General features: G+C 43.7%; 6 protein-coding genes across 8 annotated transcripts; 4 read left to right on the top strand and 2 right to left on the bottom strand.

Annotated features, from left to right (window-relative positions):
- The first annotated feature begins 3,432 nt into the window (after positions 1 to 3,432).
- Positions 3,433 to 7,296, top strand: LOC4346910 (probable serine/threonine-protein kinase PBL28). Of its 2 annotated transcripts, XM_015755346.3 has the most exons (7): positions 3,433 to 3,977; positions 4,061 to 4,341; positions 4,430 to 4,647; positions 5,535 to 5,733; positions 5,924 to 6,087; positions 6,169 to 6,273; positions 6,573 to 7,296. In XM_015755346.3, exons 2-7 carry the CDS (start codon positions 4,272 to 4,274, stop codon positions 6,897 to 6,899), a joined length of 1,083 nt encoding a protein of 360 aa, XP_015610832.1. In that variant the 5' UTR covers positions 3,433 to 3,977; positions 4,061 to 4,271; the 3' UTR covers positions 6,900 to 7,296. The 2 variants fall into 2 exon arrangements, with proteins under 2 accessions (XP_015610832.1, XP_025876309.1); XM_026020524.2 differs by lacking the exons at positions 3,433 to 3,977; positions 4,061 to 4,341; positions 4,430 to 4,647 and adding an exon at positions 4,948 to 5,095.
- Positions 7,297 to 10,988: 3,692 nt separating this feature from the next.
- Positions 10,989 to 14,662, top strand: LOC4346909 (uncharacterized). The gene is made up of 2 exons (XM_015755121.3): positions 10,989 to 11,760; positions 14,187 to 14,662. Exon 1 carries the CDS (start codon positions 11,047 to 11,049, stop codon positions 11,755 to 11,757), a length of 711 nt encoding a protein of 236 aa, XP_015610607.1. The 5' UTR covers positions 10,989 to 11,046; the 3' UTR covers positions 11,758 to 11,760; positions 14,187 to 14,662.
- Positions 14,663 to 15,723: 1,061 nt separating this feature from the next.
- LOC4346908 (xyloglucan O-acetyltransferase 2) lies at positions 15,724 to 17,328 on the bottom strand. Its single transcript, XM_015755860.3, has one exon. It carries the CDS (start codon positions 17,274 to 17,276, stop codon positions 15,939 to 15,941), a length of 1,338 nt encoding a protein of 445 aa, XP_015611346.1. The 5' UTR covers positions 17,277 to 17,328; the 3' UTR covers positions 15,724 to 15,938.
- Positions 17,329 to 22,409: 5,081 nt separating this feature from the next.
- On the top strand, positions 22,410 to 27,092 carry LOC9271232 (heat shock factor-binding protein). Of its 2 annotated transcripts, none has more exons than XM_026020268.2 (5): positions 22,410 to 22,558; positions 24,901 to 24,954; positions 25,381 to 25,404; positions 25,493 to 25,535; positions 26,688 to 27,092. In XM_026020268.2, the coding sequence occupies exons 2-5, from the start codon at positions 24,907 to 24,909 to the stop codon at positions 26,807 to 26,809; spliced, it is 237 nt and encodes a 78-aa protein (XP_025876053.1). In that variant the 5' UTR covers positions 22,410 to 22,558; positions 24,901 to 24,906; the 3' UTR covers positions 26,810 to 27,092. The 2 variants fall into 2 exon arrangements, with proteins under 2 accessions (XP_025876053.1, XP_015612054.1); XM_015756568.3 differs by lacking the exon at positions 22,410 to 22,558 and adding an exon at positions 22,575 to 23,809.
- Positions 27,093 to 27,858: 766 nt separating this feature from the next.
- On the top strand, positions 27,859 to 32,158 carry LOC4346906 (enolase 1, chloroplastic). The gene is made up of 7 exons (XM_015756569.3): positions 27,859 to 28,371; positions 29,767 to 30,074; positions 30,411 to 30,565; positions 30,661 to 30,978; positions 31,286 to 31,432; positions 31,527 to 31,577; positions 31,724 to 32,158. The coding sequence occupies exons 1-7, from the start codon at positions 27,977 to 27,979 to the stop codon at positions 31,787 to 31,789; spliced, it is 1,440 nt and encodes a 479-aa protein (XP_015612055.1). The 5' UTR covers positions 27,859 to 27,976; the 3' UTR covers positions 31,790 to 32,158.
- Positions 32,159 to 32,443: 285 nt separating this feature from the next.
- On the bottom strand, positions 32,444 to 36,261 carry LOC4346905 (protein STRICTOSIDINE SYNTHASE-LIKE 10). The gene is made up of 3 exons (XM_015755936.3): positions 35,847 to 36,261; positions 35,487 to 35,762; positions 32,444 to 33,432 (listed from the first exon to the last, which is right to left on the bottom strand). Exons 1-3 carry the CDS (start codon positions 36,203 to 36,205, stop codon positions 32,919 to 32,921), a joined length of 1,149 nt encoding a protein of 382 aa, XP_015611422.1. The 5' UTR covers positions 36,206 to 36,261; the 3' UTR covers positions 32,444 to 32,918.
- Between the last annotated feature and the right edge of the window lie 24,687 nt (positions 36,262 to 60,948).

Here is a 60,948-nt window from a genome sequence, read left to right as displayed (position 1 = left end):
GGAAGGGAGAATGGGCCGAGCCCAAAGACAAAGAGGGGATTTTAATTTCTTTTCTTTTTATTTAATTGATTAATTGACCTTTGTGTCATTATAATTACTATTATAATTACTTCTTGAGCTCCGAAAATTCATGGAAAAATCCGGAGAGTATATTAGGGCATAAAGAATATTACAAAATATTCCCGGCCAATGATTTTTAAGGGAAAATTTTAATTCTCCCATTATTTCACTTGATTAAATTGATTTAACTTTTATTTAATTTCTAGAAAATGCATTATTTAATGATTTTTAATCCCGAACGAAAATCGGGGCGTTACAGGTAAATAACTAATATAACTCTGTCAAATGAAAAGAACTACTTTGTATGGTCGCTCCATAAGAATGGTCAATTTACCGTCAAATCTATGTATGCCGCGATCATGAACTGTAATGTTCGGATAAAAAGAGAATTCTGTAGGGCTTGAAAATTGCACTAAATATCAAGGTCTTTATGTGGTTTCTTCACAAGAAAGTAATTCTAACGAAAGATAACTTGGCTAAAAGAAAATGGGGCAGGGGAAACATTGTTCTTTTTGCTGTGCACAAGAGATAATCCAACATCTTTTCTTTAAGTGTCATGTCGCTCAGTTTGTTTGGAGATGTGTGTTTTTTGCTTTTAATATCCCCCACCCCGTAACGCTAAAAACATTTTCGGTAATTGGCTTAGAGGGTTATCTAGGTCCATTAAGAAGATGATTCTAATTGGAGCTAGTGCTGTATGTTGGTCAATTTGGCATTGTCGTAATGATAAAGTTTTTAATGGTAAACAATTATCTAACCCTATGCAGGTTATCTTCATGTCTTTCTACTGGCTCCACTTTTGGTCTACGATGCTACCACAGGAGGAACATGATACTATGCGCAATGGTGCTACACTCTTGGAATCGGTAGTCAAAGGGTCTCTTATTTCACTATGGGTAGCGTAGTTCTATTAGAATTGCTAGCTAAAAATTTTTTATGTGGTTTAACGCTAGTCAATAATAAAGGGTAGTTGGGGATTTGTCCCATCACCTTATTTCTCATTTTGATTTACTTTTACCTTACCTTTTTATTACTATTAAACTTATAGTTGTGTGTCTTATGACAGAAGCCGGAGATATAATCTATTTTCATTATCTAAAAAAATCCGTTGAGTAATTTAGGCAAAACCCTTACCATCTGAAGCATCAGCAGATAAATTGAATTAAAAAAGAGAGAGAGAGAAGCCACCAAAACCAAAACAAGATAACTTGGATGGCCGGAAGGATGCCAACACCAAAACAAGACCCTCCAAGGCAACTGTATAAGGTACTATGTTAGGAGGCCATTGATGTTGACACTAAGTCTACTTCCTCCACTGTTTGCAGGACCATTCAATTATCATATATATCTTCTGTCTTGGTCATTTGCCTTATAAATCCCTATTTAATTCTGTGATAATCTTTTTTCATAATTATGCTATACAACGTTTTCCTTTCAACTCATGTTTGTACTACCTTATGCAAAATGAGTACTGCCTCTCAAATATCTTTTTTTTGCGAAGTGAGTATATGTAGCTCAACTGTCTAGGTTCTTGATGTTGAAACCTGCCCATATAGATTCAAGTCCTAGATAAAAGGGATGAATTTTTAAGATTTGAATCATGTAGTGTTTTTTTTCTTAATGGCAATTTGGAGCAAATGATTGTACACTATTGGGTCATATTATTGGGTCATATGAAATTCGTACGGAATGCCTTAATCTATATGAGTTTTTCAGGAAATTCAACTTTAGGTATAACCTCATGTGATTTTTTTTAAGTCCTTATCTCTTTAAATTCTTGCGCTTCTCTTGATTTTTCTTGTATTTTACGATCCTGTGTTTTGTACCTATTTATCTTTTTTTTATCTAAACCCTGCATTAAGAAGGAGGCTTGAGCTTGCATCAAACAAAATTATCTTGTTTGCTCTCCAGCCTCCAACTAATGCCACTAGATCCAAGATTTCCACGTTATACATACGTCAGGTTATAGATCCATCAGCCATTAGGTTGAACTTATGATAATCACTATCAAACCAGATTAACTACCATCACCTAGCCTACACCCAAACACACTAGTCTGGTTTGCTGTCCTAATACCACTTAATTGAGTCACTGATGAACCCAATGTATTTGACCAATGACCAATTCTGAGATATCCTTCTGACTAAAAACTAATTGTGAAATCCCTAGTTAAATCCTATAATTAACTTTGTGGCAAGTTTGGTCGGTCGGTTTATTTGCTCCTGCAACCTCTGCGGCCACCAACCTCACCTATAAACTTGCCACACCCCACAACGGCAACTACACGTTGCCATCAGCAAATTGAGCAGCAATAAAATGCTTAAGAATCAAGCACACGCTTGCATTCCCCACAACCGTCGTTTCAATTCACCCTCGCGTCAAGATCATCCCAGATTGCTTTAACCACCAACTCTCACTCACCTTGCCAAGAAACCCAATTCACGTCACGTCCGTTGCTAATAACCTCGTTGCGTTTTGACTAGATAGGTAGTTTGCAATGGTAGCATTACGCCATGACACAATTGCTTGGAGCTAGTTTAAAGTTTGTCTGAAAGTATATACAGTACAACACTGGTGATTAATCTACACTGTTACAATTTGGGTTCACCACCACAAATGATTCAGACTTTTTTATTATTATTATTTTTGCTCCCATTAGGTGGTGTTTGGAACTGATGAAGATAAAGATTAAGTTGGCGCACATAAAACAAGAAAGTCATTAGCACATGATTAATTAAGTTTTAATTATTAAAAAAATTGATAAATTGATATATTTGATATTTTAAAGCAACTTTAAAGTTTTCGCACGAAACGTACCGTTTAGTAGTTTGAAAAACATGCTAACGGAAACCGAGGTAAAGTCTGAATCCTAATCAGACAAGTTTACATTTTCTATACTCTTGAAATGAATATGGTAGCTCCTTTTAGCCTTATCTTAATAAAATAATGAGTATTTTTATTGTGATCTTTTACTGGTAGTCGTTGATTTATGAGTTTTATTATCGGTAGAAAAAGAAGTTATTTTGCTACATAGTAGTTGAGGTGGTAATATAAATTGATATAATCTATTGGATAGGAATATCACTACAAAAATTTATCATATAATATTATTGAATAGATTGCCATATCAACAATTGACCTATGTATTCATTGATTGGCTGATGTGGGATGATACTTGTGATGGAAAGCAATGGATGGGATTGAAAATTTCAAAACCAGGGAGAAATCTTACTCAATTGTTATATATGAATTATGAAATATATCCATGTGAAGATTTTAATTTATTTAGTAGTTGAGAGGGGGGCAGAGAGAAAGATGAGCACGAATCAAACTGCAGCCTGAAAGGTTCTTCATAACGGCTACGTTGCAACCACCACCACCTCCTCTCCTTCTTCCTCCTCACCTCTCCTCAAATGTCACTCTCACACACTCACCGCCCAATTCTTCAGCTCAAATGTTTCTTTAATTTTTTTTTGTTTTGTTTTCCTCATTGCAACCACCAACCACACGCTCCTCTTCTTCTTGGCCCAAACTCTTCCAACTCCATCTTCTTCTCCCCAAAGATCAATTGCGCAGCCGACGATCGTCGATCGATCGAATGCGCAATTGCGGGATCATCAGTTTTTGTGGCGGGTTTCTTGATCCATAAGTAGCTAAGCTGCTGCCCATTCCTTTACTTCTTTGCCAAACGCCTCCTCTAGGTGTAGGTGGCGCGTCTCCCTTGTACTTGGATCCAAAGAGACCGTGTCGTCTCGTCTAGAGTAGGTCTCTATCTAGGCTCTGATCTTGAGCCTCATTCGGAGACCATGTACTAGGCTCCATTGCCGATCTTGTCCTCTCACTCTCACCTGTCCTTGTTGCTCATGCTCACTCACAGCTCTTCTTGATCAGTTCATCAGCTCATCAGGGTCAACCTTGTCAGTGTTCTTGCTAATCTTGATCCATTGGGTTTCTTTGCCATGTTTCTGAATATATTTTTTTTCTGATATGTTGCTTGCAGCGGCAGCCATTGTTGTAGCAGGACATTTTGCCTTTTTCATGTAAAGTTGCAGTGTGACCTTGGGCTGGAGCAAGGAATATATCTCCCCAGTTCTTGATCGCCGGCAAGGTATATCGGGAATTAGATTCTTCCAGCACAAAAGATCTTCAGACAAGCAGCGGCGGCGGCGACGAAGGTAGCTTGTTCAGAGAGTGATCGGACACAATCCAGGATGTTCAACAACATCGTCTCGTCATGGAACAAGAGGAGGAGAAGCAAATCGCTCGATCAACTGAACCCTTGTGAGTGCAACCTGCAACCGCAAGAATTGTATGTGTTCTTTGTATCACATCTGAAACTCTGTTTTTCTGTTTCTTTTTTCTTTTGCAGGGGTGTACAAGCCGGCAGAGCTATGGCATTGGCAGATGAAGGAGCAGGGGACGGCGGCGGCGGCGCTGCCGCCGCCGCCGGCGAAGAAGAGGAGCAGCTGCTCCATGGTGTTCACGCTCAAGGAGATGGAGGAGGCGACCAACATGTTCAGTGAGAGGAACCTCATCGGCAAGGGCGGATTTGGGCGCGTTTACAGAGGAGTTCTGAAAGATGGACAGGTGAGTTCATTCATTTTTCAGCAAAATTCAGTTCAGAGTTTCAGGTTGAGAACTTCAGAATTGTTGATAAATGATAAGTATATTTTCGATTTGAGCGCATAAGACATTACTACTAGCTTTGTCATGTACTGGCATTTGCATCCGTAATTTTCAGACAATTATTGGCACCACCAGCCTCATCAACGGTTGGAATCGGAAGAGAATTTCCTGTCTCGGTTGCACGTATTTGGCCCCAATATTGAATCCTGTAGGTGACACATTAACTGAGCTAGAATTTGATTAGTCCTTCAGACAGCCAGGATCAGTACGGTGGTGACATTTCGCCTTGGCATCAAACTCAAGAAAAGGAAGTGCCAACCACCAGTCAAATATGATCAAACCACCGATCAATCCCCAAGAACAATCTTGAAACACAAGCTCTGAACTACAGGGCCCCTTTGAGATTTATGTAAGAATTTTATAGGATTTAAATCCTATAAGAAATTTTTCTGTTTGACTATTTTGATTCAAAGGATTGAAGCTTTCCAAATTCTATGAAATTCCTGTGGAGTGACACTTTGCATGTGGATTTTTCAATGAGCAAGGGCTCTAACCTTTTGGAAAATTTTCAATGAGTCTATCTCTCTCATCCGATTCCTATGTATTTCTTGCGGTCTAATCAAACGATCATTCCTATGTTTTTTCTGTGTTTTGCAATTCTCTGTTTTACACTTTCATTTTTATCAAAATCCTATGTTTTTTCTATTCCTCCGTTTTTTTAACCCTGCGATTTAGAGGGGCCCTCACTGAATTAGTACAAGTAATTCAGCGGTTTCAGAACTTTGAGTTACATTGCTTAAGAGATTGTTTACAGCCTAGTAAAAATGTTGTTTGTGATGATTCTGAAGATTGTTGCCATCAAGAAGATGGATCTACCTACATCGAAACAAGCCGACGGCGAGCGCGAATTCCGAGTAGAGATCGACATCCTGAGCAGGTTAGATCACCCCAATCTGGTCACTCTGATCGGCTATTGTGCTGACGGCAAGCACCGGTTTGTCGTCTACGAGTTCATGCCCAAAGGCAACCTGCAAGACATCCTCAATGGTAATTTCTCAGCTGCCAAAAATGTTTATCTCATTTTTCAATTATACAAAACCAAAAAAAAAACATAAGGTTTCTACAGGTATTTCGTATGAAACTGTTCAATTGTACAAAAGTCGAAAAGAAAATTATGTACTACCAGTAGAAAACACCGTAAATTTTGTGTCAGAGCTTATGGACATTTTTGTTGCAGGGATAGGAGAGGTGAGGATGGACTGGCCGGTGCGGCTGCGAATAGCGCTGGGCGCCGCGAGGGGGCTCGCCTACCTCCACTCCACCACCGCTGTCGGCGTCCCCGTCGTCCACCGCGACTTCAAGTCCAGCAACATCCTCCTCACCGAGCACTTTGAGGCTAAGGTAAAAAAAAAAATTACAGTAAAAATTTCGCTGCAAATATGCAGTATAAACTTCACCGTGATGTGTTCTTGGTGATGGCAGATCTCTGACTTCGGGTTGGCCAAGCTGATGCCGCAGGATATCGACCTGTACGCCACCACCAGGGTGCTTGGCACCTTCGGCTACTTCGATCCGGAGTACGCTCTGGTGAGCACAGATCGCCATGGGCATGGCTGATGAATCTATTTTTCCCCAATTACATAGCAGACACGTAAGCACGCAAACCACTACGCACGCATCACACTCACATTCCCGTAAATGCACCCTATAATTAACACTCTAAGAGACGGAAACCAACGACATGTTCCTGATCAGTCTCACCGGCATTTCGTTGAAAGCCTACCTACATGTGCGTAATATCCGCGGAAGCACTGGTGAAGATGTCGTTGAAGAGGATCCTCATGTGTGTTCATGGCTGCTTTCCTGTGTGTTTCTTGTCGTTGCAGACGGGGAAGCTGACGCTGCAGAGCGACGTGTACGCGTTCGGCGTCGTGCTCCTGGAGCTCCTCACGGGGCGGCGCGCCATCGACCTCAGCCAGGGCACCCCGGAGCAGAACCTCATCGTGAGGATGCAGCAGGTGTCCGGCGACCGGAAGCGGCTGCGCAAGGTGGTGGACAGGGACATGGCGAGGTCGTCCTACACGCCGGAGTCGGTGTCCATGTTCGCCGGCCTCGCCGCCCGCTGCGTCTGCTTCGAGAGCGCCGGCCGCCCCTCCATGGCCGACTGCGTCAAGGAGCTCCAGTTCATCATGTACGCCAACATGAAGATCTGATCGCTGCATCCATTGCCAATCTTCGTTTGGCTCGTTCATATCAATCATTTGATTACTCCGGCGAAGACGATGGCGGTGGAGAAGAAGAAGAAGAAGATGATGATGATGATCTTGGTGTTTGTACAGAAAATTTTTTGTGGTTTTATTGCGGAATTTTCTGCCCAAAGTCCAGAGAAAAAAAGAAAGAGCGGGGGCTTTGTGGTGGTATAAAAATTTCTCACATATTTGTTCCTGTTGGAAATGACTCAAGCTGAGGTAGCTAGAGCGAAATCATTTTTCTTTCAAAATTTGACTAATTAAACTTTGGAACTATACTTGTGTGGAAAGTGCACACGTTGAATCTGAAGGCCAGGAATCAATCCCCAATGCCCAATCTCACAAAATTCTGGGTAAAGTACACGAGTGATCTCTAAAATTATACAGATATGTTATGTAGATCACTTAACTCTAAAATTGTATTATTTTCATATGTCTTAACTTGTATTTGGTATCATATAAGTTCAAACGGGCTCCACTAACATGTAGACTCCCCCAGCATGCCACGTCAGCGCATGGAGCGGGTTGGAGTTCATTTGGATCTATATGACACCTAGGACAAATATAGTATCCGAAAACACATTTTGAGAGTTAAGAAATTTAGATGACACACTCGCACAAATTTAGAGACCGTCCGTGCGCTTCACTCAATTGTTATCGTAAATGTATCCACACTTTTGTAATATTTATGTCCAATAGGATTTAAACATAGCATTTTGCTTCCCCAACTATACAACCTATCTATCTATTTATGGGCCTATCTATTTATGGGCCTGTTCACTTTTATGCAATTTTCAACCTTACCAAATTTTAGTAAAGTTGTTAAAAAATAGCTACATTTAGTTTGCTGCCAAATTTTGATAACTATATAAGAAATCCTGTCAGTTACCAAAATTTTGGCAATGCTAAAACTTGGTAAGATTTTTTTTTGGCATCAAAGTGAACAAGCCCTATATATCCTATATAGTTGGAACTAAAAGAATGACATACATTGAGCCACATCATCTAGAAAATAGTAGTCATTGGATCGCTTTCATGTTTTGATCTCAAACCATCCATTTGTCACATGCATTTACAACCCACAAAGTGTAGTTATTTCTATAATAAATCATCCAGTTGTCAATGTCATATACATTTATAACCTATAAAGTGTAGTTATTATATAAAGTTTTATGTAGATTGAACAATGCACCTAGAAAACATGTGAATTCTTCACCCTTATCGGTTTACAACTGTGAATTCTTTTCGAATCATACATGGAATTTCACATAATTTGGTTCTACGGTAGGGATACAGGTAGAGAGAGAGAGAGAGGAAGAAATGGATAACTGATATGAGGAGCCATTATTTACCTTTATTTTTTTTCTTGCTGACATATGGGTCCTATGAGTGGCACGTAGGACGAAACCGCTATTCAAACAGCCTAGGACTCGATTTGCTCTAGTTTTTGAAGATTGAGGGGCCGTTATACCCGGATCGCGGGAGGTGATTCAATCAGAGGCATGAGTTTAAGGAGGACAAATAGACTTACTCCAACCCCAAACGGTCCCAGCCCGGGCCAGGTAGCAGGCCCAAACGGCCCAATTCAACCAGAGGCGGATTCGGTTTCTCGCCTCCGCCTCTCCTCGGCTACATATGCAGCAGCAACATCTCGCCGGCGGCGACCAACAACGGCGACCTCGCCATTGCATCGTCGCCGTCGCAACGACAAGAGTCGCCGAGGCATCCGATCGAGAGAGCAAGCAGAGAGAGAGAGAGAGAGAGAGAGAGAGAGAGAGGCAGGGAGGCGGGCGTTCTTGCCTTCTTGCTGGCATGGACAGGTTCGCCGCCCTTGTCTCCGGCCGCCGTGCCGCATCCGCCGCCGCAGCCGCGGCCGCCGAGGTGGAGGTGGAGGAGGAGAGGGACGAGGCGTACCTCCGCATCCGGCTCGAGGAGATCGTCATCGTCAAGAACGACGCCCACGACGACGCCCTTTCCGCCGCCGCCTCCGCCTCCGCGGCGCGTGTCGCCAACAACGGCGGCGGCGCCGTCGCCGCGTCGTCGATGGAGAAGAGGTGCGCGTGCGGCGACGCCGCCATTGACGCCGCCCCCGCGCTCGGCTGGGGGTCGGCGACAGCGGCGGCGGCGCGGGGCGCGTGGACGACCGTGACGAGGATCGTCGGCCTCGACTAGGCGCGCGCGCCTTCGCCTTCGCCGTCGTCGATCGTCTCCTCCTCCGGCGGAGAGGGATCAACAGCTGACCAACTCTTCTTCCTAGGTGTTCTTGATTTTTCTTGTGGGGTTTTTAGGGTTTCGCTCGATGCTTACCATGTTCTTGGACCTTGGAAAAATTGGGGTTCGATTCTTGGACGGTTTGGGGGTTCTTGCATATCCTAGCTAGTTCATTGAATCGTTGTGTTCTTCAAAACATGAAAGAATTCTCGGTAACTGCGCGGATCAATTCGAGATTTCTCGATTTCTTGATGTTGATCGTTATTAGTAACATTTGAAGAGGAAGATTATTCATGGTTGATCGGTCAATGATTACTCTTCAACCCGTTGCCGATTCAATTCGCCTCGAAAGCAAAGCTTTTCATGCATCGCTTGCGGCACGATTGACTCATCTATGAATGAATATATTCTTCTCGATAAGTTAAGAACAGGAATTAAACACGATTAAGCAGCGGGACAATGCTAGCTAGTCAAAGCGTTTGGACCACCACACCTGAATTCTTCCTAATAAGGAGACGATTGGGCAATCACATTCCGGTATAGGAATAATTAATCTCTCGTTTGCTTGACCAAGATAACATAGGAGGTCATCTTTACCAGACCATCGAAATAATAACCCCTAAATACAAAAGAAAAAACTCATTTAGGGTTTTGCATGCTCCAATATTTTTTTTAAAAAAATATCCTTATACTACCTCTATCCCAAAATGTTTGACGCCGTTGACTTTTTTAAAAATGTTTGACCGTTCGTCTTATTGAAAAAAATTTAAGTAAATTGTTAATTCTTTTTCTATCATTTGATTTATTATTAAATATATTTTTATGTATACATATAGTTCTACACATATCACAAAAGTTTTTGAATAAAACGAACGGTCCAACATGTTTAAAAAAGTCAACGGTGTCAAACATTTAGGGAAGGAGGGAGTACATTATTTTCCAAAAAAAAAAACAGCATCTGTTATACCACTCCACATTGGCTTAAGGACACATCGCAAAAGACATAATCGGGGACTCAGAAGTCAAAAGGTGGCAACTTCCTCAGCATCTGTTAAACCAGTGGCCCTATATACATAAATCATTCTTAGGATTCTCTTAAAGGTGGAGCATTATCGGCTGGCTGATTAACAATTTGAAGGGCTCAAATTAAGATGTTGAATAGATATATAACACACGACCCTACATGCATGTCAAAAACTCTATTTATTGCGTTAAACTTGTTGAAGATCACAAGAAGTAAAATCTTAATTACCAAGCTAGGCGAATCTAGAAACATAAGTTTAATTAGGCCACCGGTGTTAGGCTACACTAATCTCGCTCGATAGATAGCTTAATAATCAATGTATGACTAATTTATTCATAGATTTCGGTAGACGTCGTTAAGGTCGGCTCAGTTGACGATCAGTCCCTAGTCCCTACAAGCCACACCTTAATCAAACATCCCCTGTGCTATATTTTGATATGCGATGCATAATGGCACTCCAAAAATTTGTCTTAAAAACGTACTCCCGGTGACCCCTTTAAAGATGTAGGAGTAGTAATTAACTTTAAAGCCATTCATCATATTACACCTCACACGACCTACTTTCTCCGTTTTATATTATAAGATTTTCTAGCACTGTCCATATTTATATATATGTTAATAAATCTAAACATAATATATGTGTTTAGATTCATTAAGATCTAAACTAAAACGTCTCGTAAAACAGGAGTACTATCTTGCGGGCCCCACTGGCCAGTGTCTTTGTGGCCCCACCAGCTGACCAACCCCCTGTAGCTAGTCCAAGCGTGCACCTCACACCCACACTCAACGCGAGATCGATCGATCCCCCCTCCCTCTCCGATTTCTCCTTTCCGACGATAAAAAAAAAAAAGCCCAAGTCTCGCCGCCGCCCCCCACATGGCGCAAGGCACCGCGCCCTCCGCCGGCGGCGGCGCCGCCGTCCCCACCCCCTCCGCCGCCGCGGCGGTCTCCACCACCACCACGACCCCCCCGGGCACCCCCCGCGCCACCGCCGCCTCCCCCCAGGCCGGGTACTACGCCGTCGAGCTCTACTTCGACCCGGCGCTGGAGAACCAGGTGCTCAAGGCGTGGAACGCGCTGGCGCGGCGGCAGCTGAGCAGCCGCCTCATCGACGCCGCCTCCCGCCCGCACCTCCCGCTGCTCCACCTCCCCGCCGCCTCGCTCCCGGACCCGCTCCGCCTCGCCCCCTCCCTCCGCGCGCTCGCCTCCCGCCTCGACCCGCTCCCGCTCGCGCTCTCCTCGCTGGCTTCCCCGCCGTCCTCGCCCGACGCCGGTGTCCTCTTCCTCGCCCCCACCCCGTCCGCCGCGCTGCTCGGCATCCACGCCCAGCTCTGCGAGCTCCTCCGCAAGGACGCCGGGGTGGAGGTCCCCGACGTGTTCCGCCCCGACCACTGGGTCCCCCGGTGCGCCGTCGCCGTCGACGTGCCCCGCGGGCGCATGGCCGAGGCCTTCTGCGTGCTCCGCGAGCTCAAGCTGCTGCCCGTCTCCGGGTACGGGATGGATATCGCGTTGGTGGAGGTCGGCCCGGTGGTGAGGGAGCTCGTGTCCTACCCTCTCGGCGGCAGCGGCGGCGCTGGAGCCGACTGAGAGGTAAAGCATCTGTTCGTCCCGTATCTCTGGCTCGGTTTTGTGGTAGAAGAAAGTGGATCTGAATGCTGAGATTTGGATGATTAGTTCGATGATCTACCAAACACACTGTTCTGTTTTCCAAACCTCTCAGTCTTCTTGCTGAATCTGGATCAGTAGGGGGTTAACAGTAAGATACTGTTAACTCGGAGGTTGATATTATTGAGGATTGTTGAACTAGAAAATACTAATAATCAGAGACCAGACCTTTTGCTGATGGATTTACCACAACTGCTAGCTAGATAATGGATTTATTTTTGTGGAATAACTAAGTTAGTCACTGTTGAAAAAATTAACTTCAAAGATGCTGATATGCATATATGATTTTTTAAATTCAGTTAAGTTGGATAATCCTCACTGATCTTTGTAATTTGCAAAAGGTTGAGTAACAAAAGGTAAGCTAAGCAGTAAGCACCAAATTGCATTCTGCATTGCTAAATTGGAAGTGTTTCACATTCATGTTAAATCTGTCCATTGGCTCTAGTGAATACCATGTTCTGTGCATAACCACATAAGCTCTGTTATATTAAGGGTACACTCTTATACTGCTAGGGTGCTAGTTGCTTGTAAGAAAAGGTAAAATTTGCCATATTCTTATGGCCTAAATTTTATTTATATGTCTCAGGATCAACATTGAATGTGCATGGCAAAGATGTGGGTATCACTCTAGAGTAGGACATAATCCAGCTGCACACTTGCAGTGTCCAAGCAACCTGTTAGGAAATTGTTGACAGTAGCTTGTACACTGAGGTAGGCTGTAAGGTATTATGGTTTGTCAAAGTTGGTTGACCAAACTCGACATGCATTTATCATATTCAGAAACGTGAGCTGCTCGAGACCATTTAGGTGTCACCAGAATCTTTATTATCATGATAGTTGCTACATATCCAAATCAACAGAAATGCTTGCAAACAAAAATGTAGATAAAAAGCTGCAGGTGAATATTTCTGTGGAACTGTTTTTTTTTCTCAATATTTGTGTGCTATCAAACTAGATCTTACTATCATTGACCAAGCTGACCTCTTCCTGGAAAGGAATCTAAGTGTTGATTGAGACTATGAACCAAAATACCTAATCACTAAGTAACCAGTTGATTTCCTCAAAATGAGTCAAACTAAATATGTGTAACACCAAATCACGTGACTCCTTCAAAACACATTGCTGCAAGCTGTATGCCTGTATATACAAAATTGTAGCCCCCCCCTCCCCCCCCCCCCACGCTAAAAATTGCAAGTAGTGTGCCGTGGCCATTATGCTTGTATCGTGGGGATTTCAGACATTAACAAGGCACATGACTATAAGCACTGGTATTCTGAAAGTAAGTATTATCAATTATCATGCTTATATTTGGTTTATACCGTAAATAATAAAATTGTTTTTTGAGATGTCCTTGTTATTCAGTTGCTGCCTTGCTGGTAAATTGTTTTCTTGTAAAGTATCTTCTATTCTTCTGATTGCTAGAATACTGCAACAAGTGATATGTTTTGATATTATTTTTTTTCAAAATTGCCTTGTGGTCTTTTATGTAGTGTTGGTTTCATGACACCACAAAAGTTTGTGATTTAAGAACTGATTCTCTGGAAGTTGATTGTGGCTTTTGACCATCTCAAGCCTAGGATGAACTAGGGAATTATGATATCTCGTCTTGCGGCCTAGCACCATTAGTCCGTCTAATATTGACCACGCACCAGATCAGTTTCATGTTAGACAATTACTTTGGCATAATGACAGTACTTGGAGCTAGTGTGGAGGAAGGTGGTGCCGGGTGTACAACTGACTTGCAAAGTAACAAGTGCTAACAGGACCATTTAGGCCATTTCTGTTGTCGATAGTTTTGAGTAGTAATGAGATTACTAAGCTAATTACCTTAAATCCTCTGCTTTCATTTGTTTTATCATGTTATTCTGTATGAGTTTTGGGGGTGAAAACTAGAACATGCCATATGTGCTTGCATATATACTTTAGCTAGTGTTGCAGTCATTGATTTTGTTGCCAACAGCATTTGGACTTCGGAAATGTTGCAAGGAACAGCTGCACATTTATCACAAAGAGAAATAAAAGTGTTGCACAGCAGCATTTCAATTTGTGCAACATCTATGTCAAGAAAAAAGAAGTTCTGCAACATTTCATAAAACTACTTGTAAGAAATCCAAACAACTCTTGGGACAAAATTTACGGGACAAAATTTACACATTTTCAACACTTTGTCCGATTTCACTGATATGTCCCTAGAATACAAAGAACACCTTATTCAACATGTTCATGAGTGCCAAAAAAAAAAGGATCTTGATATCACCAATGTATTGGCCAGATAATGCCACATGGAAAGCATGTTCCATTGAGCAATTGCTGTGTTCTTGCGGGTGAATCTGACGAACGGTTATTTGCAGGTGTTGTTAATCTGTACAATTTGAAGAGCATCCTGGGTGGACAATCATATTTGACAAGGACATGATAATTATTTTCGTTGTCCTTTTTACCTGGTTCGGGGAACTAAACTGCAAAGAAGGCTAGATCATACTGTATCCTAACACATACAGTATTTTTCTAATTATTTATTTAATCTTTTGGTTGATAATGTTCCCCCACAATTGTAGAGACCTGACAAATCATTACCAATTCAGGTTTGTTGTAATGCATTATCGATTGTTGTGTGCCTTGAAAAAATACTACTCCTAGTCGTGCAATCCTCATTCTGGAGTCTCCAGATTTGTTTGCATTGTCGACGTGACTTAGCTGGGCAAGAAAGCCTTGGTATCATGGTATGCCAGTTTGGCGGTACACTGCATGCAATGCTGATACTGGAGCGAACCCAGTTGTGTACACATGCTAATTTATAGTGAAATGCAGCTGCTTTTTCTGGTAATTTGTTGCCATATTATTCTTATCTCCCTTGCTTCAATAGCTTATGTTCTTGATTAGTCAGCGGCAACCTATTTGTGCATGCTTGTTTGAGCCGAGGTAATTTTGAGTTTTAGAATTAATTAAGGATTTTTATTATCTTTTTCGTCACTTAGTTTCAGCTGTTACTAGATCACTGTATTCGAAAATTATTTTTTTTGGTAGATCTGTCGTATATATTTGATTTGTGTTTGTAAGTCATAGTGAACAAAAAAAAATATTTTCAAGCAGTACACGAAGTAGGGATGGTAATTTTGCCCATGGGTCCGGCGAGAACGACATATTTACTAATAATAAGTTATGATGTAATTCAAATTATTGTTAATAAATGATAATTTGGTAAATTATTGATTTTATTTCTCTTTATTAAATTATGTATCTTTCGAGTTACTCCCTCCATTACAAAATATAAGTCACAACCACCCTTAATCTAAAGACCAAGAAATAATTATTATCATCTTGTAGTTTGGATCATCCTAATAAATACTAATGCATGCATCCAATAGGATTAGATAACATGAGAGTGGAGGATTTAAAAAAGTAATAATTTAATGGAGAAGATGTCATAGTTAATTGCATGTTTGCATATATGCCTTATATTATGGAACATCTAAAAAAATGGTTGTGCCTTATATTATGGAATAGAGGGAGTATTATTCATGTGAGATCCATTAGGACCTGCCGGGCATATCCGTGCCTGTCGAGCATGGGTACGGGCACGGAGTTTTACCCGCTAACCCTATTAGGTAGGGTTCGGACAGGTGACGACGAGCATGGGATCGGGTATAGTTTTGCTCTACCCGTGCCCCACCCAACCCTTTGCCATCCCTGGACGTGAGTGCACCTCGGAGACGCTGCGATGCTGTGGTGACTGATGACTGTTGCTGCCACTCGCCACCAAACGGGAGTAAGAGCATTAATTGCTTGATTAATTCGTTAATTAATTAACTAGTAGGCTGCTGATGCTGATCATGGGGACAAAAGGTCAGCGTTTAGCTTACGGAGATCCACATTTGATGGCACCGGTTCCGGGAGAAATCCCATGCTCTGGGGTTAAAAATTTGGGAGCTGGCCTTTTACAGCCGTAAAACACTACTTAAAACACACTCTAATTAAAGTTACATCAATACTAATAATACTAATAATAAAACTGCACTAGAGAAAAAAACATAGGTGAAATTTGAGAATCATCTGCAAAATCACTATTTCTTTTTTAAAAAATTTTGTTTGGACGAATTTTGTCATTTCGAGGAGTCTCTCCATCGTTTGACGAGCTGGAGGAGGATCTCGTTCCACGTGTCGATGGGGCCCGGGAGGCACCAGTGCACGCAGTCGTTGGGCACCCGCGCCCTCTCGCCGCCGGCGAACGGGAACGCGTTCATGTACGGCCCCGGGTGCCCGTCGCCGCGCAGCGCCGCCATCGCCGTCACCTCCAGCGCCTCCACCTCCACGCGACCGGGGGCGCGCACCCTCGCGTCCGCCGCCGCCGCCGCCACCTCCTCCGCCTCCGCGCGCCCCATCTCCCGGTCCATGTACCCCACCTCCTTCTCCCCCGGCGCGTACGGCTCCGACCGCGCGCACGCGTCGCGCGCGTCCCACTCCCCCTCGAAGTGCGCCGGCGAGAACGTCGTCACCACGGCGAGCTTCTGCTGCTGCGACGGGGAGCGGGCGGCGCGGGTGATGACCTCGCGGAGGGCGTTCTTGACGGCGAGGCGGAACACGCCGAAGAACCCCGTCTCCGTCCGGTTCGGCTCCGGGCAGTGGTGGCAGCCGATCACCTCGCCGCGCTCGTAGTACATCGCCGGGTGGAGGAACCAGTGGCCGGCGGAGAGGACCACCACGTCGATGCCGTCGAGCTCCCCCGCCCACCGCTCGTCGGGCTGGTCCAGGTAGAGCCGGTTGTGGTCGAGCCCCCCCGCCCCCGCCGCCGCCGCCGACGACGACGACTTCTCCGTGCCGTTCACCAGGAACGGCGACCAGAACACCGAAACCGTGGCGTTGTGCGACGGGAACACCCACCGCCGGAACTTCCGCGCCTCGTCCCCGTCCCCACCGTCCCCGCCGTTGCCGCCGCGCACCAGCTCGGCGGGGAACCCCGAGGCGAGGAGGCAGACGAGCGACTCGCACTGGTTCCGCGCCAGCGAGTCTCCCACGAACGCGACGTGCCGCCCGCGCACCAGCTCCAGGAACTCCCCCGGCGCGAACGGCGGCAGCGCGCACCCGCCGCCGCCGCGCGGGCGCCACCGCCAGTGGAGGTACCCCGTGTCGGGCCGCCCGTGCGCCATGCAGTTCTGCCCGCCCTTGATCGTCGAGCCGCAGCTCGTCCCGTTGTACCGCGGCGCCGACGCGCTCCGCACCCACTCCCCCTCCGAGTAGTCGCACCGCGGCGCCGCCTTCCTCGCCACCGCCACCGCCGCAACCGGCGGCGTGGTGGAGGTGGAGGTGGTGGCGAGGGGAGGAGGGGGAGGGGAGAGGAGGAGGTAGTGGAGGGCGGCGAGGGGGAGGAGGGCGTAGAGGGCATAGGCGAAGATCCGCTTGGGGAGGGGGAGATGGTGGCGAGGCGTGGAGGCGGCGCCCATGGCGAAGGAGGAGGTCGAGAGCGGGCTTGCTTGGCTATCTTTGGGCAGGAGCAGCTTGAGAGTTGGGAGAGTAGTGGGTTAAAGAAGGGGGATGCACACGTTGGTTGGATACTTGATACTAGATTATTATTATTATTGATGAGTATTGTTGCCCTACAAATTTTGCATTAACTAAAGTTTGACAATCGTTTTAGATTTTTTTTTGTTGACTAGTATTTGCTTAAAATTGTTATTACAGTGGTTTTATTATTATTTTGGTTACTACATAGTTTTAAAAGCCTATGTACATAGTACTTTCTTGCGTCAATGAATGATTGATGGTTATGTTGTGGATTGGCTCTTGTAGCTCGTAACATTGTGAACAATATAAGCGTGGAATGATTTATTAGGATATTAGTGCTTAAAAAGCCATCTGCAATTGACCTTTTATTATTTTTAACCTTCTTAATTCTTAATTTTAAAAACACTCCCAAAACTTATTCCTAAATTGAAACTTTTTAGCCATAACACCCTGCCTAGCGTGACGAAATAACGCAACCATATTTGGTTGGTGTGGTAATATTGTTCTGCCTAGTAGGCAGAACACAAATATTTGGATTTGAAAAGTATTTTTTTAGGAGGATTGTTTTTAGAATTTAAAAATTAAGAGGTTTAAAACTTAGGCAAAATAACCCGATTAGTATAGAACTAAAAGCGACGTGACAAACGAGCATCGAACATGTTTTAGACATATGATAGAGTTTTACAGCACAAATACAGAGCTACTGAGACAAAGCCCTAATTGTTCTAGGATTCGCTCCATAATCATGTTATCCTCTTAACTCGTAATTTTACAGAAAATCAACGACTCATCAGTTGAACCCAACGCTTTGGTAATTTTTAGCTTCACACTCTACTTTGTCTGCATGATCAGGCTCAAGGCCCCCCGTCCTTTCTAGAGGAAGTGGCGGAGCCAGAATTTTTTCAAACCTAGGGCTAAATTAGTTGAATATATATAATTTTGCTTTTTATCTTCTAGTTTTTTGAAGTTTTAGAATAGAATTTTAATGAATATTTAGGATCAGTAGTAGGGCTGCAGCCCTAGCTGCCCTACTCTGTCTCCGCCCCTGGTAAGAGGTGCACATTTGTATAGTAGAGTAGAAATACTTCTAGATAGTATATATATGTCGGGGTTATGGATACCACATACCTGATAGTAGTTTACTAGATCTCGGCAGGACCCACCACATACTATGTCTTATACGGAAACAACCTTCGGATATAGGAGGAGTTCCGGTTAAGGAAAGACGACTAGAGTTCTACATGGAAACGATAAGGACTACTCGGATTGTATCCATATTGGTTTCCCTAGTTCTATTTAGACAAGGGGACACCTATGGGTATAAATACAAGGCCCCCTAGGAGGAGAGGTGACACGGAACAATAGATCAAGACACAAGATCAGCATACAAGCCAACATACGCCAAAACAAGACGTCGGATATCGACTTCAGAGATAAGCATGGCTAGTCCCCTACGGTGTCCACGGATACTGTCAGGAGAGACATAGCGCTATCTTTGATCTCGCCGGATGCGGATTCGAGGAGGAAGGCTACACTATTGTCGACTACGGATTGGTTTTATGGCCGCCAAGTCGACAACAGATAGATATGCTACCCCAAATATTGTACTGGTGTGATTATGATGAATAAAAGCAACGACCGGCTTCGGCCAACATGAGTAGGGTTATTACCTGACAATTCAAGGGCCGAACCTGTATAAAAATCCTCGTTTTTATCTTTTTTTTACTACAAACTCGCATATATCCTAGTACCAACGATCCCCATACTATGCAAATACCGGAATCGCGACATCAAACGTCGATAATATAGTTAGTTCTCTTTGAGAGATTTTTAATAAGTTGTTGTTGTTTCTTAAGCAAAGATCGAAATTTTATGTGTGATGATTTGTTCGTACGTACCCTCCTTTTATCTCTGTCTCTACTATTATAAAAATTAAAGATGTTTTTATTGGTACTTTGGTACGTCATCTGTGTATGAGTCAGTTTTTAAGTTCATTCGCTTTTGAAAATACATATCCGTATTTGAGTCTGTTTTTAAGTTCGTTCGCTTTTGAAAATACAAAAGCAGTCGTATAAGAAATCTCTTAAAACATGCTAATTTGAGATGAATGTCAGACTCATAATTGTAGCCTATGATTTTTAAAAAATATTCAAGTGAATTCATATAGTGAATTTCAAAACGTAGATTAAAATAGTATTCACCCGTTGCAACGCACTAGCACTAGTACATAGAAAACGTGAAATTGGCATGTTAGAGAAGACGTGGCAGGCAGGCCGCCCCGTACGGTGCTCGTGGCTGAAGCCCGGCCGGCCTGGAGCCCAGGAGGGCAGGAGAATCATGGCCCGCACTCCCCACGCGATCACGGCATCGACCGCACGTTCTCCGCCCATTCCAATGCCGCAGGCAGTGTGTGTGTTCCAGGCACCGACAAGGTCGCCGCCCAGAAAAAAAGAGTATCCATTCTCTAATCGAAGCTGCGTAGTACTCCTCCATAGCGCTAGGAGAAGTGGAGTAGATTGTAAAGACCGATGCTGGATCCTGCCTTAACTAGCGAGTGTACGTGCTACTCAACGTATCTCATCCCTTGCTTAGCATTTCATCAACATATATAGCGGGGTACCAAAGACAAAAGCAAAATTCAGAAGGAAGTAGCTATATAATAGTATTTGATATACTCCCTCCCTCCCTAAACATTTGACCCTAAACATTTGACGCTGTTGACTTTTTTAATATGTTTGACCGTTTGTCTTATTTAAAAACTTTTGTGCTTTTGACAATAGGACGAACCTTGTCTATAATGGTTTGTCCGTATTTCGATCCAAAGCACAAAAGAAAACCTTTAGCGTTGGAACCGTAAAAAGAAAAGCTAGAATTGCATAACCACAATAGCAGCTGTACATATCTTAATTTTCAATACGAGTGGTTTTGTTGTGCATGCCACGGGAGAAACACCACTCCAAACACTAGTTATTAACTTATAAATTGAACTAAGTTTTTAGGGATGAGCAACCAAAGATTCTAATAGAGTGCACTCACTAACTGAGAGTATCCATGGAGTGTCTCTGGAGAACCGTCCTCACAGTGAACAGTGAAGGATACCCCTGCATGATAGCTTCAAAATCTGGGGAAATTTGAGGGTGCCGGTTGAAGAGACGCAGCCCACAATGGGTGTCTCGGCCCAAATAGCCCCGCGCACAAATGTCATCTGTGCCCCTCCATGGTAGCCCATCTCCATGCATTCTACCAAATAAACCATTTGCAACTAATGCCCAGTTCTTGCCTAGTAGCTTCTTGCAGGTCTCATCAATCATCACTCATGTTCTTTTGACCACTAGAACCCAGATAAGTCCAATGTGCCCACCAAGCACCGCCGCTCGTCGCCGCCTCCCTCCTCTCCCTCCCCAACCGCCGCCGCAGCCTCCCTCCTCGCCCTCCCCAGCAGCCGCCTCCTCCTCCCTCCGCCAGCAAGGGCGGCCGACGGCGCGCGGCACAACAACGACTAGCAGCGCGCGGGGCGTGGTGGCCGACAGCAAGCGGCACACCGAGTGCCCCGCTCGTCACCGCCCGCACCTCGGCTTCATTGCCTCCTTCCAGCCCATCGACGCCCTTGAGAAAACCGTCCGCCCCAGCCTCGTCTTGTCCAGATCGCCGCTCGCCTCTGTCTGTCCCGCAACTCTCTCCCTCTCTCCTGCCACCTCCGTCGCGCTCGCCGCCGACTCTGCCCCTCTCCCTTCACCCTTCCCCGCCTCTCTCTCTCTCTCTCTCTCCCTCCGCATGGCGAATGGCGCATGGGGTGGCTGACGGCGAGCGGCGGCGGAGCCCTCGAAGCAGACCCCATGGAAGTTGGTGGCGGCGACCCTGGAAGCGTCAAATCCGGTGCGTCGTGGGTGGATCTCACCGCCGCCCGTCATCACCGCCTCTCTCTCCCGTCACCGCCAACGGAGAGCGACGCGCGCGACGCGTTGGCTGCGGCGAGCGGCGTGAGGGGTCTGTCGGCCGGCGACGAGTGGCGTGAGCGACGCCAGATCCGCTCATCGCCGCACTTTCCCATTCTCTTCCCCGCCGACTCCGGCTCGTCCACCACCTCGCCGCCTCCAGCTTTGACCAAGGGTGGAAAGGGAATACGGGTGTGGGGAGCAGTGTCCACAAGCTATGGCGTGCCCAACGCGGCTCCTTGCTCGGTTTCTTTGCCAAAAATCGCTGAGGGGCGCGTCCCCCTGGAAGAAAACGCGCGCCTCTCTCAGGAGCCCGCTTGAACACAAAAAGTAACGGCCGTGAGCAGGGGCACGGCTCGAAGACACCCATTGCTGATGGCATCATACAGCTTTAGAAAAAATAAATAAAGTACACTATCCACCAAAGTACTTTTATTAAAGGGTGAATAGCTAATTTAGTCCCCGAAGGCTCACTTTGGTCATTCAGGTTTTATTTTTTTCACATAGGTCCTCTAAGTATTTGTTTTGGCCTAAAATCATCATTGGGCCCACTTAATATGTCATATGGCTATTTTTAGTCATCAATTCTATTAAAAAATGTCCCTTTTGCCCTTAACTTGTATACAACTATACACTAGAAAAAAGAAAACCAAAATGAATAAACAACATTGCATATATACTTCCCATTATTTCAACATGTGCACATGGAAATTGAGCCTAATGGCTATCGTATACACTTGCAAGTACATAATTTATTTTTATTTTATCTATAAAAAGAATTCATTACATGCAATTTTTTCTCTTATATATGTGAATGAGAGAGCATAAGTGTCATTTATCAAAAGAGTTGTTGGTTATGTGGGTTCAAGGATAAGTTTGAATTAAAATAAAAACTTAAAGGACTAATATGGACACATTGAAACATTAAGGACTAAACTGATCCTTGCATAAAACTTGGAGGACCACTTTAACTATTCACTCTTTATTAAAAAGGCAACCAACAACTGCTTCTTTTTCCCATTCGCAAAATTCAAAATTCAAATCGCTCTAGCGCAAAAAGCCCACGGCCTCTGCCTTGTGGGCCCACTAGTCCCCGACCCAAGCGGTTTTAACCCACCTCCAGCCCGATTCATTTCTGACCCACGGCCTCTCACCTCGTCTCGACCCATCGGAGCCACCACTTCCTCAATCCTCACCCGGGAAATCGCCGGCGGCGAGCCCCCTCCTCCTCCTCCTCCTCTTCCGGCGACCCCCGACTCCGCTCCGGCGACCCGATCCCCACCTCGGTAAGCCCTCCCCTCCTCCCTCCCTCTCCCGCACAACCCATTTCCTTCTCCCTCTCGCTCGTGTTCGTCCTCGCGTTACCCGCGGATCTGCCGTTCCCGCCGCCTCCCGCGATGCGATCCGCGGCGAGGCCGCTCGCCGCGCTCCGTCGCGCCCCGCCGCGTCCGATCCTCCTCCTTCTCGGCCGTCTCTTCTGCGCCTCGCCGCAGACAGGTTTCGGCGGCGGAGATCCGGGCCCAGCGGACGCAGACACGGACGCGGGAGTGGACGTGGACGCGCGGCTCGTCGGCTCGCTGTGCCGGGTGCTCAGCGACTTCCGCGGGCCGCGCCACGACCTGCCGGCGGCGCTGCGAGGGTTCGCGCCGCGGCTCACGCCGCGCGACGCCGCGGCGGTGCTGCGCCGGTGCAGGCACCTCCCGCTGCCCTCGCTCCGGTTCTTCCTCTTCGCCGGGGAGCTGCCCGGGTTCTCCCACCACCCGGACTCGCTCCTCGTCCTCGCGAACTCGCTCGCCGGCGCGCGGCTCTTCCCGCTGCTGCGCTCGCTGCTGTCCGACCTCCCGCCGTCCGCGCTCTCGCGGGGCCTCTTCCCGCTTCTGTTCCGCGCGTACTCCCGTGCTCGCCTCCCCGAAGATGCCATCCGGGCCTTCTCATCCATGGCGGGGTTCGGGTTCCCCCCGACGATTGCTGATTTCCATTCGTTGCTCTTTGCTCTGTCGCGTAATGGCCTAGTAGAGTATGGTGAAAGATTTTTTAGGGAGTCGACAGCTCAATTTGATGTTTCAGCGAAGGCCTACACAATTTTGATCTCTGGGTGGGCTGTTGTTAAGAAGCCGGAAAATGCGCGGAGTCTATTTGATGAAATGGTCAAGAGAGGTGTGGAGCTTGATGTGCATGTGTACAATGCTTTGATTGATGCCTTATGTCGGGGAGGGGATATTACATCAGCGCAGGAGCAGCTGAGCAATATGCAAAAGAGTCATGGGCTTGTTCCAAATGCGGCCACTTATGGTCCTTTCCTTCATGCCGCATGCGCATCAAAGGATGTTCGTGCTGCTCTTCGTGTGCTAGATAGGATGCACACTCATGCTCTCACACCAAATGTATTCACATACAATGCTGTTATTCGGTTACTGTGTGATTTGGGAGAGATCAATGAGGCTTACAATATCCTGGATGAGATCACCACCCAAGGCGAAAAGCCTGATGTTTGGAGCTATAACACACTGCTTAATGCGCACTGTAAACTGAAAGAGGTGAACAAGGCGCTGCGGCTCATTTCAAGAATGGATAAAGAATTATGTCCGCCAGACCGGCACTCTTATAACATGCTACTGAAAATGTTGATTAGTGTAGGAAGGTTTGATACGGCTATTGAGGTTTGGGATGGGATGGAAAAGCGTGGTTTCCACCCAGGGGCAGCAACTTATGCTGTGATGATCCATGGGCTAGCTTCCAAGAAGGGAAGAGCAGAAGATGCCTGCAGTTACTTTGTGAGAATGGTGGATGAGGGTATCCCACCTTACCAGGCCACTTGTGAGGTGTTAAGGGATAGATTGCTGATGCTTGGCCTCCGAGACCAACTTGGAGTGCTCACTGATAGGATGCGGCGGAGCACTTCATATACAATACAAGAAATGTCTACTATCATGTGCCGTAGTAAGAGGGCAGAGGAAACCAAAAGTCTGAGAAATGGCCATGAATTCTCTGGGCGTGATCTTGATGAGAATGGATGGAAGGGGAAATGGAAACCAGGAGACTGAAAGTAGCATTAGAGAGTTGTCTTGCGAGTTGTGACCAGATTTTATTTTGTTCTAGTTTGTCTCCCTAGTCTAAAAATACAAATGTTGCACCTCATGAGGAAGTTCTCTGAGTGTCATAGACTTAATGGGCGAGTTAATAAAAATTCCTGGCACAGAAATTTGTGACTGAGAGTTTTCCAAACTGCATTTATGTTTCTCTTCTCACCCTTTTGCCATTTTATCTGTCAATCTATGAGGATCCAAGGATGCTTTGAATAATTCAATCACCATGATTCATGACTGTTTTGCATTTACTGATATGGACTATCATTCTATGCTAGGGTGCTTCACTTTTTACCTTTTCCTTACAATCATATGTATGCACGATGTTTTAGTTATACATACTTAGTTATTCTAGAGAATTGGCATATGAAACATTATTGTCTGTGCTAAGTTGTTAATGATCGACTATAATATACTGTATTATGCTACATTTTAGTGTTTTACACCTTAGATGTTAATGGACCTTTCATTTATTTTTACATGTATATTATTATTTTGGCACTTCAACATTTGTAAATCATTCAATGAATCTGTTGTTGCAGACCAATATGGACTCAGAGCCCTCATCGCAGAACCCGGCAGATATGACAGCATTTGTAAGTTTTAATATTACCAATCGCATCATTGATCTTTTCTCCCATTTTCAAATGTGACAACCAGCCAAACACATGAGAGTAAAAGGCCCAAAATATTTTAGGAAGAGTGGGCATGCTTTATGCATCACGTTTACTTATTTACTTATCCTGTCACTATCTGTAGTGAATGGTTCCACTGTTTTGAATATTGATCTTGCTGCTTTTGATATCATCTGATTGCACTTAATAGATTACATTTAGTTGTAAACCTTAAGATGTTTTGCTTTCATCGAGAAACTTACATTGACTTAATAGATGAAATTTAGTAGTAAAACCATGTAGTGGTTTTCTATTGCTGATAAGTTATGTTTTGCTTTGGAGGTAGCATGCTTATATCGCTTTATTCAGGAAAAAAAGGTTTTTTTTACCGATTATAATCTCTTTCAGGTACAAAACCTCCTAACCCAGATGGTGAGTTCCTTCGGATATGTTTCTATTAACATCTGTACTGATGAATTCACATCCATCTTTCACTCACAAAAATAATGATGAATTTCAGCAATCAAGGTTTGAGTCTATGTCCCAGAACATTGTGTCAAAGAATATCCTTTTCTGCTTCTATGCCATTATGCTCATTCTATTCTTCTCTTGGAATCTTCCGAATGAAATCTGAAAGTGGATCACTAACATCATCACACTGAACAATTAACCTTATGCCAATGCATAGTTAACTTAGGGTTGTCGTTGCATTACAATATCTTGCGTTATGCTATTGAGAATTATGATGATGCTAGTATCACAGTATGCATTTCAGATGGTGATATTATTTATCATTCTATCATGCCATTTGTTTCTGTTTGAATTTGTAGATGGAAATTTGTAGTATTCTGACTATTTATGTTAAACATAATCATTCCAACAGCCAAGTATCTCTACAAACAGCATATGCCATTGATATAGGCTTGTTTGATGGTTGAACAGTTACAGTACTTGATAACTAAGTACTCCTACCATCCCAACATATAGCAACTTCTAGCGTTCAAAATTTGTCCCAAAATATATCATCTTTTTCACCTACTTCCTCATCTAAACCAATCACAACTCACAACCATCTCTCAGTTAATTCCTCCAACTACTTCCTCATCTCAATCAATCCCAACCTTTTCTTATTTAATGAACTGCTTACATTTTGGGAGTGACGGAGGAGCTAACTAGTACTACTGGGGTTTTGTTCTTCTTTCTCTTCTGTCCCTTTTGTGTTCTAGTTTTATGTGGTTACATTTCTTTGGCAATCCACTCCACATTTTTGAGGGTAAAATATTTATTGTCATGTAATGTAAGTGGTAGAACAAAGCAACATTTGACAGTTTCCGCACAATCTTTATTGCAAGATTAATTTTTACAAGCTTTATGTAACTGCTGGTAGTATTCTTTTTTGTCAGTTACCATCCTTTTATGTAACAAATTAACAAGCCTTCCATGATATCATGTCTGAGTCAGATATTGAAAATTGCTGGTAGTATTCTTTTTCTCATGCTTTTTGTAACTGCTTCCGTAATGACCCAAGTTGTTCAGATACCGCTCTACTTGTTCAAAAGTAACCCCATGATGCAAACCTTATACTTGGTATATTGTAAACGGACACAATGCATTCTTTGTTTTGAAGCTATCGATTCTCAAATACGGACATAAGTTTCATCGCTGCATTCATACCTTTGGACTGCTATATTCCGTTTTCTTTAACTGCACTGCACTAGATGAAATGGGAACCAAGATCGATGAGCTGGAGCAGAGCGTCAACGACCTGAAAGCTGAGATGGGTACTGATGTGCCTACCAAGAAGGCCGACGAGGCGAAGCCTGCCGACTCCACATAACTTGGCCGCAGACCAGAGATTGGCCCGTAACGATTTGGCATCGGTGATGGATTTTTCAGCGTTTTATGTGTATCCGATATTAGTTTTCTTGGACCATTGCTGTTGAATGACTCGAGAGTGATTTTATGCTATGAGCGTTCTCCTCTAGAGTATCTGCTGCTGCTGCTGCTAAGGCGATGTGTTTGGCTTGTATGCAAATTTGATTTTAGCAGAATGCCACAGATGTTTGCTTGCTGATAACAAGCCGCAGCTGCTCGCCTTTTATAATGCTTCAGTTCGAGTATTCAGTTGTGCCCTTCTTTTACACAAATCTGATACCTGTGATTTCAGCTCAGGAGTACAGGCGTTTGGTTATATCCGAAGTATATATGATCTGAATTCTCTACTGTTTCTGCTTCTTTCTCAGTGGGGTGGGTGGGCATGTGGCATCGACCACACGGGCAATACCTTTTTTCTTTCTTTTTTTTTTTGAGAAAGGCAATACCATTTTGATATCTGAACACATCAATTTTTTTTGGGTCTGTTTTGCGGGTGATTTGAACTGATTCATGAGAACACCTTGCAAATTTCTAGTGTTCCCAAAATCAAAAATCAAAGGAGTTTCTAGTTGCTATAACTTCTCTCCCAGCATCAGAAGCTTCTTCAAATAGTTTAACTTTTGATCTAGATTTTGAGAAATTGTACTTTCGAATTTTTTAAAGATATTTTAATAATATATCTACCAGGAACTTATTTTCAAAAACAAACTTTTCGCCACGCCTCCGCTAGAACCGGCGTGGCCAACGATTGACATGTGGCATCACCCGTGGCGTGGCAGAGTAGTTTGGGGAAATGTTCATTTTTAAAAATAAGTTCCTGGGAGTTCTATTAATAAAATTATTTAATAAACATTTAAAATAAAAACTCATAAAAAAAAATTCTTCGCCCTCTCGGTCTCCCACCGGCCCACAAGAGGCGCATTCCCATTATCCCTGGAGCAACCTGTCAATGACATGTGGCCCCACGTTCGCCCCACCCCACCAAACCCGCCTCCTTCAAAAAATTTCTTTATTTCCTTCTTCCTGCCACCTCGCGGCCTCCGCCCCCCAACGACCTCCTCCGCCGCCGCCGCCGCGACATAAAAACCGGCGATCCCCCCCTTAACTCCACCCTCTCTCGCCAGCACTGATGGCCCACCGCCTCCTCCTCCCCACCAACCCCCTCCTGCCCCCCGGCACCGGCACCGCCACCCCGCGGCGGCGCCCCGTCGCCGCCACCGTCCGCGCGGCGCTCGCGACGTCGGCGGAGGAGGCGAGGGCGGCGACGGGGGCGGAGGTGGTGCGGTCGATCCGGGCGAGGCAGATCGTGGACAGCCGCGGGAACCCCACCGTGGAGGTCGACCTCGTCGCCGGGGACGGGCGGCTGCACCGCTCCGCGGTGCCCAGCGGCGCATCCACGGGGATCTACGAGGCGCTCGAGCTCCGCGACGGGGACGGGGCGGCGTACGGCGGGAAGGGCGTGCTCAACGCCGTCCGCAACATCAACGAGGTCATCGCGCCCAAGCTCGTCGGCGTCGACGTCAGGTGAGCCGGGGTTACGGTACGAAGCCCAGGTGGGTGGGTTCCACGCAATGCCGGATCTGATCGCCGGTGGCTTGGCAGTGGGTAGGTGGGAAACGTGCTGCTCATGATCAAACTGCTGTTGGTCATGGGTGTTTGGTTAGGTGACCAGTTTGACCTGATGTTTGATAGTGAAGCTTAAAACTTCTCCCAATCATGGCTAATGATAGAGACAAGAAGGAAATATGGTTAGACTGACCCAGAGGAACATTTTACTGAATTATTATTGGGTTTAGTTGGGAAGTTTGGGAACTGGAATTCCCTTCTTGCTAGTGCTAGTACTATTTACAGTGGAATCAATAGCATAATTTGATTTGGTAGTAGTTTGTTACTTGTAGGATTTATAAGCATTCTATTGAACCTTAAAAAAAACTTTAAAAGGGAGAGAGAGAGAGAGAGAGAGAGAGAGAGAGAGAGAGAGAGGACAAATCCTATCCCGTGCCATTTCTTGCAATGTCAGGTTTATTGAGGTATTGTCTCCATTGCTTTCTGCTGATGAAGTTACAAAAAATGAGAAGAGTTGTTATTAGTACGTAGCTGGACCTATTTATTGAATACTCAAAAAGATATTTGCAAATGTAATCATCATTTGTTTTTATGTGTTTTTGGTTCAAATCTGTTATAGATCATTCCTAGATGCCATGCCTTTTTTTTTAGCTGGTGAAAATGATATTGATGTTTGTAATGCTTTTACATAAATGTGAAGTTCTTTTTTTTTTGCGGGGATAAATGTGAAGTTATTTTAAGATTCACTTTTTAGAACTATGTTTGTACTTCCGATGCTACAATTTATGGTCCATGCCTCTCACTTTGGTATCATCATGTTGCCATATTTCGACTTCTAGCAGTACCATTCTTCCTCTGAAACTGTGGATTTGGTTTCTTAACTTAAATTACAAAGAACGACACAAAGTGTCCTAGAATGAAATGGCATGGGAGAACTACTCTAGGGACAATCGATGAAATAAAGTAGTCCTTGTGTGTGCTTAGTTGTGTACTTAGAAACAACAAGTTCTAGCATTCAATTCAAGTGCTGAACTTACATACACAGTTGTAAAATGATTTTGCATATTTGAATCCCTAAGCGCTGTTTTTCTTGGGCTTGCCCCCCTTAAATTCCCTGAAGTGAGGATGAAGCTGGTTTACTAAACTAAACGGACAACTGGGCATAGGGAAACAAATTACTATCAACAGAACCATTGCCATATCTGAAGGATTGTCAAAGACGATTAAAGTGAAATTTGTTGTCATTTTGCATCCAAATAGATTTCTGGGTGTTGGGAGGTACCATTAAATTGTGCTTGCATTCTGTGTCTTGCATATAATCTATAATGCAATGTTCATATACCATTTTGTCAGGAACCAGAGTGATGTTGATGCAATCATGCTAGACATTGATGGAACTCCGAACAAGTCAAAATTGGGTGCCAATGCTATTCTTGGAGTCTCTTTAAGCGTATGCAGGGCTGGTGCTGGTGCAAAGGAAGTTCCTTTATATAAACATATTCAGGAGTTGGCTGGAACAAAGGAGCTTGTCATGCCCGTCCCAGCTTTCAATGTAATAAATGGAGGTAGCCATGCGGGCAACAATCTGGCCATGCAGGAGTTCATGCTTTTACCTGTGGGAGCATCTTCATTTTCTGAGGCTCTTCGCATGGGTAGTGAAGGTAACTTTATGTGTTTAATTGATAGTGTGATACACATACTTTTGGAATTCTAATTGTCCAATGCATGCCCTTATGCACGATTAATTTGGTACTGTATTTGATATTTGTATGAATCAATGTCATGATTATTCAGTAAATGATACATTGGCAACAGTTACATCTGCGCATGCATGATTAATTTGGTACTGTATTTGATATTTGTTTTGAGTCAATGTCATGATTATTCAGTAAATGACACATTGGCAACAGTTACATCTGCGCATTTGACTTGTAGTTTGCTCTCGTCTTTTAATTCTCAAATGTTTGTCTTCTGAGATTTACCTGTCCATGTTACAGTTTACCATGCCCTAAAGGGCATCATTAAGGCGAAATATGGTCAAGATGCATGCAATGTTGGAGATGAAGGTGGCTTTGCTCCTAATGTTCAAGACAACAGAGAAGGCCTTGTCTTGCTTATGGATGCCATTGAGAAGGCAGGCTACTCTGGAAAGGTCTGCAGTCATCTTGTTTTATTTCCCACCTTTTCAATGTGGACCACCTTTTTTTTTTTTGTAACTTATAATACTGTGAACCCATCCTACTGCAGATTAAAATTGGAATGGATGTTGCAGCATCAGAGTTTCTTACAAAGGATGGAAGCTATGACTTAAACTTTAAGAATCAGCCTAATGATGGAGCTCATGTTCTTTCAGCCCAGCGTCTCTGTGATCTGTACAAAGAATTTGTCAAGGATTTCCCCATTGTATCAATTGAGGACCCTTTCGATCAAGATGACTGGAGCTCATGGGCATCATTGCAGTCTTCAGTTAATATCCAAATTGTGGGGGATGATTTACTCGTCACGAACCCAAAACGTATTGCAGAGGCTATTGGCAAGAAGGCTTGCAATGCTCTTTTGCTGAAGGTGGGTATTTACTATGCATATCCGTCATGCTATTTTACTCGCATAATGTGCAAACATACATTCATTCTTACAATGTATTTGGTGAATACAATTTAATGTAGAACATGGCAGTATTGAAGTGATGTTGGCTTGTTACCAGATAGCTAATTACTATTAATCTCTTTGTTGCAATAAACAACAACAGAATTTGACTGTGTAAAGCACTCTGTACCATCAAATTCCTATTGTTCTTCTGATAATGATCAGTTCTAAGTCCAATATAAACATGGACTGCAAAATGACAAAAATATATTCAACTGTTTTTCAGGTTAATCAAATTGGCACTGTCACTGAATCAATTCAAGCTGCTCTTGATTCAAAAGCTGCTGGTTGGGGCGTGATGGTCAGCCACAGGAGTGGGGAAACGGAAGATAATTTCATCGCAGATCTGGCTGTTGGTTTAGCAAGTGGTCAGGTAGGGACTATCACCATCAGAAATCTTAACTGTGGTACCAAAATTCTACGAACGCTCATCAGATGATCCTAACACACTCATTCATGTGTTGCAGATCAAAACTGGTGCTCCATGCCGTAGCGAGAGACTGGCAAAGTACAATCAGGTAAATATTCTTATCCTGTTCCATATCCATTTTTCACCAACCTATACTGAGATTATGTACTTCCACATGTCATTTCCTGATTCTACCTCAAGTTTCTCCCTCGCTATTTTCCCCATTACACCATACTATGTTTTGTTCCTGTACAGCTTCTGCGGATCGAAATGGAGCTAGGCAATGTGCGCTATGCTGGGGAGGCATTCAGGTCTCCCTAAGAAACATACATACCACACAACATTCGGAAAGAGTCGCTTGTGTACTGTTGAGTAGAAATAAGGTCTTGTACTATTGAGGCATCCTTATTTTTTTTCTTATCTTTTTGCAACTTAATCTATTGGATGCATGGTTGTATATGCATCTGTAGCTTGTGCTACAGGAGAAGCCATCCGAGAGACCGCTAATGCTAGGAAACGAGCTGTATTTCCTCAACATGATTAGTAACATTTTTTGCCATGCATTATTTATCAAACTAATCGGCTGTCTGAAACATGGGAAATTCTTCCCCATTTACAGGAAGTTCACCCCCAAATTCTTTATTTGGATGTTATGATGATTTATGAACAATTGGAAAGCATTGTATTGAAGTCTGATGCGCTTTGATCATATAATATTTGCATTGCAGATTGTGACATGTGTATATACTTCAATCGAGATGATCCTTGTTGGTATAAACCTCTCTCGTGATTCCAAAGCAAATCCCACGAACGAAGTTAAGGTTGACAAACAGATGCCAACAAAATACCATTTTCGCTTGCAAACAACACTCTAAACATCACTCACTTTCAACGACGACATCATCGACAACCTCTTGTTTGATGTTGCACCTATGCAACGTAGGAATCGGAGAAGACTATTCATAGGTCATAAATATTTTGAGACATGATTTTTACCATAAAATTTTACCACTGAGACACATGGCTCTAGCTACCAAACAGGATTAGGCCTCGTTCGGTTACACAAGGATTCAATCCGAACCGGGAATGACAAGTATAGTAAGAAATTTATGATATATATAATGAGAGAACGGGATTCATTCTGGGCTGGAAACCAATTTACACATGATATGGACAATAAGAGACTAGAAATCAATCTGCTAGTCAAGAGGTGTGGAACTAATCCGGATGTTTTGTTGTACTTAATATGAGTAAATTGGTACTCGACCCGGAATGAATCACGGTTTTTTGTTGTACCTATTATAAATTTCTTGTTATACCTATCATCCCCGTCCCGGAACGAATCCTTGTGTTACCAAACATCTAATTGGCACGTTGTTTCTTTTTTCTAAAAAAATAATATTAATAGAGCTCGAATTTGGCACGTGCGCGGTAAAGCAGCTAAGCTAAGCTAGAGCGAGGTGAGCTTGAGCAAGCCGACGTACGGCGTGTCGACGGAGCCGAACCACAGCGACCCGTTCCGCTCCACCACCTCGCTCACCGTGGCGCCGCCGAACCCGCGCAGCGCCACGTCCACCTTGCTGCCGCCGTCGTCGACGACCACCCTGACGGCGGCCACGGACGCCGGCGTCGTGCCGTTCACGGTCCACGCCTTGTCGCGGTTGAGCGCGACCCAGTACGACGCGCCGCGGCCGCCGTCGGCGGCGGCGTGGCGCACGTTGTCCGGGTAGCCGGGGAGGTCGGCGAGAACCTCGGTGGCGCCGGCGTTGCTGCCGCGGAGCCAGTGGCGGAGCAGCCGGCAGGAGGCCGTCTCGGCGACGACGAGGTGGGTGCCGTCGGCGCTGACGGCGACGCCGTTGGGGAAGGCGAGGCCGGACTCGAGCACGGTGACGTTGCCCGTCCGCGGCTCGTACCGGAGCAGCCGCCCCGTCGCGTCGCCGGAGAGCACCACCAGCAGGTAGTCGCTGCACCGCACGGATTAATTAGTTTTACAGACTATATTACCACAATGATGGTTAATTAAACCTCCTTAATTACCCAACTTGCACTAGAAAGTATGCTTCTATTTTTCATATATCCTAGTATCTTTTTCAAATGCAACTATAATATAATTGAAATGTAATTATATTGTAATAGAAATGTAGCTATATAAAAAACTTATATAATTTAGTTGGTTAGCATCGGATAACTTCATGCACAAATCTTAAGGCATGACCCGTGCGAAAATTTATTTCTAGCAATTTTCTCTTTATGCTCAAATCTCAAGGTGATTTGATGGCCACAAATCTGAAAGTTTTGGAAGTAAAAACAAATTTACAAGTTTTCTAGCAATTTCACATAACAAAATTCTCCTCCCATTATTTTAAAAAAATCTCTCATATCTTTCTAGTCATTTGCTTTTATCATAAATCTAATTCTAAATAGTGTTTACTAGTAGTTTAGTTACAATGTAATTCCTGTTATTTATAGTGCAATTAAAATGTAAATTTATGTAATCAATATGTAGTGCAAGAAGTTTTCTGAATGTGATGTCGTAAATATAACTTAGTGCCTTAAGAGCAGGTACAATAGCAAGTTATAAGTCAGCTATAACTACATATCGAGAAAAAAAAGAGAAGAGAGAGAAGAAAGCGGGCTATAGATTTGTAGCCGGCTGCAACACGGACTCCAAAACGTTATGTGTGTATGAGAGGTGGGACCGAGTATTAATGTTGTAGTATATTTTTATAGTTAACTATTATATGAGTGGACTATTAGATTAGCTATAGTTGTTTTGAAACCAACAATTAGCTACACTATTAAACTTGCTCTAATTAAACCTACGGAAATAGTACTCCACTTACTTATCACAAGAATTCCCCTGTTTTAATTGAGATCCAAAACCTGAGCTAGTACAACTACTATGCAGATGATCATTTGTTTCTCGATCCAGCTAATTAATAAATGTTCATAACTCCAATGACATTCTTATCTACTGTAGTAATTCACCATAATAATGTTAATATGTCCGTTGTCCCCTGCAATACTGTACTATATATGCTAACTTGCCCCAGGAAAAATAGACAGTGAAATCAATATTGATATACGTACATGGTTCACTGTTGTCAGACATTTTCTTGAACCCGTAAATCCATTTGACATGGTACTACCAAATTAACTACTCCCTCCATCTCAAAATATAAGAGATTTTAGAGGATATGACACAAATCCCTTATATTTTGAGACGATGGGAGTATTTTTACATATGGGTAAAATGCATTTTAAAAAATAGCCCGCCCCTACCAATATGCCGGTAGAAATGGAACCTGAGTGTGTCTTGGAAAATTATTTTTACAGTAGTGCGTGAAAAAAGTACGGTATATTACAATTTTCGTAATTGTAGTAGATATTACAGCTAAATTATGCATTACAATACAATTTAGTGCTAAAGTGGCATTTGAAGACAATGAGGTACTTCCCCAGTCACTTTTATTTAAGAAATATAAGTCTAAATTACCCTTAAACTATTGTGTGACATACAGCTACGTAGTCGGGGAAAGGATCAAATAAAATCCATTAAATGCAACTATAACTCGCAAACCAAATCATATTTTTTTAACACTTTGTTTCGAAGCAGTTGTGCTTGCATACTCCATCTGTTTTAAAATATAAGAACCCAGACAGACCACCTGACCAAATTAGTGGTATTAGAGCATGTTCCATTTAACCAATATTATATTACTATATTTTGCAATGAAAAAAAAGTACCCATTCCATATTTTAATGCATGACGCAGTTGACTTTTTTTTACCAACTTTTGAAGATTTATCTTATTTAAATTTTTGTGTAAATATAAAAATATTAATGTCATATTTAAAGAACATTTGATGATAAATTAAATTGCACTAAAATAAATAATAATAACATATATTTTTAAATAAAATAAATGGTCAAATGTTGATCAAACTGTGAACAATGTCATATATTAAAATACGGAGGGAGTACCATGTAGCCCAATAGGTAGCCCATACGTACGTACCTCCGCTTGTACGTGGTGCTGCTATCGGTGAAGTAGACGTCGCCGGTGGCTTGGTCGACGTCCACCCCGTTCGCGAAGTTGAGCGCCACGCCGCCGGCCTCCGCCGCCACCACCTCCGCCATCCCGCCGCGCCGCCCCACCCTCATCAGCCCCAGGTACGCGTCCGCGATGTACATCTCGCCCGTCCTCCGGTCGAACTGCACCCCCAGCGGCCGCCCGCACACGCTCTCCGCCGCCGCCGCCGCCTTCTTCCTCGCTGCGCACTCCGCCACCGTCCTGCAAATCAACACCACGCGCCGCCGCCCGTACGCCGCCGGTGAGTCTCATGCGCCATGTCATTAGCTGTGATTGAGAGCTTACGCGTGCTTGTAGTTGTGGGCGAACTCGGTCCAGCCGGGGCGGCGGCGGTCGGCGCGCCACCGGAGGACGCGGCCGTTGGAGACGCCGGTGTAGGGGCCGCCGCCGCGGTGGTCGAAGGCGAGGCTCTCCGGGCCGAACGCCGGCCGGCCCAGCCGCACGGGCACGACCTTGGGCCCGGCGTAGATGGACTTCATCTCCTCGCCGTGGCCGCCGGCCGCCGCCGCCGCCGCCGCCATGGCCGCCGGCAAGAGGAGGAGCGCAATGAGCACTGCCGCCCGGGGAGACAAGCACGGCCACATGGCAGCTGATGGGCACTTCTTCTTGGCCTCCATGACAATGGGAGGAGAAGAAGCCGCCATTAATTTAGCTTTGGCTGGAGAAGCTAAGCTAGAAGGTGGCCATGGATCTGTGCATTTGTGGTTGGGCAGTGCGAGAGCATGTGCTACTTATAGAAGTTGTAAGGACAATCTAAAGAAGTCCAGGCAGATGATATACTACCTCCGTATTTTAATATATGACGCCGTTAACTTTTTGACCAACGTTTGACCATTTATTTTATTTAAAATTTTTATAAAAATATAAAAATATTTATGTCATTCTTAAAGAACATTTGATGATAAATCAAGTCACAATAAAATAAATGATAATTTTATAAAATTTTTGAATAAGACGAATGGTTAAGCGTTAGATGAAAAGTGAACAGCGTCATACATTAAAATATGATGGATGTAGTATGTTGCTAGGGGCAGCTAGCTGGTGATAAACCACAGTATCTACATGTTTCATGCAAGTTGGACAGTAGAGGAGTATGTTCAACATTTTTTTTTGGGTCCACTTGTCACTTGAAAATTTGCTTCTCATCCCTTTGTTTGTTGGGTTATCAGCATAGGCTGAAATTTGGATTCTGGATCTTAATTCTACAACTGATTTTAAGTTTTTTCATCGTAGCTCATTTTTCAATATATATTGGCTTATAAATATCTAAAAAAAATATATAAAAGTTTTATCCATTAATTATTTTTAGTTGCTTGTTCATTCATTTTTTTTACGGCTTATCAACCGTACAGCAATCGATGAGTTCTAAGCTGCTCCATGCAAATATTAATTGTTTAAATATCACTGATCACCTAAAATTGGTCTAGATACGCCCTATCGATTTTTATCATAGCCTTCTCTCTCCATCTCCCATCACCCTGAACATGACTCCCATGCCTCTAAAAGAGCCAATTGGACCACATATATAATTCCCACCAATCCGTCAATCTTACCGTTTCTCTATATCATCCTATCGATGAGTTATACTCCGATCATAGGGAGACATAGATTTTTACATGGATTCAACTGATATGATCAGAATGCAAACGAAGCTGTAAATTAAGAGAGCAAGGGAGACATATATTCTATACAGGTTCTACCCTCCTTATTACGGGTAACAACCATACTCCTATTGATCAAAACCGATGTTGCCATTATATATCAATATCTCATAATAAAAACCGGGAGGAAAACCAATTCTGATCTGTTAGGATATTGACGTAAAGGTTGGGTATATGGTTGATGGCTAGTTGTTGTCGATTTCCTTGAGAAGGAACTCAACGAGATTAGAAGTGGCTCTAGATCCTTCTTGGCTTGTATTGGCTTCATGTTGGCTTGTCTCTTTTCTCCTTGGGGTCTTCTATTTATACCTTCAGGTATTTTCTTGTCTAAGTATAACTAAGGTGGCAAATATGGATATGATCTGAGTAGTCCTGGTCGAACCAGAATAATACTCTATTTCTCTTTTCTTATCCATGACTTATTTTTTCTTATCTATCCATGACTTGCCATATGTATTATGTATAAGATTTGGTATATGATGGATCCTACCGAGCTTAGTATGCATATATAAGGTGTCTCATATGTAGGACACTAACACATCCTTACACCACCATCTTCCTCTTTCTGTTTCTTTTTTTAAAATTTGTGTTGTTTTCCTCTTTTGCCTCCAACAGCTAACCACTTTCTTTTGGAGGTTTCCCACTGATATAATACCTCGTCCAACCCCTCCCCCATATCTGCCAACCCCAAGATAAAACAATAGTGATCCAACTGCTGTCAATATAGGAAATCTTCGGGGGTATATGATCTCCTCTTAATTGTGTATGATCTCCTTCTAACTTATTCACGGAATGATAGTTAGGTAGTATTCATTTCTCCTGAAGATAAAAATGAAGATTAAGTTTTTTTTATGCAAAACGAGGTGGTATTAACGTATGATTGATTGAGTTTTAATTATTACAAAATTGAAAAATAGATTAATATGATATTTTAGAGCAACTTTCAAATAGAAAGCTTTCGCATAAAATGCACCGTTTAGCAGTTTGAAAAGCGTGCCACGAAAATCTTAATCTTCATCTAACCCTTGTTGGAGAAAAGAAGGGGACATATAGTTGCTTTGGTACCAAACTTTTCCCCACTGGATAGTAATATATTTTACACTATAGTACCAAAACTTATTAAGGTTTTGACAGTATCAAAATATTAGTTGGGCAATCTTCAATCCTAGAAATAAACAGGAACTAATTTGATCCTGCAAGCCTTAATAATTCATATATGCCAGCTGTCGGAGTAACATGTATCGACATGTACTAGTGTACTCTATCTACTGCTCTCGTGGATAAAACATTATATCTACTCCTACCGGAAGAAATGGTCTGTTTGTGTAGCTTAACATTGTTAACTGCTTGATAGCTAGTTTTAGAATCTAGAAAAACTGAGTTTTTTAGCTTTTGGTTTCCATTTTTTTTGTTCTACCACCATAACTTTTCATAATCTAAATCCAAAGTTGGACTATGAATCTTTTCAAAAAAAAAAAGTTAGACCATGAAGAAGTTTCTAATTTAAAAGAAGATGCAGATACCATGAGCTCTCCAGAGTAGTCCAGACAGGTCCAAAGAGCATGTAGGACCTGGCCAAACAGCTGCTCCTGGGTTGATGTGACGCCTGTAGAGCGTAGAGCCAAGCTGCTGCTGCCCTGTGTGTTCTGGCCACGTCATAAATCTCGTCTAGTCAGCCGTACAGTGGAGCAGCACGCAGCATCAATAAAAGGCAGCTGAAAACCGAACAACCGATCAGGATACCAATTGAGCTGCCGCAATGTTCAATACTACTACCTCTCCTCCGATCTAAAATACGAGTATCGGCTTGCATTCCCTTGTGTTTCTTTGCAGCGGCATAAAATATGTGCTTGTTTGCTTGTTCTTCTTTTCAGTCGGCTGTGCGCTGTGGATACACCGTGGACGTGTTCGGAAGCCATTTATGTGGCAGCGTTGCGGCTTCGGTACAACCACGAGCGTAGATCTGTGGGCGCATAAATGGCTTCCGAACACAGATCCGTGCGGAAGCCATGCATATAGATCCGTGAGCATGTTCGGTATAGCCATGGTAGGCACGGTAACTGCAAGTTAAACACAGCGTTTATCTATAGTACAAGCAGTAGAAATATTATTGTGTTTACTGCAGGTGTGTAGTCAAACCCGTATAAGGAGTTATATATGCATGATTCAAATTTTATAATGTAATATAAGCAATTTGTTTTGCTGATTCCCATGAATCGTATCATTTCAATGATTCCACGACCAATCCAATCAGATGATGAAAAGAAAATCTATGCAATTCAAAATTCAAAAATTGACTACTGAAATAACTGAAACAACCTTAGTATCTAAACAACCTAGGAATTTTTATATTTTAAAATGGCTGGAGTATTTACTACTTACGAGTATTACTACCTTTGTCCGCCTGTCCCACAAAATACTTATGGTTTCTTTTTTTACTGTATTAATTAAACTCGATTAATCCTTGCCCGAACTAAGCCTGTTAATACGTGATTTTCAAAATCCATAGTTCTAGTTTAAAAAAGACTTTTTCTCCACGAAGTGCATTGTAGGATGCTCTAAGTACTAGCTAGTATTTTTTTTTTTAGAAAACTAGCATGATGACCTGCACAGATTGTGTGGCTATGCATCATTATACCTTTTCTCACATAATAGCATATATATTTTCACATTTTATATTAAAATATATTAAAATAGAAACATAATTTTAAATTCTATACTAACCAGTGTGTAATATTTATATTGTATTATATATACAAAATAGTTATTAATTTTTTTTTCGAATTTATTTATTTCTAAATTGTATTCATATATGGACGTACTCTAGATTACTCTTTCAATGTTCCTTATTTTTTTTAATTCTGAAGTTTCGTTATTTTTAAATTTTATTCATATATGGTCTCTTAACCCTTCTTTCAATACTCCTTATTTTTAAATACTAAATTTTAGTTATTTCTAAATTATATTCCTATAGAACTACAGACTCCTCTTCCAATATTCATTATTTATAAATTGTATTTCTATATAGACTCTACACTCTTCTTTCAATATTCTTATTTTTTAACTCCGAACTTTAGCTATCTGTAAATTCTATTCCTATATGGACTCTATACTCTTCTTTTAATAATCCTTATTTTTTAATTTTGAATTTTAGTTATTTTTAAATTGTATTCGATATGGACTCTAGACTCTTCTCCCAATCTTCCTTACTTTTTTTTGTTATTTCTAAATTGTATTCCTATATGGACTCTAAACTCTACTCTTTTATATTTAATTTAGACTTTTTTATATATTTAATTTCCATGTAGGACTAGTCTCTCGAATGTTAGTGATATGTGTTAGATGTATATTTATGGCTTTTCTATTTGCCTTTTGGCATTCTCCTGTACCTATATGTACTTGGGCCATTGCCCTCTCATGAATATGATCATTATTCATAACATGGTATCAAGAGCCAATTAGACTTCTTATCTCCCAAAGAAATTTTTTTTCTATGACTTCTCTATGTGGATGTTATGATCATTACAAGCAATGATGTTGAGTTTATTGCTTTTGTTAAAGCGCATCTTAGTGAGCAGTTTCTTATGTCTGATCTTGGTTCTCTCCGTTATTTTCTTGTCATTGAGATTTCCTCTACTCCTGAAGGCTTTTATCTCTGTCAAGCCAAGTATATTCAGGATCTTCTTGATAGGGCTTCTCTCACTGATCAACACACAGTTGAGACTCCCATGGAACTTAATCTTCATCTTTCTGCCACCGATGGTGAACTGTTAGCTTATCCCACTCGCTATCGTCACATTGTAGGGAGTCTTGTTTATCTCGGTGTCACTCGTCCTGATATTTCATATTCTGTGCATATTCTGAAACAATTTGTTTCTGCTCCCACACAACTTCACTATAGTCATCTTCTTCGTGTTCTTCGTTATCTTCGTGGAACTATCTCTCGTTGTCTTTTCTTTCCTCGCTCCATAACTTTACATCTTCAGGGTTACTTTGATGCTACTTGGGCTAGTGATTCCTCTGATCATCGATCTCTTTCTGCTTTTTGTGTTTTTCTTGGTGGTTCCCTTATTGCTTGGAAGACTAAGAAACAAACAATGGTTTCTCGTTCTAGTGCAGAGGCTAAGTTACGACCTTTGGCCCTTTTGACAGCAGAGGTTACTTGGTTGTGTTGGTTACTTGAGGATTTTGGTGTTTCTGTGACTTCACCGACTTCTTTATTGTTGGAAAGTACAAGTGCTATTAGTATTGCTCGTGATCCTATAAAACATGAGCTTCCTAAGCATATTGGTGTGGATGCCTCATATACCCGCACACAGGTACATGATCAGGTGGTTGCTCTTCAGTATGTGCCTTCCAAGTTGCAGTTGGCTGATTTATTTACAAAGGCACAAACTAGAGCTCAACACAGGTTCTATCTCTCCAAACTCAGTGTTGTTGATCCACCCTGAGTTTAAGGGGGGAGTTAGATGTATATTTATGACTTTTCTATTTGCCTTTTGGCATTCTCCTGTATATATACTTGGGCCATTGCTCTCTCATGAATATGTTCACTATTCATAACAATATGTTTCCGAATCGCACACGGTTTATGGATTCGGTGGTTTTTCTTCGTGCTGCTTGATCTATCCCGTTCTACATTTTCCGTTGCTAATATCAGAGTTCAGATATGGAATCTGTTCTCGCTATTATCGGTTTCCTCGATTTCATCCTAGTCTATGGCTGTGGATTGATCTGTGCATGATTCTCTCGGTTTTACTTAACTAATCACATCTCTTCGGTTTGCTACTTGCGTTATAATTCCGTTTCGAATCATGGAGGAGGCGTTCCCTGCTTCGGTAATGTTGTTTTAATTTGGTTTTGTTGTGAAACTCACAGGTATTGGCTTGATATTTGTGCAGGAAACATGTACATACTCTCCATGATCTGCGTAGTTGATCGAACTGGAGAGCTTAAAATTTTCCCTAGCCTCAATATCCTTGTGAAGAATTTCGGGTTGCAGTCGTGTAGGAATTGTTTAGTTCGTTGAACTATTTTGTGGTTGTATTTGGTATCTCTTCTAAATTTTTTGGGGCGGCTGGATCGCTACATTTTTCTTCTAAAATGCTTGAACATGGAGTCGGGACACCTAGCTACCCGGGATATGAATTTCCAACAGTTCTATGTGTCGGTTTTTTCCAAATATTTCCAGTAGACTTGTTAGTTGTTTGGGTATGAAGTTTGAACAAACGTTGACTACTTTGGTTACTTTGGTTACTTTGGTTAGGATTTCGGTGAGACATTTACTATTGTGGTAATCCCGTTTAGTTTTTATTTCATTGTGAAATACACAAGCATTTGCCTAATGATTTGTGCATCAATCATCATGTTGGAACCGTGGGTGCATACTCCCCACAGTTCACGGTTGATCAAATAGGCAAAGCATAAAGAGGTCTTTCTCCTCCCTTCCATAGCCTTGTGATTGATCGTGTTTTGAATTGTTTTGCTAGAAGAGTCTACAGATTATTCAGTTCATTGAATTCTTTTTGTGCTTGCTTTTGTATCTTTTCAAATGTTTTTGGCAGCAGTAGATTCTGTTAGAGCAGGTACAATAGTGGGCGGTATAAGATCCACGTAGGATTTTTTATTAGCTGGAGGAGAGAGGGAAGCAGCGGGCAACTAATTAGTCGCCCAACTGCACGCTCGTCCCGAGGTAGTGGGGCCCACCAGCGCGTCCGCATCGCCATCCGCTTCGCTCGTGTCTGCCGCGATCGCCACCAGCGCGTCCGCTCCGCCCGCGTCTGTCGCTGTCGCCGTCGCACTCCACCAGGCCGCCGCCTCGTCCACCATGGTCGGCATCTCCGTCGCTCTTGTCCGCCGCCGTCTTCGCCCTCGTCTGCCATGGCCGCTATCTCCAGCGCTCGTCGCTATGGCCGCTGGACCGCCGCTCTCGTCATCATCCCCGCACTCATCGCCTGCTTCCGAATTGGTCGTGGCCCTCACCCGCCGTGGCTACCTCGGCCGCGGACCTCGTCCACGGTGGCTGCAACCGCCGCCGCTGTGGTTCTCGTCCAGCCCTGTCGCCTACATCCACCATGGTAATCGTCGTCACAGTCGCATGTGTATACTGCGGCCGTCGTCATCGCCTACGTCTGCTGCGGCCGCCGCCCTCATATGTGGCCGTCTCGTCCGCCACTGCCATCGCCGACTCACCGTTGTATGCGTCCGCTGCAACCACCGTCTTGGTCTACGTCCGCCGTGGCCGTTGTCGTCGCATGCGTCCACTGCAGCCGCCGCGCTGGTCTGCATCAGCCACGCGGCCGTTGTCGTCATTGTCGCATGTGTACGTGTGGTCGTTGCATCGCCGCTGTCGTCTGCGTCCGCCATGATGGACCGCCGTCGTCATCACCTAAGTCCGACTGTGTGTTTGCCACACAGATCCATCGCGGTTGTCACCATGGCCTACATCCGTCATGGCCACAGCAAGGTAAAAGAAGGAGAGAAGAGAAAGAGAAGGTAACGAACAGATGGAATCAGACCGGAAAGGAAGGATAGGGACGAAGAAAGAGAATAGCTTGGAGATGATGGTGGGGCCCATACAAATAATAGAATATTTGTGTTATAGTAAACATAAGATATCTCTATTTTATATATTGACTACAATGCTTACTATATATGACATGGATAACCATTGTAGCCAACAGTTGGCTATATTATTGACCTTGCTCTTAGTAACTTTAGTTTCTCTTTTGAACTTGTTACCTGGACGTGGAATTGAGAAAACCAAGAGTATTGGTTTGGTTATTTTCAGATTTTTAGTTCTGGTAGTTCTATGAACCGATTTTTCATGTTTTTTTAAAATTTTCTAATAGATTGCTTTGGGTTTGACAAAAGTTTTCATATTTCTGCATTAGTTTGTGACAAGGAAGGATAGTATCAAAATCATTTATGCATTTGTTAGGAACCTTATTATGGATGTATGTGTTTGAATGAGACTGGTACCCTATTTGCTTCAACATGTTCTTTACTTTTGAAATTAAGCATAGCTCATTTGTTGTTTGGTAAACTTCCGTGCCTCACCTTTTCTGGCAAGCCTAAAATCCTGGGCCATCCTCCAGGATGGGCTAGGGAATTGAACTAAGTTTTCAGTACATCCCTGGGGATGGGCTAGGATGTGGACTTTAATAAATAATGCCTAAACTTGTTAAGAATAATTCAGTTGTGATGATTTTATTGTCCTTTTTTTTGCTCTTGCATTCAATATTGAACTATTTATGAATTATGTATTGTATAATGCTATTGTGATAATGTGGTGATGTGTTGACCAAACAGACAAGGAATTTGCTCCACATTGCTATATACAACATCAACTACATCAGAGATCTATTCACCGAGAAGTACTTCAATGATAAGTCAGTTCCGGGAATAGGTCACATTATCTATAGCCCCTAACCCTTCTATATACCAACTTCCTCACTCAATATGATGTTTGTTAGCTGAAACACCCTTTTATTTATTGCATGCATGAAGCTTTAGAAGCTAATGCCCATGGATGCTGAGTAGAGGAGGTTGATTGATTGGATGCAAAAGGTGATTTACGTCTTTGACATCTTGAACACATTCAATGAATTTCTTGTTTATGTGTTACATCCATTTTGGAAAAAGAAAAGATTTAACACATAAAAGAGTAAACTGGAAGACATTGGAGACGTGAACACAACAACAATAAAAATTGGCAACGTGTACTGGAAAGAGAGTTTTGAAATGAACATAATATCATTAGGTTTGCTAGAAGAATCATAAGATGAGATTGCGTGGGCGGATCTGTAGCCACTATGAGAGAGATAGATACTAGAGTCCAAATTGGCCATGGTCATCTTAATGAGGATTCTATGCAATACGTGGTTGATGAACTACTGGTGAGGAATGAAAGAAAAATGAAGATGGTGTTGGCGGTTGTTAAGTGACAAATTTATACTGCCAACATCTGCATAAAGTCTAGATAATAAAACATCCAACATAGTGATAGGTGTTAAATCTCACATATTCCACAAGTGTTAGTGTATATTTGTATGCAGGTGATAAACCCAGGAGTTCGGAGGAAATCCAGACTAAAAGTGGAGGAAGAAACTATCCATACAATAGATGGGCTTTAGAATTCATCAAAATATCAGAGAATCAGCCCAAAATTTGCAGAAATGGATAAGGCAGGTCAGGGGGAGTCCACAGGCCAAAACCTAGGCCTGTTGGGCCAGGCCAGGGTTTGGCCGAACCCCTGGTTCGGCTGAACCCATATCTCCACCGTTGATCCTATAGTTTGGCGTGGACGTCCCAGATGCATTCCTGATGGCGGTTGGGGGGGGGGCATTTTCGATAATTCCCCTTCCATAACCGTCAAGAGGCTCTACTGTACTATTTGTATACTAGAATTAGGAAGAGAGAAAAGTAGAAGAAGTCGGAGGAATTCCGGAGCCGTCAGTAATCCTCTCATGTTTCTTTTATTCTGTTTATTACTCTAATCTTAATAGAATTATCTTCTTGAGTAATTTAGATTTATCTTGTGAAAATTATCTCTTGGTGAGTTCCTAATCAGCATATGGGATTATTATTCACTATAATCAACTAAAATATAGTGATTGCTTTGGTGAGTTATAAACACTAAAGTATATATATTAATTGCTTAGACGTGGTGTTTAGGTAATTATTATCTAGTAATCGATGTGTATCCCACAGTACGTTTGAGGTGGGTGTAGAGGTGGTGACAGCCCTCAAGAGCACTTAAGTCCTCCCTATCCGGGTACGTGGTAGAGCGACATCTAGGAACAGCGGGTTGCCAGTGCCTGAAGTATTGCGTTAGGATTAAAATTAAGCTTTCCCTATACACTGTTTGTCACTAGGAAATCCTCTCTATCCTTTGCCTATTTTTGATTGGTGTCCTTGGATGAACTGGAGGAAGAGTTAATCACACACGTTCCCTTGGATTCGATACCCTTGGAATACTCCGTAGGGAAAGTGCTACATCGGTATATCCGTGCGCTTGTTGATTCTATCTGTGATCGTAAGAAATACCAACAGATGGAGGAAGAATCTGATGATGACAACAACGGGAAGAGTGACATTGAGGAACATGAGGAGGGGGAGAGGTGCATTACCTATATGTTTCATAATATAAGTCACTTTGACTTTTTTCTTAGTTAAACTTTTAAAATTTGCTAAGTTTATAGAAAAATATAATAGCATTTTTAATCCAAAATAAACATATTATCAAAATATATTAAATGCTGGATTTAATGAATCTAATTTGGTATTTTAGATACTGCTAAATTTACCTATAAATTTAGTCAAACTTAACAAAGTTTGACTAAAAAAAAGTCAAAACAATTTATAATATGAAACATAGAAAGTATGCTATCTTTGTGTGACCCCGTGTTATAATTGATGTATACAGGAGTGGGTCGTTGATTGGGCAACGTCCACCATATGACTGCCCACCATATGACTAATAACATGTAGGGATTTAGAGGACACCTCGGCACTTGACAATGATGCGAGCCCTTTATGGAACCCAACATGAGGTTTGTTAGATGTGGATTGTTGACAGTTGTTAAATACCAAATTTACGCCGTCAATACCTGCATAAATCTAAAAATATAAAATACCCAACATAGTGGTAGGGTTTATTTCTAACAAATTCCACGAGTGTTGGTTTATATTTGGATGTAGGTGAAAAACTACCAAAGTTGAGATGAAATATACATGAAGGAGGGAAATATTACTTCCATATCCAAGCTCATGGAGTTTTGACCCCAAAAGCCTAACAAGATCATAATTAAATGGGCCAACTTCAAAGAAATACTAAAGAGGATCCACATGCCAGGACCCAGGAGGAAGGAATGGGCCAGGGGGGCCAGCCAGGGGTCGGCCAACCTAGGCCCAAGCCCACTCGGCCACAACCGCCTTGAGCAGTTAATACCAACTTCCCAATGACGGTTGTGACCGTTTCCTATACTCCAGCCACCATCAGAAGGGACACTTGGCAAGATGAGAGGAAATATGCTCTTAGGATCCCATGGAGGATCTCCATACTCCCAAGGCACCTTTTGGCCTATAAATACCCCTCTCCTCCTTCATTCACAACACACAAGATGCAGAGCTGAATTATAAGAGGCTCTTTCTATTTATTTATGCATATTTAGAATAAGGGAGAGAGAGTGAGGAAGAAAGAGTTGGATGAGTTCCGAAGTTGTCAGCTATTACTTTGCTCTAGTTGAGAATATCTTAATTAAGTAATTAAGATTTATCTTGTGTGGTATACTTGTTAGTTAGTTCCTATTTAGCTTACTGGATCATTATTCACTATTACTCATTAAGAGATAGTGTTTGCTTTGGTGAGTTATAAGTAGTAACTAATTGCATAGACGTGGTGTCTAAATAGTTAATTATCAATGTTCGCTGTGTATCCCACAGTATGTTAGAGGTTGGTGTAGAGGTGGTGGCAGCCCTCGAGATCACTATAGTCTTACGGATACAGAGTAAGCGCGTTCTTGTGACCATGTACAATATTAGAAGATCCTCTCTAACATTTAGCCTATATTTATCGTTCTGGTGACCATGTACCACATTAGAAGATCCTCTATAGCCTTTAGCCTATATTTATCTTATGTCCTTGAATGAACATGAAAAAGAGCTAAACACAAACGTTCCATGTGGAAATTCGATACCTTGGACCCTTGGAATACTTCTAGGTGAAGGGGCTACAACGGTCGTGCACTTGCGGATTTTATATGTAAATGTAAGAAATATCAACATAGATATTTAAGGTTATAAAAGGTCTAACAAGTTAACACTAAACAGTTTCTATCATTGCCCGTCATCACCTACAATTTAGTCCTGACCGGTGGCTCAACTTGACCTGAAGGACTACTGGTTTAATTTCCAGAAAGAAGTTAGCATAATCTTCGCTCAACTTGACCTGAAGTACAACTGGTTTAATTTCCAGAAAAAAGTTAGCATAATCTTTCATGGAAACACACAAGACGTCAGAAACAATTTGTATTACATTTACGAGTTACATTAGTGTGAACCATGACTTTTGTAGAGGGTCGGAACAATAAGATTTTATTGTTTTGAATTAGTGACTTTTATAATAACTTTTTAGTTTGCCGGAAATAATTTGTACTATGTTGATGAGTTACATGAGCGTAAACCATGACTTTTGTAGAGAGTCCGACCAATGAGATTTTGTTGTTCTGAGCTAGTGACTTCTGTAATAACTCTTTAGTTTGCGTACTAAGTGCCAACTGTGGGATGACATCTTGAATTTGCTGCCATGTACCTCGTTAACACATTAACAGTTTGAGATTTGTCTTTTCTTACTACCTTATTTTTTTTCCTACCATTTACCTCATTAACACATTAATAGTTTGAGATTTGTCTTTTCTTACTACTTTATTTTTTTTCTGGATTGTGTGCTAATTGCCGATTGTAGGATGATGAGGCGTTGATTATTTTTTCCTTACTACATATTGACTTGTTCTTTACCTTAGTACATATTTACTCCTGAGATGGTTTTGCTCTCGGAGGATGACTGAGATGATTTTACTGTCGGATGAGACATATTGTTATTTACTTGAGATGGTTTTGCTTTCCTAGGATGGTTTTGCTCTCGGATAACTGAGATGATTTTACTCTCAGATGAGACATATGGTTTTGCTCTCGGATGACAGATGATTTTACTCTCGGATGAGACATCTTGTTCTTGTTACCTTACTTTAAGATAATGCATATTTACTCCTGAGATGATTTTGCTCTCGGATAAGGCATATTGTTCTTGACTTGTTCTTGTTACCTTACCATGGGACAAGACATATTTACTCCTGAGATTGTCTTTTCTTGTTACATTGACTTTGCTATGAGATAAGGCATATTGTTCTTGTACCTTGATTTCAATTACTGCAGATTTATTCTTAATTTATACACTAGGTAGAAAACAACAACACTTACAATCGCCACAAGTTTATTCTCTATTGTACATACACAATAGCTCTCGGAAAAGAGAGAGATGAAGGAAATCTTTTTACCAATTTTTATCATGTTTCGATCACACGTTTTCAACCATGTTTAAAATACCAATCTACTTGCTCGATACAGACTGATAATAAAACACAAAAATACAAAAATTATAATGAACATAATATCCATAATAATTTCAACCATGTTTAAAATACCAATCTACTTGCTCGATACAGACTGATAATAAAACACAAAAATACAAAAATTTTAACGAACATAATATCCATAATAATGTAGTAAATGGTTCATCTAGCTAACAAGTGTCTTAATAACTAGGTAATTCCCCGCGATTTGATGCAGGAATTACTAAGCAATTCTCAATATATTTTTCGACAATCAAGCTAGAAGTAGAAAGGGAAAAAAGTAATGAAATATTAAGGTTTATCATGAAACAAACAAATGATACCCGTGCTTTAATATGAAACACATTAGTAAGTATATGCTAAATATTATAAAAATAAGAGAAAAATTTGCTAAAATATTTGGCAAATGATGTGTGAGTTGATGATTGGATATGTTTGCATGTTGATTTGTAGAATTGAATAAATTATAGATGATGTTGTATACTTGCATGAGGTAAATATGTAATTATTGCTAGTGGGTGATGATGTGGCATGGTTGCATATTGAGCTTTAGAATTAGTGGACTATAACTTTAGGGACAATTGCTTATTTGACCCCGTTTTGAAGTCTAACTACCAATGTGACCCTACTTTTTTAGTTTGCTTATTTGACCCTGCTTTTCAAAAACGAACCTTCCGTTTGACCCTATTTCTACTACACCATTTAGATTTGATTTAAAGAAAAGAAAAAATATAATTAAAATTCATAATGCCCAAAATACCCTTGAGGAAACCATATCCATCTCTAGCCCTATCCACATTTCTCTGAGTCTCTCCATGTCTCTCTCTCTCCTGCCAGCGATTTGCGGCGGCGGCACTCGGTGTCAGCGACGGCAGCGACGGCGCGCGGCGAATGGAGGGAGGGGAGCCGGGCTTGGCGGCGGTGGCGTCGACGCGCGCAGCGGGACGGAGGCGGAGGCCGGCTCGCGGCGTGGGGAGGGAGGGGAGCCGGGCCTAGCGGCGGAGGATGCGGCGGCGGCGTCTGCATCGGCGCACGGGGAGGGAGGTGGAGGTCGGTGCCAGCGCCAGCGAAGGGAGGGAGGGGAGCCGGGCCTAACAGCGGAGGCGGCGCCGGCGGCATCTGCATCGGCGCGCGAGGAGGGAGGCGGAGGCCTGCTCCGGCGAAGGGAGGAGAGGAGCCGGGCTTGGCGGCGGGATGCGCGTGGAGGGGAGGCAGATCTACACTGGCGCCAGCTTGTGGAGGTAGGGGGCGGCGGTGGCAGAGGCGGCGGCGGCGGGATGCGCATGGAGGGGAGGCGGATCCGCGCCGGCGCCAGCTTGTGGGTGTAGGGGGCGGCAGCGATTGCGGTATGCACGCGGAGGGGACATGCACCAGCGCCCGCTCGCCAGGGCCCCCACCGCCGCCGATGACAATGGCCGCGCCGCCGGTCCCGCCGATGTCCTTGGCCTTGTCGCTCGTTGACTCGTCGGCCGCGGCGCCGAGCCCCGCCGACGCAGGCACCGGGATGGCCCTGTCCAGCAGCGAGTTCATGCCCGCACTCGTGCCCGCCGCGGCCGAGAAGAGCACCGCCGGCGCCGTCTTCGCCTCCGTCAGCTTCGTCGCCGTCGCCGGTGCGTTGGCTGCCGCCGCTGTCGTGTTCTTCATTTAGATTTTTTAGATAGCCGCGGTTTCGCATCCGCTGATGTTGATACTTTGTACTCTACTACTACTTTGTCAAAATTCAGTCAAATTAAAGTCAATTTTTTCAAATTTATGGCAAATCTGCCAAACTTGTCTTTAATAATGTGAAAGAAATGTAAAAATTAGTACAAATATGTCAAAAATATTCGAACATATACACGGTATAACATAGTAGGGTCAAATAAGCAATATATAACATGGTCAAATAAGCAAGGGCAAAGTAGACTATTTACCCCTAACTTAACACCGTCAACTCACCTTAACGGAACAGGGTCAGACCGATCGTTCGTTTTCGAAAAATAGGGTCAAATAAACAAACTCAAAAAAGGAGCGTCAAATTGGTAGTTAGTCTTCAAAAATGGTCAAATAAGCAAATGCCCCATAACTTTATTATAGAAATTAAGTATAGATTCCTACCAAAACAAGAGCTCAACCGAATAATGTAACAACAAATATATAATTTCATGAGTAAATAAACTAGCTAGCTAGATGCAAGGATAAGCCCAGTCGACGCGCAGCTTGCGTCCATGGATGATCCTGCCATTGAGCCTCTCTATGGCACTCTCCGCATGCTGTCGACTCAAGAAGATGGCGTAGCCAAAGCCCCTGGAGAACTTACTATTACGCATCACCAAATGGTACATCCTAAGTGGCCCAAACGGCTTGCAGAGCCAGGAGAGGTCCCATGGCCGGAGCTTGGTCGGGAAGTTGTTCACCCGGACGACGCACTGCAAGAACTCGCGACGGCAGCCGGAGCCAGAGACGACGGCCATGGGGTGCTTCCCCGCGGAGCAACTCCCTTCGCAGGTGCCTTCAGAGGTGTCGAAATATGAATTCAGCAATAATAAAAGGGGGTAGCGCACGAGACCTAAAAGTGGATGGATGCGGAGACAAGGATTTAGACAGGTTCGGACCCTCTCAATGAGACGTAATACCCTACTCCTGTTTGGAGATTTGAATCCGCCGGGTGTGTATTGATCTGACGATCAGGTTATATCTCATGCCCCCTAGAGGGCCTCCTGCCCACCTTATATAGGATGGAGGGCAGGATTACAAGACAGAAACCCAATACGGTATCGGTTTCCTAATCTAATTTACAATCTTATCAAACCAGGACTTTAGGCCGTTCCATAATATACAGGGAAACGTAATACCCAAGTCATGATCCGTTACATATTCCATAGATATAAGTTATCCCCTATAACTAGTCGGATAACCGTGCCATGTGGGTATGGGGTACCTATAATCTCTACAGTAGCCCTTGAGACCTTCGCAGTCGAAAAGATAATCTTCTCTCGAACTAGATTACTCCAAAGCCGAGTGCTTCAATCATCTTGCCATGGTCTCCCGATTACTTTTACCAAATCTGAAGACTGTGGAGGGCTGAAAAATAAAGTCAGGTGCATCGACTAGATGCACCTAATAGGTGTAGCCCCCGACTATGTGGTTAATTGAACAAACCAAGCATATAGTCAAGGAATAAATAATCCAACCAACCGAGTGGTTTCGATAATTGTAGCCAACCAAGCGACTTGATATTAATATGTAGCATATGCGGTGTGAATCCCCGAATAATATAATCCAAGTGATATACCGACTGCTTTGTAAAATATGATGCGTGCAACCTAGAATTGACAACATCTTTGAAAATTCACATAGCAAAACAGCTATAAAAAAGCTTGTATACGGTGAATAAAAAAATTTCCAAAGTATTGGGCACACACCATGCACACACTGCTTTAACAGATATACTTAAGTCCCTAAAAGACACATGGTTTCACCACACCTAGAAATATATGGCATATGTGGTGTACCATCCGAGTAAATAAACTCATAAAGGATTTACCAACCGCCTGGAAAATAACCTCAATATATAATCGGCCTAAGCCATAATATTGGTCAATAAAAATGCACACTTACGTGGCAAAAAGCAATGATACTGTATCCAATCAATTGCTTTATATACCCAAACAGCGCCTTGATTATATAAAAAAGTCAGTAGGACAGCTATGAAAAAACTTCACTGTTGGGCACCTTTTAAAATGCATTGTACCAACTCCTAAAAAGTTGAGTAATTGCGGTATAAAAGGATTTTAAGGTATTGGGCACTTGATCACGTGCACTTTAGCCTAAGCAAAAAGTGCCTAAGTCCCTAAAAGAACGTGATAGGCCACACCTGAAAATATGGGCTGCAGACATATTAGGCCTAGGCCAAAAAATATGCCTTCGACACCCTTTAAAGGATGACGCATGTAACATGCTCCCGAGTAATAAATCTTCCGGGTGATATAGACCAAGTATAGCTCATATGAATAGCTTCTGATCTGAATGATTATCCCTTATGGGATACTCCAAAATAGATATAAAAATTAAATCCCGACTGGCGCAAGTATTCGGTTGATAGCCCTTACGGGGAATAATGATTGGTCCAGTCTTTGAGCATAGAAAATAATCTCAGGACTACGAGTGCATGTTGCTTGTATCTAGAACAAAATCCAACTTGAAGGTATGATCCTTGTGCTTGAGCTCGTAAGCCCCTGAGCATATAGCTTATCCTTTTGGAGTAGTTGAAATTGTCCATCGGTGATAGCTGATGCAATCGGCATGGAAGCGAAGAAACCAGTCGGTAGCAGTCAGATCATCTAGCAGTGAAGATGAAGGCACCCAGCAATAGCGACAGAGTTTTGTAGCCATGGTGACGAAATAATCAGTCGGAGACAGATGAGACAGAAGCCGACGATGAAGACGCAGACACGCATCAACGACGATGGCGAAATCCTCCAATCATGAAAATGCTGGAAATAGTCGACGACGACAAATGCAACCGATGATAATGACGATTGGCAGCAATAGAGATGATCAAATATGATGATAAAGTTGCCCATCAATACTAGTAGAGTGGGCTATGTTGAAGAGGCTTGACATTTCAGTCAAAAAAAAAGAGGCTTGACATGATGTTGATGAATATGACGATGTCGGTGATCTAGTCAATAGTGGTGTAGCAATCGATGATAACAATGAGATCCTCTATCGGCAGTTGCATAGTAGGCCAACCGTGAAGACGAAATAATCAGTCGGTGATGACAAAAGCAACCGGCGGCGAGGACGTAGTCATCCCTTAGCAACGGCGGAGACGTCAGGGCCGATGAAGTAGATGTGCTGATGATGATGTCAGTGACAACAATCCATCAAACTGTTGAGAAGAAATCCATGCTCAAGTATTTTCTTAATGTTGGCATGTGTGTGACGAAGATTGATGCAACGCCTCTTGATTTATGAAGATGTCAGTAGAACTTGGTGCTATAGCTGTTGCAGATGCTTCACTTAGAGGAAAGTATATGCTGTTGTTCAACTCATTGAATTTGATCTGAGTTGAATGGTTGATGACTCCAAACTCCAAGACATGTAAATTTAATCTTGACCTGCCGGTGTAATAATTGGAGTAAATTTTGGCAGCGTCTAGAAATCAAAACTGCCGGTGTAATAATTGGAGTCGCTGAAGTAAAATGCCGGCTCTAAAGCGCAGACGAAGATAATAACTCCCAAAATTGACTCGTTGATTGATTGATTGCTTCATCTTGATATAAAACTTGTCGAATTTTGAGTCTCGTATTTGTGTAGCCCCCGACTCTTTGGTTAGTTGGGAAACAACTGAACATAGAGTCGGGAACTGTAGCTTCTTGTCATCGAGTAGTCATTGCTTGAGTGAAGATACGTATTGAGGATGTCTGAGTAGAAGTATTGAAGATTGGAACAACACTTGTTGTAATAAAATAACACGGCATCATATTTGGTGACGTATGCCGAGATGTCGAGGCTCTTGTATACGTCGTGGTTGGTGAAGTAGAAAAGCTTGCGAAGTAGCTGCAATTGGGTTTGCCGGTGCAGAAGACAATGAAGATGAAGTTGCTCCACCATGGTGACAAAGTTGCATAGCCGTGATGAAGTGAACACGAGTCGGAGGCAACAGAAGCAAACCGGTGGCGAAGTTGCATAGTCGTGAAGATAGAAACACCAATCGGTGATGGCAAAAACCAGATGGTGAAAACAAAGGCGTCCATCAGCGATAGCATAATAGGCCAGCCATCAAGACGGAGACACCAATCAGCGGCGGCGAAGGCAAGCTAGTGATGATGATGATGCCCATCAATAGTAACGAAGACGCGCAGCCGTGGAGGCAACAAACCAGTCGGCGTCAGATAAGGCGGCCAACAATGAAGACGATGGCGTCCATTAGTAGTTGTAGCGGTATAAACTAGGTTGAAGATGATGACGCCTATTAGCGGTGACGGCGACATAGCCAGCCGTGAAGAAGATAGCATCAGTTGGCGTCATAACAGGCCAGCCGTGTAGGCGGAAACACCAGTCGGCGGCGGACGAGGCGGCAGGTCGATGAAGACGTAGACGCCCAACAACGGCGGCATAATAGGCCAGCCGTGCAGGTGGAGACACCAGTCGGCAGCGGCGAAGGCAAGCCGGCGGTGAAGACGTAGACGCCCAACAACGGCGGTGTGACCACCCAACCGTATAGGCGAGGACACCAGTCGGCAGCGACGACGGCAAGCCGGTGGTTATGTTCTGACTGATCCATCCCTGGAGCGTAGGAGGTAAGCTTAAAGCCATGAATCCCTTTTATGCATATCTGGATCTGGATCCTGCAGAACAAACATATAGGATGAGTAGTATCTGATGTAAATATAATACTCGAGGAAAATTCAAGTATTTTAAAATATTTATAAATATGTATTTCTCCTCTTGTCAATTTTGATTTCCCCGAGCAGATGACACCGTACGTTTAAACACTCTGTTCGACTAGTCATAGCCCCCAAGCATCGGGAGTCGGCCTAGGCACTTCCCAAACATGCATATGAGTGACATAAGTTCGTCATTAATGGAACAAAACTTCACGAATCAGAATTTACTACTTGAGTACTTTTGCAATTGTAAAGAGCAGAAAATAAATTTATCTTATCTCTATGCTTTTGATTTATTCCAAATAATACTTAGCACCTTGCGTTACTCGGTCCATCCAATGAGCCCCCGGGTGCTAGGAATCGGCCCAAAGGCAACTATCCATCGACAAACCAAACGGAAAGCATAGAAGATAGAACTCCATAACTCGATAGGCACTTTTGTACTCAGATTATGTCACAAGCAATCAAGAGAAATATTATGAAATTTTTTTAAAAAATATGATATAACATCTGTAGCCCCCGACTCACTAGTCAACGGCGAACCAGTTGATGTAGTGAGGCAGAGGAAAAGGAAAAATACCATATAAAAATGATGACTTAGCTTTTTTGTATTCCCTCGGCGACAACAGAAGCAGCCGATGTAGGACTGAAGCCGTCCATCAATAGCGATGAAAACACCTGTCGGCGGCGGCGGAAGCAAGCCGTGGTGTAGATGACGAGGCCCATCAACAGCGGCGGAGTGTTAACAACCAATCGTGTTTTACGTCAACACGGAGTCCGCCAACCGTATAGGCGAGAACACCAGTCGGCGGTGACAAAGGCAAGCCGACGGTGAAGTCATAGACGCCCAACAACGGCGTCATAATAGGCCGGCCGTGCAGGCGGAGACACCAGTCGGCGGCGGCGAAGGCAAGCCGGCGGTGAAGACGTAGACGCCCATGAACGGTGGTGTAACCAACCAACCGTATGGGCGAGGACACCAGTCGGCGGCGACAGAGGCAGGCCGGCGGTGAAGTCGTAGACGCCCAACAACGGCGGCATAATAGGCCGGCCATGTAGGTGGAGACACCAGTCGGCGGCGGCGAAGAAAAGCCGGTCGGTGAAGATGTGGACGCCCATGAACGGTGGTGTGACTAACCAACCGTATAGGCGAGGACACCAGTCGGCAGCGACAGAGGCAGGCCGGCGGTGAAGTCGTAGATGCCCAATCAACGGCGGCATAATAGGCCGGCCGTGTAGGCGGAGACACCAGTCGGCGACGGTGAAGGCAAGCCGGTCAGTGAAGACGTGGAGGCCCATGAACGGTGGTGTGACCAACCAACCATATAGGCGAGGACACCAGTCGGCGACGACAGAGGCAGGCCGACGGTGAAGTCGTAGACGCCAAACAACGTTGGTGTGACCAACCGTAGAGGCGAAGACCAATCAATGGCAGATGAGGCGGTGTTAAGCTGGTGAGTTGCCCATTAATAGTGCTAGAGTCGGCCGGATCGATCTCGTGCAATGAATCCATCGTATATGCAAAAACAAAGCAGGCATATACATCTATCTGTTAGTAAACAGAAAAATATATATGCGTATCACATACATGAAAACATATATTGCATGGCATATTAAATATTTAATCCATGCGTGTTGATTGGATCAACACGTCGGGCACGTTTCCTGGGAACAAGAAAGACAATATCGATCTGTGATTAAAAATTAATCTAACAGAGATTAAATTAGACCGATGAACCGAATCGTGCGGCGTGGTTTGGGTCATCAGCGATGGCCGATGTCACACTGTGCACTACTAGAATTTACGTGCGCAGGTGTACAGCCAATAATCCGTCGGCATTTGGCGGGGGCGATTTCCAAAATTAACCACCATGTCAGCCGAATCCGTGATGATGCTTGCCCCGTGGTTACGACTCCGAAATCCCGACTGCCACAATGTGACACGGTAGCTTCAGCGAATAGCACAGGGAATGGCTCGATCGTGGCCGAAGATGTCCTAGAGAGCACACACGCATCGGCACGATCGTGGCGCCCCGCGGACGGCGGTGCGAATAGAGAAATCAGGAGGAGGCAAGACCATAACGGCAGACCACGATGACGAATAAGGGCTCGTTGGCCAGTCGGCTGGGCTGAACGGCTCGCAAGCACAAAACCCGTTGAAAACAGTAGTCAAAATGACGTGGCGAGATCGTATTGGGCACTGGCCTCCTAAATCGCTGAGAAGTCGGCTAATCTAGCACCTTTAAGATATCTTATATCTTATATTCACACTCCCTGAAACCTATAAAAGCAATACATAATCCCTTTGTCCAAGAAAAACAAATCTAAAACTAGATACAGCATATTCTAATATAATAAATTAGGACAAAAGCTGTTCTAGAATATCTCCTCTGTCCATAGAAAACCAACATAGCATCGGATGTAGCACATCCTAGTAGTACTAGAATATGTACATCCGGTTCTAGATTTATTTTTTATGTAAAGTAGGGGTATGTCTTATGCAGTGCTAGGTTCGTTTTTTTGATGATGGAGTAGATGTTGGTGAAAAACACACACCCCCGGATCGACAGATTAAATAAACGGGTTCATCAAATTCACGCACCTTTTAATCAGTGGACGTGTTTTCTTCGTGTTGCTTCTGCTGCGGCTGATGATGTTGGTCACCTCCGCTCCTCCAATGCGTATCAAATATTCAAATCCCCCCTCCCTTTTTTTTGACTGTTTGTATATCTGTTGACAGAAAATCCCACCTTCCATCTTTTAAGTTTTGGACCATTGAATATGCTTTAAGATTCGTGCAGAGACATTAACCCTAGTTGTCCTCCTTCTGTTCCCCTAATCCCCTCGCATCGCTCGTTCCGCCGCCACCATCGCGTTTTCCTCCGCTCCACCCGATCCCCCACCGCCACCGCCCCACATGCCGCCGCTCGCCTCGCCGGCTGGCCGGAGGGCATCAACGGCGCCGGCGAGACCCCCGGCCACCCTCCTCCCCCTCCTCCCTCCTTCCTCCCCGTGCGTCGGCGACGAGATGCCCCCGCCACCAATGCCGGCCCACCGCCCTCCCCCAGCCCCGCGGCTCCGGCGCCTCGCCGCCCAGCGCCGGGCCGCCGCCTCCCCCGGCCATCCCTCTAGAGCTAGCGAACTCTTCCCCTTCCCCCTCCCCCTCCCACCCCCACCCCACCCCGTCCCCCGGGAACCTAACCCGTAGGGTCCTCTGTCGGAGTATAGGTGTCGCCGGCGCCGGAGAAAATGAGGAGGTCGCCAGTGTTGGAAGAGAAGGCCTGAAGCACGAATCTCGAAGCTCATCCAGTATCCTAAAATCTGCAAGATTTGAGGATGCAATTTCTATCGAAAGAAGGATAGCAATTCCCTTTTTTTCTTCCTAGCTAATTCGACATTTCCCCGGCCACGGCCGCGCGGCGAGATGTTATCAGCGGGCAGCGGCGGAAGGCGGTAACTCGAGGAGCAGGGGGCGTTCCCCGTATTTTGCCGGTGCAAAGCTCTGTTTAGGCCTGTTTATCTAAAGGGCTGGATTTATATCTAGTTTCCCAACCTAGGCCCATGAGTGCACGGCTTCGAGTCCATTTGAGGCACGTGATAGAAAAAAACACAATATTTTATAATCAATTTTGCTATATATTTATCGATAAATTTTCTCTAAAAAATTTGATAGATGTAATTACAGTACAATCGCAATGTAATTACACTGTAACTTGCATGTAATTACACTGTAACTATAATGTAACTTTCAAAAATCTCTCCGTAACATGTTATTTCAGTAAAATAGAGATCATGGGAACAAATCCTTTTACATATATGTGTGCTGTGATTTTTTTCTTCCTCACCAGAACAAATCTTGTAATAGATCTAACGATTTAAAATTATGTGAAACTTACATACAAGTTACACTATAGTTCCATGTAAGTTACAATGTAATTACATACAAGTTACAGTGTAATTACACTACGATTGTACTATAATTACATCTATCAAATTTTGAGGAGAAAATTTGTCGACAAATGCATAGGTGGCCCCTTTTATAATTAAAGTAGCAAATGTTTTTTAATGCTACCAAAACAAATGAAACACGAAGAGATGCCCTGTGATGATGAAAATAACGCAATGTCATCGTCGTCACGTTTTCTATCTTCTCTCCTACATTTACACGTGGGACCCACCCATCAGATTCATCTTTTCCTTCATTCTTCCCTCTTCTATTTTTTTCCCATCTCTCTCCACCACTTCTTAGCCTCCTACCCAAAGCGGAGAACTACTCAATGCTTGGTGAACGGCGGTGGTGGCTCCGCATCATGGGCCACTGGTGCGGGCAATCTCACGCTCCTGTGCCTCCCAGATCTGCTTGCCCTGTAATAGTTCCGGCTGGTCCGGTGGTTGCTGGGTGAGCCATCCAGCAACCCGCATCATGACTAGGACGGTGTCCCTCTCCCCGGCGCGCCGCATCGTGGTGGTCTCCGGTGAGGTCTCATTCTAGGCATCCATCACCACATTGCTGGTGCATGTGCACCTAGTGTTCGTCGATGCGTCGGATGAGATGCGGGTGGTGTTCGTGTGTGGCGATACCGTGGCTAGGGCAGGACAACCGACCGCCACGAGGAGGAGAGGGAGGAGGCGGCGGCAATAGAGGCAAGGACGTACGAGCGGTGGCATATGTGCGGCTACCCGACGAGGTACACCCAGCTTGCTCCGGTGCTAGCGGTCATGATGAATGGGTGTGGAGGAGGTTGAGAAGTGGTGTAGAGATTGGAAAAAGAAAGGGAAGGAAGGATGGAGGAAGAAGATTAATCTAACATGTTAGTCCAACGTGCAGATAGGAAAGAAGATTATTATATTACTTTACGCAAACAAGATTCTTATTTCATAAATTCCTGCTTCCAAACATCCATCCATATAGGGGCTGCCTATATATCATTGATAGAAAATTCCACCTCCTATCATTCGAATTTTGGACCATTGGATATGCTTCAAGATTTGTGCAAACCCCTTTAACCCTAACTCCTCTCCTCCTCCCCCATTCAGATCGCACGCCGCCACCACTCCTCGTCCTCGCGCGATCCCCCAGAGCCACCACCGCCACAGCCCCACCGTGCCGCCGCCCGCCTCGCCGGCTAGCCAGAAGGGATCAACGGCGCCGGCGAGGCACCCCCGGCAAGCCCCCTCCCCCTTCCCCCTTCTCCCCCACTCTTTCTCCACGAGGCGG

The sequence above is a fragment of the Oryza sativa genome, chromosome 9 (assembly GCF_034140825.1).
Source record: "Oryza sativa Japonica Group chromosome 9, ASM3414082v1".
NCBI lineage: Eukaryota > Viridiplantae > Streptophyta > Magnoliopsida > Poales > Poaceae > Oryza > Oryza sativa.
Note: the sequence above shows the minus strand (reverse complement) of the source record. Positions and strands in the feature narration are given on the sequence as shown.

Coding starts and splice junctions, on each gene's coding strand:
- LOC4346910 (XM_015755346.3), top strand. CDS start 4,272: ATGTTCAACAACATCGTCTCGTCATGGAACAAGAGGAGGAGAAGCAAA. Junction 4,342..4,429: donor GCTCGATCAACTGAACCCTT/GTGAGTGCAACC, acceptor TTTCTTTTGCAG/GGGTGTACAAGCCGGCAGAG. Junction 4,648..5,534: donor GAGTTCTGAAAGATGGACAG/GTGAGTTCATTC, acceptor ATGATTCTGAAG/ATTGTTGCCATCAAGAAGAT.
- LOC4346909 (XM_015755121.3), top strand. CDS start 11,047: ATGGCGCAAGGCACCGCGCCCTCCGCCGGCGGCGGCGCCGCCGTCCCC.
- LOC4346908 (XM_015755860.3), bottom strand. CDS start 17,276: ATGGGCGCCGCCTCCACGCCTCGCCACCATCTCCCCCTCCCCAAGCGG.
- LOC9271232 (XM_015756568.3), top strand. CDS start 22,670: ATGCGATCCGCGGCGAGGCCGCTCGCCGCGCTCCGTCGCGCCCCGCCG. Junction 23,810..24,900: donor CGCACTGTAAACTGAAAGAG/GTGAACAAGGCG, acceptor CTGTTGTTGCAG/ACCAATATGGACTCAGAGCC. Junction 25,536..26,687: donor CCAGAACATTGTGTCAAAGA/ATATCCTTTTCT, acceptor ACTGCACTGCAC/TAGATGAAATGGGAACCAAG.
- LOC4346906 (XM_015756569.3), top strand. CDS start 27,977: ATGGCCCACCGCCTCCTCCTCCCCACCAACCCCCTCCTGCCCCCCGGC. Junction 30,075..30,410: donor TCTTCGCATGGGTAGTGAAG/GTAACTTTATGT, acceptor TCCATGTTACAG/TTTACCATGCCCTAAAGGGC. Junction 31,578..31,723: donor GACTGGCAAAGTACAATCAG/GTAAATATTCTT, acceptor GTTCCTGTACAG/CTTCTGCGGATCGAAATGGA.
- LOC4346905 (XM_015755936.3), bottom strand. CDS start 36,205: ATGGCGGCTTCTTCTCCTCCCATTGTCATGGAGGCCAAGAAGAAGTGC. Junction 35,763..35,846: donor GCCCACAACTACAAGCACGC/GTAAGCTCTCAA, acceptor GTTGATTTGCAG/GACGGTGGCGGAGTGCGCAG. Junction 33,433..35,486: donor AGCACCACGTACAAGCGGAG/GTACGTACGTAT, acceptor CGTGCGGTGCAG/CGACTACCTGCTGGTGGTGC.